Consider the following 64765-nt stretch of genomic DNA (forward strand, 5'->3'; position numbering starts at 1 on the left):
CTTCCAGGTCCCCCCACTCAGAGGTAAAGTGGAGGGGCGAGGAGGTCAAGTCAGCCCCTGGGTTACTTCTAGTTTAGGTTCCCACAGGCCTGCCTTCCATACATCAGCGGGAGCACAGCGCCATCTAGTGGACAAATGTCTACCAGACGTATTTCTCTTTTCTTCTCCCTCTCTATCCTCCCTATTCTTTTTCCAAACTCAGGATCAAGCCCAGAATGTTGCACATACCAGGCAAGGGAGATTGAGAAAGGCCATCGCCAGCTCCAGGCCAGCCTGGACTACATAGATTCTGTTTCAAAACTAAATACGTGGCATTAAAATCAGTGCAGCTAATGGTTACAATCTCTGTATCTAAGTGAACCTTACACAGAAAACTCACTGGCCTAATGATTAAATCTAGGAAGGGGGTTGGAAAACTACATTGAGCCTGACAAATATACTCAAGCTTCCATTTGTTACATTAGTCTTGTTATGTCAAAATTTCCTGGGTGTGTCAGCTAGAGAAAACTGCAAATTAGGTCCTGCAGGTAAATGACGCAAGTCAGACGGGGAGATGAAGTGGGTTATGAGAGTCCTAGAATAGGAGAGAAAACCATGACAAACGGGTGGTTTGTGGTGTAATCAATCATGCATAAGTAATGGACACAAGCACACATGCACCCTCAACATCCCATACAAAGACCTTCCAAAGGTCTGAGGACTTCTAGATGGTTGAACAAGTGAGCCTTCCTGAAAGTGCTGTGCCCAGAAGTCACAGTCGTGCCACCCCCTCTGCCATCCTTTCCCAGTGCGGCCCTTCCGTGTAGCTGTGTTTTAGCACCAGACTTGATGTTTCTTGCCTATAATACAGTGTCACAAAATAACCCAGTGTTAGATCTTCACACTTCACAAATGGGGATAAATTATTCATTGAACAATTATAAAATAAAATGGAGCAGTTTGATCCCAATTGGGCACAGTGGTGTTCCTCTACTCCCAGTGATTTCCAGAATGATTAAGAGACCTGAGTTCAGAGACAGCTAAGTTTCATAAAAGCCAAAACTAAGACCAACAACCAACAATAGTACTGATTTAAAAAAAAAAACAGATATCAGTGGTTTAGTAAAGCCCGCTCAAATAAGACTGTCCCACCCGGGGATCCAGACCATACACAGTCACCAAAGGCAGACACTATTGTGAATGCCAAGAAGTGTATGCTGACAGGAGCCTGATATAGCTGTCTCCTGAGAGGCCCTGCCAGAGCCTCACATATGCAGAGGCAGATTCTCGCAGCCAAACATTGGGCTGAGCACAGGGTCCCCAATGGAGGAGTTAGGGAAAGGACTGAAGGAGCTGAAGGGGTTTGCAACCCCATAGGAAGAACAACAATATCAACCAACCACAGCTCCCAAGGTCTGAACCAGCCAAGGAGTACACACAGAGGGACCCATGGCTCCAGCAGAGGATGGCCTTTGGTGGCATCAAAGGCAGAAGAGGCCCTTGGCCCCGTGAAGGCTCTATGCCCTAAACTTTGGGATACGAGGGGCAGGGAGGTAGGAATGGGTGGGTGTATAGGGGCACACTCTCATAGAAGGTTTAATGTTTGAGAATTTAATACACAAATAAAAGGTGGTTTGATCAAGTCCACCCACCACTGTTCACCCCCTAATCTCGCATGCACTTTTTAAAACCCAGGGTCAATATTGCATAAATATAGGGCCATTCAATGGCCTATCAGAAGCAAGAAGAACAGGAGGAGGAGGAGTGAGAAGAGGAAGAGGAAGAGGAAGAGGATAAGGAGGAAGAAGAGGAGGAGGAAGAGGAAAAGGAAGAAGAACTCTAGTGTCCCTTCCAGCAGTCATCAACAGCTGCCTATAGTAGCACCTGAGCTAGGGGTGTGACGCTGTGATCCCGCCAGATCACAGCTGGAATTTCACCTGGCTGATGGTGTGCATGCGACCACAGCTGCTGTGAGTTTTTCTGTGCAATAGCCCAGTCATGTCCAGAAAACCCTACTATGAAACAGTTCTCTGTGAGCTGGGGTTGGGGGGCAGGCAGTGGGTGTGATACAGATGTCCCATTTGGGGTTGAGCAGTCCACACTGTCCTATTCACTTTTACCAGTTGTGGGTCTCTGGATTAATTGACATCTACAGCAAACAGATGAGGGTTGTAGGATATACTTATAGATGACTATAAAGATGAGCATTTTAGAAGACAGTTTAATAGTGTGCAGATTCAGCAATCAGGGAGTGATGCTCTATCAACCATCTTGGTTTTGGCAAATGTCACCTGTAGGGTTGGTAGACCCGACAACTCACTTCACACAACTTTTGCAGAGCATCTGTTGTTTAGGAAATATTTTAATCTTGTTGGCTTTTCTCTTCCTACAAATAACAACATCTGGATCCTTCTCTGGAGGGAAAACCACCTCTAGCCTCTTCCATTCTTGGCCTGGGGTAGATATTTTGTTAGAGGGAAAGGGAGGGTGGTACTTGTGAAAGTTCTTTGTTAACTTCTGCTTGTGAACCCAGAGACAGAGACAATATGAAGACTCACCACTGGGTGGCGCAATGCCTTCAGGTCATCATCAACACCCAAACTATGTCTGATCATGAGCATGTGTAAAATGGACCTGCATTAAATAGGACCTCAAGTAAGACCAGACCTTATCTTTCACATCCCTTCATCCCCAGAAAACTTCCCATCCCTCCATAGCGATGCTTCCATGCTAATGCTTGTTAGTAAATAAAATAATTTCATGAAAAAGAGGCCAAATACTGTTGTGACTGGGGTAGAACCAAGGTGGTGAGCACTAGGGTAATTAGAGGTTTTGTTTTGTATTCTTATATCCTATTTCTTATTACAGAAGACAGGATAAAATTTAAAAAATCATATCAGGAGTATTTGAAATATTGAGTATTTTAGGCCATGAGAGGCCAGTCAGTGCTTGCAAGGGTGGTCAAGGGTGTATTTGCCCTCCTGATTAGAATAACTGGTACCATCTCCAGCAACTGTGGCCCAGAATCCCAGGTTCCTTCTTAAAATACAAGTTAGATCTCAGCATCTAGGTCTCATAATGTTTTTGTATTCTGCTTCCTCTGGACTTTAGAATTTCTGTGTGATGTGGTTCAATGTGTAAATTCTACACTCAGTGGTCCTTGATAACATTACTCCACATACATCTAAAAATATGTCCTGACAATTTTGCAGACAAGGCTTGAAAAGGGAATTTCTATTGAAAGGGCCAGGATCTGTTCAGGGAGCATGAGTATAAGACTGTCACTCTGATAACAGTGTCCTCAGAGGAGGCAGCATTTAGCTCTGTGACGGGGTCCACTGAGTGAGCAAGGAGGGCGTTTACTTATCCTCCTCTTTAAGATGGTACCAGACACGGATGAAAATGGTGATACCATTCACAATAAAAGCATAGTTGTTCTAGTGAGTTAAAATTTCATTACCTCACATTATAATAAAATCTATGGCATGATTGAATTAGTAACACTTTACCTCTGAAAAACACAACTTTATAAAGATATAGTGCTTCTGTTTTGCATATTATTTGCCATTGGTTGTCTTGACTGAAAGAGCATCTAACACGGAGAAAATGTTAAACTTCCCTCAGAATGATTTCCTTCCATCTTTCCCTGTTAATCATTATGCAGTCACTCTAGACAAGGGCAGACATTGATCCTATCAGCAAATTTACTGTTCCCAGGGCACTGATCAGATGTGAGTGGCACTGACCTTTAGCATGATGCCTTAGAAAAGAGGACCCACTGCTCTCCATGGAACTAAGAAAGAGTCTCAGAGCCAAGACGGCAGAAAGGCTTGAGAAGGGTTCATTTTAGACCTCGTGTTTATACTGGATTTCCCAGAAATTTCCTAACACCTCTCATTACCCTCCATCTGGCATGACTGGAGTCCTTAGAATAGAAGAGAAGGGAAGAGAAGATGGCTCAGTGGATAACCATTTGCTGTACAAGTATGAGACCTGTGTCAGAATCCTTGGGACCCCCAGGAAGCTTAGTGTGATAGATTGCTCTGTAATGTACTCCGACTATGAGATAGGAGACTGAGAGAAGAGTCTGCCAAACCTGGAGGGCCTGCTAGACTGCCGTGTCCAGTGGCAAACACCAAAAAAGAAAGACCTTATTTCAAAGAAGGAGAAAGGTGGGCGTCAATAGTTATCTTCTGGCCTTCATCCATGTGTTGGGATGAGAGGCTTCATCCAACAATGGATGATAACAGAGGCAGAGACCCACAGCTGAACATTAGGAGGAGTTTGAGGAATCCTGCTGAGGAATCCAAGGAAGGATTGCAGGAATCGGAAGGGTCAAGAACACCACAAGAAAACCCACAGAATCAGCAAACTTGGGCTCATAGGGCCTCACAGAGACTGAACTGACAATCAGGGAGCATGCGTGGGTCTAACCTAGGCTCTCTGAATATATGTTCTGGTTACGTAGTTTGGTATTTTTGGAGGGTGACTTCTAACAGGTAGAGTAGGGCCCGCTTGGGGACCCTTGTCCTCCTACTGGGTTGCCTTGCCCAGCCTTAATATGAGGGAGGGGTCTAATCCTATTGCAGCTCAATATGCCATGTTTGGTTGATATCCCTGGGAGGCCGCCCTTTTCTGAAGGGAAGTTCAGGAGGAGTGGATAGGGAGGGAAGTGTGTGTGTGCTGAGGGAGGGAGGGAAAACTGTGGTGACGATATAAGATATGAGAAAATAAATTAATAAAAAAGCATTATTCTTATATGTTAAATTCCCATATGTATGCATACATTTATATTTATATATATTTACATATATATAATGTCATTGAGTCTATATTTACATTATGTCTCATTCCAGTCGCAGCCTGGTGTTAGGTAAGATCACAATCCTTTTCTCACTCCTTGGCTATCTCATGCATATCTTATCCCCTGGTGGTGTCTTTCTTCCTCATAATTTCCTGAGAGTCTCTACACACTGACTCTTCCTTGCTAAGAACAACTCATGGAAAATAAAATAAGAGTAGCAACAATTTGGATATTGCCCTGTGTTTCATTAAATGCATACTTGTTTAAAAGAAACTGACAAAAAGCTTATATTCATATTAAAAACATGACTTTAAATTTTTTTCAAATAATCTAGTAGCTACATTTGCATGTCTCTGCACATAAAATATTTCTATTTCATAATGTTGGTAGATGACTCATACTTTCTACCGAGCATCATGCCCTCTATTGTCCAATCCCTCAGAAGCAGCACTGTGTCCAAATGACATGTTCAGTCCACATTGGTCCTGGCCCTCCATGACCTTCCTTCATCTGGATCAAGGCAGCTGGCCTGCATCCGAAGTCTCTGTTGTGTAGAACGGCACTCTGTACTTATTTTCTTACTGTTGCTGTTTTGGCTAATCTTTGTACTTCTTAGATTAATCTAATATTTGGTTTATGATATACACTTGCTGTTCTGATTCACATGTACGTTAAGTAGTGATCAACACGGGGTAGCCAGCACACCCCCTGCCTTAAATTTACCTTTCTGTTTGCTGACTTTGCTCATGTTCACTTCTTCTGTTTCTGAAATACATACTTTAATATTGAGTATATTCACTCATAGAAAAGCAAATGTATTCTTCCTGGAAAACAATAACCTTTGGGCCTTCCACTATTCAGTGACTCTCCCCTGACCTTATTTCCCTAGTAAGAGCAGTGGCCAGTGGAAATAGGCAGGAACTTGGGAGAGACAGAAAGGAGAATGTTGTGGAAGCATCAGACCCTCACTCCTGGTGTTTTCCCTTTAGGAGCTCTTTTGTTCTGTGAACTCTGCAAGCTTAAGCTTTTGCTTATCAAACCTACTTGAACTGAGTTTCCATCCATCATAGGCAAGAAGGAGACTCACTGATGGACCTGGCACTCTGTATTTTACTCAAAGATTTGTGTCTCAGCATAAGCTACAGGAAGCAGATTTACTTTCTATTATGTCTTAGTTGCAATTTCTGTTGCTGTGATGAAACCATGAAGCAACTTACACATCCCCATCACAATCCACTGAGAGAGGTCAGGGCAGAAACTCGAGGCTGCAACCTGGAGGCGAGAGCTGAAGTTAAGGCCATGGAGGAACACTGCTCACACCTCAGTGCTCCTCACTGATATCTCACACACACCACCTGTATAGGGAAAGCATCGCCCACAGTGGGCAAGGGTCTTCCTCATCAGCCAATCACTAACCAAGGAAATGATCCACAGACCTATTACATGTGACATTTTCTCAGCTGAGGCTCCTTACTCTCAGATGGCCCTTAGCTTGTATCAAAAAAGCTGACCCTTAGCATGGAAAAATAAAGTAGACAGCACATATTATGTTCTCAAAACGCAAGCAACTTTTAACATAAATGCTGCTTATAATGCAAAAGAAGTCGCATGTTAACTCCTTCAAGAGATCATAGAAAGTGGTCATTCTGACTTTTTAAGGCATGTGAAAACCATCGCGTATTCCCATGTTTTTCCCTTGAATTCAAGGGAATACTGCAGATTCCCTTGAATCCCCAGTGTTCAAGAAGAGCTGTTCTGACCAAATAATTGATAATTGTATAACTTCCTGGTACAGGCCTAAATAACCCAAATACCTAACTCAAGTGTCTAAACCCCCAAGATTGTAGATTGTATGGAGTACTAACTGAAATCTGGCACCCCATTTCATGAATATGGTCTTAATCAAAGAACATGAAAGAACACACATTGAATTAGTGGAATAATTTTCTCCCAGCCATTTTGGTGATGTCCAAGAGAAGAAAAGATACATTTTTCTAGTTTCCTATGCACAGCTGGAATATCACAAAGCATAAATATTTTGTAGCTAAAAATAAGTGATGTTTTAAAAACATTATAATGTGAGGAAATATCTGTGTAACTGAAACCCTCTACAGACATCAGTGAAGTTCATCTCACAGAATCATGTGACCTTGGCTAATAGAATGGTTGATTGAGATTTAGAAAGTTAAATCTCAATCACACTTTGACTATGTCTGTCCTTCTTGCTTCCTGGTTTTGAGAGTGGGGATGTTGATGACATGAAATTCGGTGTGGCCACACCACCTTGAAATCATGAGTGCCAGGACTGAGGACATGGGAGGCTAAAGTGGACCAAAGTGTCCCTACCCTGAAAAGACAGAATTGGAACCACCATGTGATCTGACAGTGCCACTCCTGCATATATCTTAGAAGAGACCAATGCCAGCATATGATAGAAATACACATATATAGTCATCAATTTTTACAACATCATTTATGACAGCCATGCATGATACAAAGTCAGTCATGTGCCTGATAAATAGGTAGAAAAGTGTGGTATATATGCAGTGGACATTTGTTTATCCATAAAGAAGAATTAAATCATGTCATTTTTCAGGGGCATAGGTGGAATTGGAGAACATCACATCAAGCAAAATAAGCAAGGCTTGGAAAAAAAAAGCGTGGAATGTGTTGTCTTGTGTGTAAAATCCAGGCGGGGAAAAGATATGAAAGCAGAAGGGGACGATTCAGGAAATGAAAGGGGATCTGAGAAGTGGGTGGGTGCACACGACCAACGTGGATTCAGTGTGTGTAGGAAAGACTCACTGTCATCTGCATTGTTATGCACAATTAGTATAAGTTAATACAAAGGAAATGCTGAATGGATATCACTGTTTCTGCTCTTATAAGCAAAGAACGAGTGAACGTGGCTACCATACTATCACTAGAAAAGAAATTTAAAACTTAGAAAGTGATCTTAACAGGAAAAATAATGAATTCACACCAAAACATTTATTTTAGAAACCAAAACTGCGATGAAATGGGAAAACAACCAAACACATAAAATAGATCAGAGTTCCCACATTTTCAGTAATCTTATTTTTCACTGTGAATGATACAAAAGCTACTTTTGAACCCTTGCCCTGGAAACTTGGCTTTGTCCTATTTTAACATTTGACCAGATTTCTATTTTCGACAGTGTGCCGGGTGTGTCTAGAACAGGCCTGGAAGGCTATTAATGGTGGCTAACATTCACTCCCCTCGTTGTCTCTCTCAGATCGTTTCATGACGACAGCCATGACTGTGCCAAGTAAGCACTGCATCTCCTGAGGCACAAGCTTCCAGAAGAAATCTCTTTTGCTTGGAGCATCTGCGTTTACTTGTGTCTCAGGAAGTCCACTAAGGATTTATAGTGATCTCCGGGTATACCTTTAACACAGCTTCTGCAAGGCGGGGATGATGTGGGAGACTAACAATGTCAGGCGAGGCCAACTCGGTTCTGTCTCGCACTGAGAGACACACAGGGGAAGAGGAAGAGGTGTGCAGGCTCCCGTGGTAAGCGAGCGTGTTGCAATGCTTCTACATGGGTCTTGGGGAGGAAAATATCAGACATAGTACATGCAGATATCATAAAAGAATGAGATCATGACTTACTTGAGAGACGCTGGGAGCAGTATAGAAGATGAGTATCACAAGAGAAACACAGAGGATGTGTGAGAAAGGAAAAAAATCCTAAAGAAAAGACAGTTATAAATCCCTACTGCACTGTTGTACATGTTTTCTATGTACCTCCCTTCCTCCCACCCCTCTCTCTGTCATACATGCTCACATACACACACTCATACTCATAAACATTCAAACACACACTCACATACTCACATACAAACTCACACATACACACAGTCACACACATTCATATACAGACTCACACACACTCACATAGTCACATTCTCACACATACACACACACATACACACACACACACACATGTACATACGAATGCACGTACTCATGCAGATGGAGATACTAAAACTAGAAAAGACCCCAGGAACTACGCCAAAGGCCTGCTGTACAGGAAGAACTACAACTATGGCGTGCAGACACAGCCGGGGGTAAATGTCTCATGTTTTAAATAAAAACAAATGCTAAAGAATTAACTGTTTAGAAATAATATGGAGTGGTTTATGACTTCCACACATACATTTGTAGGCTTAACACATATTTTCATATTTTGTACTGGAAAGTTTGTAGCATTGAAGGGTTGCATCTGACCCTGTGTCCCGCATTCATGTAAAAACCAGCAACAACAGGTAAGGTCAAATGTATTTCATTCCACAGAATATGAGAATATGAGCCTCCAATCCCAGAATCAGAGCTATTGGGTCATATAAACCTTCCCCAAATCCTGGAATCCTCCATTGCCTAAATCACACTTCCATATTCATTTCCCGGCCCTGTTTAGGAAGAGTTCTCAACCCTCATTTCCCCATTCCTTCCAAGCATACTTCCTCTTCATGACTACTTTCTCCTTGCCTCGCTAAGAGAGCGGCAGTGGCCAGGGTTCTCAGCCTGGGGAAGGAAGAGGAGTGTGCAAGAGTCAACCACAGATTCTCCTAAACAGTGTCTCAGCACTCTTGTCAGGCTGCGTACTGCTGACTCCAACAGGACGTGCCTGCGTCTTGCTGACCCACGCTCCCCTTCTCTGACCTCCCAGGGCTGTCTTCCCTGTTCCCCGACTTCGCTAGGAAGCAGTTCTGAGAATCATATGGGTGTTTGCTCCTTGAAAGTCAGAAGCATCCCCACTGAGGAGCAGCCCGTGACCCTATAACCATGTGTTGCCTAGTGTACGGAGTAAGTCTGAGGCCAGCTTGGTTTTGGTGTATTAGATGGTAGGTTGTCTATCCTTTAGATAAACAAGTGTTTTTCTTCCAGAATTGTCCCCTTATACTCAAAAGATATCCAAGTTTTATGTGCATGTATTTATTTCCCAAAAGTAAAGTTTCTTTTCAATTCATATAATGTATTTTTCCACACTGAGTAAAGTTCTACTAGTTTAGTTCATATTCAAATTCTTTTTCAACCCCATTCATTGTAGCCTATACTTGCGGAGGGGCTTATTCTTAGGCTATGTGCCCCATAGTCCTTTCTGTCCTCATCAGTAGTATGACTGAAGGTCTCAGGTTTGCCCCTCTTTACAAACTGTTTTTTCTGTGCTGCCAATTGACTGTTGTGTCTCTGTAATAGTTTGGCTTTACTATAACAGTTCTAACATTCAGAGTCTTCTAACTTCACAGAGCCTGTGTCTCAGCTCTAGCCACTATGTCACTGAACTTTCCATATTTGTTTCTATCTCGTCAAAGGTGACATCATCTGGAAGCCTATTTAAGATGACAAAACCTCTAAATGAAGTGCTCTACCCATCCCCGGTCTCTGGAGTTGCTTTGTACCAAGATTCCTTCTCTTCCACATCAATGGCTCACACATATAATGCTGATTCTTATTGATCACTGAGCCAGTGTGTGTGAGTGTGCATGTGTATGCATACATATGTGCATGTACATTCCTGTGCATGTGTGTGCATACATGTGTATGTATATTCCTATGAATATATGTTCATGCATGTATGTATGCACATTCCTGTGCATCTGTGTACATACATGCATGTATGTACATTCCTGTGTATCTGTGTGTGCATATGTGTGTATGTACATTCCTGTGCATGTGTGTGCATACATGTGTGTATGTATATTCCTATGAATGTATGTTCATGCATGTATGTACATTTCTGTGCATGTGTATGCATGCATGTGTGTATGTATATTCCTATGAATGTATGTTCATGCATGTATGTACATTTCTGTGCATGTGTGTGCATACATGTGTGTATGTATATTCCTATGAATGTATGTCCATGTATGTATGTACATTCCTGTGCATGTGTGTGCATACATGTGTGCATGTATATTCCTATGAATGTATGTTCATGCATGTATATATGCACATTCCTGTGCATCTGTGTACATACATGCATGTATGTACATTCCAGTGCATGTGTGTGTGCATATGTGTGTATGTACATTCCTGTGCATCTGTGTGTATATATGTGTGTATGTACATTCCTGTGCATATGTGTGCATACATGTATGCATGTACATTCTTATGCATGTGTGTCCATACATATGAGAGTGTACATTCCTGTGTGTCTGTGTGTACAGGCTTCCTGAACCATATTTACAAATGAAGGACACTCTAAAGAACACTGACTCTGAAACTCTAGTTTCCAGAAGAACTCCCTTTGCTGTGGCACTGTAACAGTTAAGTAGAGTTCCAGCCACGGTTCTTTACAACTTATGAGATAGTTGGATATTTACAACTCATTTATACTCTACACAGAAGATGTGCTCACATTCAGCTCAGTCCATACCCCCGATCAGTTTTTGATATCAGCCTCAGGGAGATTTTACAGTGATTGCTTTTTGTTGTTGTTGTTGTTATTGTTGTTTCTCAGACATCTTTATTGGCATCTCACAAATTCAAAAGGACAAACCAAAACACTGAGACAAACTCTGCCTGTTTAAAAGAACCAATCAATCTCCATGCTCAGGGTTGTAAACCATGAACTGCTAAGCTACCAAACAATGATTGCTTTCAAGGAAGAGAAAACCATTTTTCCAAGCTTATTAGGTTTTTAAGTGTAGTGCAGACACTATTTCTGGATTAGAGAGTGCTCTAAAATACCATAATTACCCTTAGGGATGCCTAAAAGATATGGCATTCTGAAACAACTACAGCAATATAGACATGAGTCTACACTTGACACTCAGCCAGATAAGTGTTTAGAGATAATCCATAATACTTGAAGTGGTTTTCTTATCCTCAAAATGGTATCCAGGATTATTTGAGTCAGATACCTGAGCAGTGAGTGTAGACAAAAGTTCGTGTAAATGAATGTTTTGTTCAGTATCTGGATTCTGCTTTCTCTCCCAATCCCCAGGTCATTTCACGTCCCATCACGAGAGTGAAGAGCAGATACAGTACTCGGTGCAAAGGGAGAGGCGGGTTGAGCAACTCTCCTACAGCACCTGCTTCTGTGTACGTTACCTCCTTCTGGGGTGGGGGTGTCATAGTGACTTGAGGAGCAATGGGTGTCCTTTAAAAGACTGAGATAATCTGGAAATTCCATGTTTTTTAAATTGTATATATTTAAGGTATAGAACATATTATCTTGCTAACCATACACACAGTGAAATGTTGACTATAGTCAAGTAAATTGGCCACCATCTCTCATCTCATTTCTCACTTGTAGTTAAAAGAATCTCAAATTTCATAGAACAACAGAAACTTTGTTTCTTTCGACTAGCACCTCTCTCTTTCCTCACCTCTATCCCATTTCTAGCAACTATATTTATAGTATCTATATTTAAGCATTTATTGAGGTTCTACATATAAGCAACCTACAGTATTCTTTCTGATCTGAGTATCTTCACTTGGAATTCCTTCCAGGTATCAAGAAAACGTTACTCAGTGTCCTAAATGGAATAGTCGCCTTTGTAAAAGCAAGTATAGGGAAAGGCAACCCTTGTTCACTGTTGATGGGAGCAAAACTTGTACAGCCACTTGTAGATATCAGTGTGGAGATTTCTCAAAAAGTTAAACTTAGACCAACCACATGATTCAGCTGTGCAACTATGTCTGTAGTCCATTTGGACAAGTATGAAAACCTGAGTTGAAATCCCTAGAACCCATGTAAAACCTAGTGGAGTAGCAGAGTCTGTATTTCTAGTGTTCCTGTAACATGACTGGAAGTAGAGAATAATTCCCCCACAGAAGCTCTCATTCTCACTATCCTGGCACACTCAAAAGCAAGCAAAGAAGAGAAGCTGTTCAGGTAGAAGGCAAGGGCCAACTCTGAGGCTGTCCTCTGATTTCCAAATGCACACACACACACACACACACGTACACACACACACACACACACGTACACATACAAATATGTACACATACACATGAACATACATCATGCATATGGCTACATGTGTCCTATACATACACATACACTAGTTTATTAGATGCACTTGCATTTGCAAGGTTCTGTTCATTTTGTTTCATTGATCATCATCTTTCTATCATGTTTATGTGTGTGAGTATTATGTGCTTCATGACAACAATATATAAGGTTTGACTACCATGGTAAAGAAGTTAGAGATTGCAAAACCTCACTTCTTGTAGCTTCAATACAAAATGCTTCTCCATGGCCTTGTGTTGTGTACAGACTTTGTTCCTAGAACTTTAGGAAATGTGTGTTATAATTGGAGGGAGTATATATATATATATATATATATATATATATATATATATATATTTACACATTTTATACTAATCCTCATTCTGTCTCACTGCAAACTAACCATGAAGCGATTTGCCTTGTCATGTGATCTTCACCCTGAAGTTCTGCTTCATAGTGGTTCAGGCCAGCTCCACTCCATCAGTGCCGCTGTCCTTGGTGATCATCCCACAGAACTGACTTCTCCAAACTGCCTGCATTTTTACTGCAAGGGGGATGCACCTTCACCCTGGGCTCTTTTCCAGGATTCTAACTCTATCACATCTATGACTGTCTTAGCTTGCTTTCTATTGCTGTAATAAACACCATTACCAAAACCATCTTGGGGAGGAAAAGGTTTATTTGAGATTATAGTGTTTAGTTCATCTCAAAGGGAAGTCAGGACAGGAGCTCATGGCAGGAACCCAGAGACAGGAACTGAAGCCAGAGCCACGGAGGAATGTTGCCTACTGACTTGCTCTCTTCAACTTGCTCAGCCTGCTTTCTTATGCTTGCCCAGGAATGGTACAAGTTGCAGTGAAGTAGGCCTTTCTATATCAATAATTAATCAAGAAAATGCCCCCCACACATATATCTACAAGCCAATCTGATGAAGGCAATTCCTCAGTTGAAATTTCTTCCCCAATAGGTCTAGTTGTTTGTGTCAAGTTAATAAAAATCAAACTAATACAATAACTGAAATATTTCCTCCCTGTTCTAAATAACCATCATTTACCTGATTTTAGATTTAGCTCAATGTATGTATATGTGTGTGTATATATATATATACACATACATATATATATGTATACACACACACACACACACACTGCCATCAAAAACTAAACTCATGCCACAGGAGAATCACTCTGACTAGAGCTGTACTAACCATTATATGCTATTGCTATCACCCTTGGTTGCCCTCATTCCCAGAAGTGGAAGTCATGTCCCTATTGCTGAGGACACTGTGCACTTCAGATACAGGGCCCGCTAAGCTGAATCTAACCTGAAAGCCTCTTCCCTGAAGACTCACTCATGGTACCTGAAAAGCCAGGCAACCTTCCAAAGGAAGGAAGCAGCCAACTGTCTTCTCAGTCATGACACCTGTGAACCACAACAATGACCAGCATGGTAGAGTAACCCTAAGGATGCAGGAGTGGCACAAATACCTTGGTTGTAATCAACAGCTCTCCAGTTGGATTGAGAATTCACTCAACAAAAAGGAAATCATGCATGGTACTGGAAATCTGGCCAGTTACCCAGGGCTAGTGAAGTTAGGGGTCTGCAAGACAACCGACAACTGCCACTGTACTAAAACAGCATACTCCCTAATTACATCCTAGATATTTGTCCTTGTAGCTACAGATAGATACATGTAGTCCTCACACCTTATCAAGAAAAAATCATTCTCTCTGAGTTAAATAGAGACCATTACAGAAAACCAATCAAACTGCAGAGTTGTAGAGCCCATTCCCAAGGGATACATACAACACAATACCTGCATCTGAACTTCAGGGATCAGGGCAGAAAATTTGCTGGGAGATTATGTCTACTAGGTATGTCAAAAGATACATCTATGGAGACTCACCTGGATGCCTAAACATGACTGAAACAAGAATGACACCAATAGATGTGATAACATGGGTAGCTAAAAAACGCATACAGCCCCAACCTTAAGCAAAGAAGTACAAGCAACTAAGGAAGCCTAGGAGTGGGAAAAATAGTCTTCACCAGGGAAGAGCACAAGCAATTCATTATCCAATACCAAATGCTCAGCCCTAGAAACATATGTACAAACACACAGAGGCAGGTGGAACTCTGTGAGTTCAAGACCAGACTGATCTACAGACTGATTTTCAGCATAGCCAGGGATAGATAGATAGATAGATAGATAGATAGATAGATAGATAGATAGATAGATAGAGATAGAGATAGAAATATAGATATATATATGATATATATGTATATACATATATATCATAGTAAATGTCATTTGTAAAATGAAATTCAGTTCCTATTTTATCACTTTCTTCATTTGTACTTTATATGCATATATATTATAGTTTACTAGTATCTGCAATATTGTAGCTATTAATAAGATACATTTATATTATTTGTAACCTTCTCTACTTCTAAAATACCATGGATTTTATATCTCCATTTGGAATGTAATAAAGGGCAATGCCAAACCCTGGTGTTAAATATCTACACTGAGGACCCTCGTTCTAACAAAGGCAGTCATTCCAGGAGTGTGGTTCTCCTATCGACCCTGTGCTAATCAGGTCCAAGCAATGGACTATGAGGGAAAGAGCCCATGCCTTACATGCCTTACTCAGTTTTGTCCTTTAATAATTTTTGTATTTTAATTATAATGTAATGACATCATTTCCCCCTTTCCCTTCCCCCTCCAACCCCTCCTGTGTCCTCTTCCTTCAAGCCCTCCCTTGACTTCCTCTCATAGCCTCTTTCTCTTTTTTCATGCATACACACACACACACACACACACACACACACCTGAGCTTTAGTGTTGCTTGCATGTACATGATTTCAGGGCTAACCACTTGGTTTTGGAAACCCAAGTAACAGACTCTCTCCCGCTCTCTGGAGTCAGCACTTTTTCTGTGCTTCTTTGTCTGGAGGTGGAGCCCAGAGTGCTTCCTCCCCCCCACCCCCCACTCCCGGTCCACATTGGCCCCTCTATTGATTCAGTCATGGTTTTGTCTTTTTTTTCGGGTCTTGTTTAAGCGGCTCATTCCAGTAGAGTGTCATTTCTAAAGGACACGCTCTCACTTCCTGGTCGCCTGGATGTTACTATCTTTCTGCCTCCTTTTTCTCAATCTTCCTTGAGCCGAACCTTAGGAGCGGGAGTTGAGAATGGGGCACCCCATGATTGGTTGGCCTCTGTGTCTTAACCAGGTGTGGTTTTCCATGACGGTCTATGTCTGCTGCAGTAAGAAGCTTCTCAGTGAGAGATGAGAGCTACACTTGCCAAGCAGATGGCTCACGAACCTGCTCCACTTTTGTCTAAGTGTTCTGTCTTCTCTCCTCTCTATGCCGATGATGATCATCTAATACCCTGAACCTCTAGGTGGTCATCGTCTGTACAGTGAACTGAACACTGTGGATCTCAGTTTTACTGAAGACTTTTCTGAGAGTCTCTGAACATAAATGTTAGCCAATTTTCAGATCAGCAAGTCCACAGTATTCTTGAGATTTCTTTTTTAAATACCTACATTTAAAAGTATGTTCTTTATTTTTTATTAAAATTTGAATACACCTTTCTCCCTCTTCCTTTAACCCCTTCCATACACTTTTAATAGCATTCCATTGAAGGACCATCCTAAATTTTATGAGGAAAAAATCTTTCCTTTAATACACAGCTGCTTCAAATTTTTCACTGCTGTAAAAAAAAATTGTACATATTTATATTTTAGCATATAACCACATGTTTCTGTACTGTGAACATTTTGTACTCATTTTTATTATAAGTAAAGAAAAAAAGCTGAGCTTTTCAGCAAGTAACTGGATGTGTGAGTCCTGGGTTTTGCAAACCTCTGCAGATTTTTAAAAGGGGAAGAACATTATCCTTAAAAATATCCTTTTTTTAATCTCTTTGTGAAAACACTCATCTCTATGCTGACAAAATATAAGGAAAAAAATTAAGGATGCGGCTAAAATGCCTCTTTGGGAATTCAGTATAAGATTAAACATGCTTGTAACCTAACGAGTTGTCCTTGCTATAGAAATGTTGTTTCCACATCCAGGGCTTCTTCCTCCCAGGCAAATTGCTGAAGCCTGGAGTCCAGGAAGCTAAGGAAGCTTTTGCCCATGCACTTCGGAAGCAACGTCCTTACTCCTATAACACTGGTAGCAATGAAAGACATGGTGACCTCTGAACCCTACCAAGTTGTATTTGCCTGTTTGTAATGATGCTTCAAAGATCTCAATATTGCTCAGAGTGTGGCCTTTCCATTCTTCCCGACTTCTGCAGTCTAATCAAGACTTTCTAGCCTTTTTGTTGGGGCTTGCATTCTTCATGCCAGGAATTCATTGTGCAATTAGCCCCATTGTGGGTGAAGTTCCAAGTATCTTTATACACAGTTTTTCTGATGCTGGCGTGGCACATTTAAATGGAAATGAAAATGATGGTGGCATCAAAATGGCATGCTTTTGATGCCCCTTCGTCTACATAGCAAAGGCCCCAGAATACGTTTAACCTACTTTAGACTCAATGTTCCGTTCTACAGAAAGCACATTATAAGCAATCTAACAGAGCCGTCTGCAAGATTCAAAGAGGGTTCAAAATCATTCTGCTCATGCCTAAGTGAAAGACAGTCGACAGGTTAACCTGGGTCCCACAGAAGCCACCTCTTTCCCTCCACTCTGGTTTTTTGCATGTGAGATGTAAACTTTATTCCTGGGGCTGTTTTCTTTACACATTCAAACTCTGCTGTTTTGTTGCTGCTGATCCGTTGTTGCTTTGTGGTGGGTGAGGGGCAGTGAGGTATCCTGAAACCTTTACTTCACAGACAGTGCCACAGACTGGTGGGTGACCCACCCACTCACCCTACTCCCTCCCACACACCCTACTCCCTCCCACACACACAGCGCCATCTTAGGGCCCACCTTCCTGTCTCCTTGGTCTTCCTCTCTTCCCTTGGCTTCTTCCTGCCTTCTCCCTGCAAGCTGCTGAAGTCTTCAGACAAGGAAGCTCAGAAAGCTGTCACTTGCACTTCAGCAGCTGCAGAAGGTGATGGGCACAGTAGTACAGCTCCAGGGTCAGTCAGGAGTCTCCTCTCCTGCTCTGTGACCTCCACTAGCCAGCGGCCGGGCATCTACAGGGAGCCAGGCTCCCCTAGTCTGTAGCCGCTTTCCAAAAGCCTCCTCAGGCAACTAGGACCCTAACAGAAAGTGCCGCCCCTTGCAGAAGTTGACTTTTTCTTAGTTTTTAAAGAAAAGAATAAGATGGTCTCTGAAAAGTCTCTTCTGCATTCTCTGTTCGCTGTGGTGATCTACCTTCTTGCACAATCACTGCGCCATCTTGCTTTATAAACCAAGGTGTATGCCATCTACTCTTAACACTGCGGTATTCCTGCAGCTATCCACATTTCATTTCTGATTGTAAAACTCAAAGCTACCCTTTATTGTAGGCTCTGAATGAGGTCCCTTATCTGGTCAGCTCACTCTGTCCATCTGCGTTTGCCAATCTTGTGATTCTTTCCCTATTTACTAGTTCAACGGCCATTTTGATATCCAGCTCTTTTCTTCTTTCATCTTAAATCTTCAGTTCCTAAATTAAAAACAGAGTGAATAGAAATGGCCCTTTGGCATATATTACAATCCCAGCACCCAGAGAGCTGGGGTAAGAGGGTGGAGAGTTTGAGACCAGCCTGGATTGCCACAAATAAACAGATTGAAAATTGAATGTTTCCAGTGTGCAGGTTAGACCATGGGATAACCTCATGATAAAGCCAACATGTAGAAAACTCTTTAGGAAAGTATTGAAAGTTCACCACTTCAGAGGACTATCAGAGCAGTTCATAATGTCTTTAGTTTAAATATTTCTAAGATTTTAAAAGTTATATAATTTGTTTCTGGAATTGTTTAAAATGAGATTCTATAGCATCATTGATCTAGAATTTGTTTTGAATTCTGTGGAGAATACCAATATCCTATATTTTATATTATCACCCAAGTTCCAAATCAGACATTCAACCCTTTGGAGGTTGGGGTCCTACATTTTATGTTTCTCATAGTTGTTAACATGAATTAACTAACCCATATGAACTAATCTGAAGGATGAATAGATGAATATGTCCATAAAGGAATGTGTTCCTTTTGCACACATTTGGACATTATCTTAGAGCAAGATTCAAATGAGGGAATAGATATAAAATACCTTTAAAATAAAGATTTGGAAATTAACATATACTCTTTGGTTAATTAAAAATTTATTCATTTTAATTTATTTATTTTTAATATTAATTATCAGCCTTAAAACTGATTAGTACATTGAATGAGTATTAGTTTTGTGTAAATTTTGTTTTCATTATTTTATAAAACTTCTGGGTTTTTTGTTAACTACATGCTTATTTATATTGACAGCTATTGTGGTTCTCCTTAGGACTTTTCATGGCAGAGTCTTAACTATATAATTTATACCTGTATTGTTCTTTAAAATATTATGTGCCTTTTTGACTAACCTCTGAAAGTTTCATGGACTTTAACTACTTATTTAATAAATATTTGTCAAATTATTAATATATTAATGACCTTACATGTTAATATCTGTGATATACTTATATCTTGACTTCAGAATTGGAATATTAATTTTTTTCTATAATATTTCATGATTCAAATAGTTTTATATTTATAGTAAATTGTCATCTCAACATACATATTTTATTCTTATACATAAAGGGTAATATTTGGAAAATATTTAAAATATCAAATACATTGTAAGTATATTTAAATGTTAATGTAACTTAATATTTTAAATAAACTCAGGCTTTCAATACTTGAAAGTGATTCTACTCAAAATTATTAAAATTGTATTTCTTTATTATTAAAGAAATAAAGTAAGGTTCATGCCTATAACCCCAGCATTTTGGATCTGGAGGCAAGAGGTTCTCAGAAATTCAAGGTCATCCTTGGCTCTACAAATAGTTCAAGACCACTCTGGACTATATGCCTCACCTCAAAGGAAACATAAAAGCAAGGTTTTGCTGATGACTCAGGAGATAAGAGTGTGCAAGCATGGGGATCAGAATTCGAGGCCCCAGCACCCATAATGTGACCCTTGTACCCATGAACTCACTGCTGCTGTGATAACCTGTACAAGATCAGGGCAGCATGATAGATCAAGATTTTAATAGGCAGCACTAATTGGACTCAGTGGGTGAGAGAGAAGGAGAGAGAGAGAGGAGGAGGAGGAGAAAGTGAAGAAGGAGGGGCTATGTCGGGAGAGGGGTCTTGGCAGCATTGGGAGGGGCTTAGAAGGGGGTGTGATTACATTCGATGTTTACACTGGTCAAAAAATGGTGAAAAAATAAGAGGTGATGAAGTTGAGTCAAAGGAGCTCTGATCTTCCTCAGGGTATGATAACCAGGTCTACTGGCGATTCTCCATGGACTGCAACTGAACAGAGAGCTTGAGAGCTACCAGGACAATTTATTTGGTAGTTGATAGAGATTATAAAAGAACGAAAGAAAAGAAAAAGGAAAGCACAGATCTGGGAACAAAACAATCCCATCACTGAAGAAACTGAGGTATAGACACCATGAGTTAACATCTGTTTGACTATTTAAAATTTTATCAGCCTCTAGCAAATGTCTCTGAAAATTTCCTGAACCATCTGTGATTTCTTTAAGCTCACCAAGCTTTGCATAAGCAGTCATTTTTTAATTGTCAGGCTGATCATTTATCCTCAAAGCCTTTGTGTTGGTCACTGTCACCTTGTTCTGTTCTCTTGGGAACATCATGGCTATTCCTGTATACATATGTATACACAGTATCCTAGATAGCACAAAGCCATCTTTCCTTGGCTTGTAAATAAGTGAGAATCAATCTGTTACCCCTTACCATTTGGACTAGTTGTATGATTGTTGCATTAAAAGTAACACATTATTCAGCCTTTGAACACGACCTGAAGGAACTACCAGGTACTACATGGGTAACTGTGCTTTCAGTGGACAAAGGCTCCTCTGTGTAGGACAATGCTGCTAACTTCTATGTCTTTAGAAAGCCCTATTAATACAATAAAATGCTAAATACTATTCATTTTTCCAAGTTCTTAGAAATAATTTACTAGTTGCCAGTGGATTGCCAATATGAGAAAATCTAATGTGAACAGTGTGAACTGGAATATGGTTTAATAAACAGACAGAGGAGGCAATAAGGAAAACTGTATAGGTTTCTTGTGGCCATTATTTGGAGGAGAATGTACCCATTATATTGAGGTGGTATATTTGACCAACGTGAAAGAATGGTTGTAGAGGTCATGGTGGAAAGCTGAAGGGAAGCTAGGTCAGCATGAGACACTTCTCTAAGGAGTCACAATTCTGGTTGATGGCAAGACAGGACTCCAGAGGAAATCCATATTCTACATTAATTTTAATAAACTCTAGCAGATTCCCCTTGAGCATGGCAGCATAGGGCATATGTTTTATTATAGAATAAGAATTATTCCCAGGAAATTAAATAAGCAGGATTACAAAATGTAATAGAATTCTAAAATCAGAGGAAGGGAGAAAAGGATGTATTATACCCAACATGTATGGTAGGAGAGATTATCTATGGGTGACAGCTTAGTGTCTGAGAAAAGTCAACTCTGACATAGGGGAAGCATTTACAAGCACAAGGTCTTTGACTGGAGTAGTGTTGCCTAAGGAACTGACATAACCCAGTAGTGGCATTTGGTACCAGTACGATATCACCTACAATGCAGGGCTAGGATATTATTTTCAATCAGGGAACCAACTTCATATTATGTGGGCCCCTAAATCATAAGCCAATCAAAGCCACAAATCAACTGTAATTGTCAATAGAATGTGGCACAGATGTACCTGACAATTTGGAGTATTCTATTTTCAAATTGGATGCATATCAAAACAAAAGTTGAGGTGTTTGGAGAGCAATATGTAGTCAATTGGTCTCATAGGAGTGTGTCCTCAATGTGGTCACCAGCTCTTAAGGGATACAGTATGAGATTGAAAATGTGGCAAGAGTAGGTTAGGGCATAGGATGAGATATAGAGTTCTAGGGAGCTATTTGTTACCAGAATTTGAAAAGGAGTAGAAAGAGATGTCACCCAATTCAACCAGTTATATAGACACTATCATAAGATATGAACATTCTACTAAATTCATCTTCTAAAGATCCACCCTGAGCTATTCTTCATAAAATGTGTGGCTTTGGGTTATTTCCAATGTCTTAGTTCAGAAGGGACTAAGATGTCCTGGCAAGGCCTTTGCTTCAGTTTTGCTATGTGTGGAGATTGTATGACTGCCATCCGTGGTTTTAACATCTTTAACATAAGAGATTTCTAGAAGCTTTTACAGTGAAGTGGAACTTTAAGGCAATGGCTCAGTGGTTTACAGTAATGGAGAAGTTAGGATAAACACCTTACTGGCCAAGGTCTCGAGTGCCAAGATAGTGATCTCAAGAGTTGCAAAGTGCACAACTCCTTTGGTCTTGTCCTTTATTTAGGACATTTTGAGAAAGGGGTGGAAGTCAACAGCTTCTACTAATTTAAATGTGTAAGCAGAATTTGTCAATGGAAAGCTGAGCATAGTGACTCTGGGCTGCAGTCTCAGCACTGGAGAAGTTGAGGCAGGAAGATCGCCTTGGTTCAAATTCAGCCTAGAATACATTGTGAGTTCCAGGCCAATCTGAGTGCCTGTAAGTCTTTGGCTCTTCCTGTGTGGAGTCATTACTACTCCTGACCAAACTATTCATGTGCTCTGTTCATTAGATAGGAAGTACAAAGGCTGCCTATGTGCTACATTGACACAATCAACCAATAGATATGTTCAGCTCTGAAGGTTATGTTAAATAATGGAAAAAAAACTTTTGTGTATTTTAGTGTTTTCACATAATTTAACTATATCAGTATTACTATTTTTTCATGTGTTAGTATTTAATGTATTAGTCAAACCAAAACTCAGGACAGGAGGAATTGTTTAATAGTAAACACTTGCCTGGTATCTACTTGCAGATACTCCATGTTAGATCCCCAGAATTGAACAAAAGAAATAAACTTCAAATGTTAAAAACAGGGTCTAGACCCAAAAAAGCTAAACAAGAAGGAAGACCCAAACAAGAAAGCTTGAATCTCACTTAGAAGGAGGAATAAAATAGTCATAGGAGGCAGAGAAGGAAAGAACCTGGATGGCAGAGTGGATGGGGAGGTAAATGGGGCGATCAGGATCAGATATGGGGAGGGACAGGAGATATGGTCAGATGAGAATGAATGGAAATCTGCCACTAGTGGGGATGAGGAGTTGGGGGGAGGGCATCTCCAGGAAGAGAGAGAGAGACCTGAGATAGGGGAGGCACCCAAGAATCAGTGAAGGTGACCTTAGCTGTGACCCACAGCACTGGGAATATGGAACCTGAAGAGGCCACCTCCTGTAGCCAGGCAGGAATCCCAATGGAGCGTTGGGGACACCAACCCACAAATAAAATTTTTGACCCAAAATTTATGCTGTCACCAAGGAATGCAGAGATGGGGGATGGAGCAGAGACTGAGGGAATGGCCAAACAATAATTGGCCCAACTTGAGACCCATCCCATGGGTAAGCACCAATCCCTGACACCATCAATGATACTGTTAGTCTTATAGACAAGAGTCTAGCATGGCTGTTTTCTGAGTGACTCCATCCAGAAGTTGACTCAGATAAGTGCAGAAACCAACCGCCAGTGAGTGGAACTTGGGAATTCTTATGGAAGAGTTGGAGGTAGGATTGCAGGTTCTGAAGGAGATAAGAACTCCAGAAGAAAACCAACACAATCAGATATCCTGGACCCCTGGGGCTCTCAGAGACTAAACCACCAACCAAAGAGTATACACAAGCTGAACCTAGCCCCCCAACATGCATTTATATAGCAGATGTGCAGCTTGGTCTTCTTGTGGGTCACAAACAACTGAAGTCCAGGAGATGGGAGCTATTCCAAAAGCTGTCGCCTGTCTGTGGGATATGTTCTTGTAGCTATACTGCCTTATCTGGCCTCCATGAGAAAGGATAGGCCTATCCCTATGGAGACTTGATGTACCCAGGTAGGAGGATACCTGGGGGGAGCGGGGCTCCACCCTCTCTGAGAAGAAGGGGAGTAATGGAGAAAAAGATTGTGAGAGGGGGTGATCAAGAGGAGGTACAGTGAGCAGGATGTAAATGAATAAATAAAATATAATAAAATAGGATCTGGAGAGATGTCCTAGTCATTAAGATCACTTGCCGTTTTTGGAGAGGACCAAGTTCTGTTCACAGCACCCACATGGCAGTAAACAACCTGCTGTAACTCCAGATCCAAGGGCTCCAATGTCCTTCCCCGGACTCTGTTGGTACCCACACACATGTTGTATATATACATACAAGCAGGCAAGCACATATAACATAAATAATACATAATCAATTAATTTTTAAACTTTTTATTGGTTCTTTGTGAATTTCCCATCAGCACCTCAATCCCACTCTTCTCTACCCTTCCCCCCTTCCCCCCCCCACCCCTACCATACCTGCCCTACACCCTGGCAACCTCCCCTACAACAGAGAAAAAAATTCATTATGGATGCTATAGTATGCTAGTGTGCCCCCATGGAATACCCCTTAATCCACATGTCTTTCCTTGAAAATGTTCATTGCAATGACTCGGTGTGCTTTGAGGCCTCTGGCTTCTGCTACACTGTCAATACTGGAACCTCACTGGAACTCCATCCTGTTGTTGTCCTGTGTCATGGAAACCCTGTAGTTTTGGATCTGTAGGACTGCCCCTTTACACAACTCATCAGTGCATCGTGGGGTAGATATTGGGGTAGGCAAACTCAAAGCCCTGGATCTGGGCCTGAAAGGTATCTGAGTTGGTCAGCCTGCCAGCTCTCCTGTACCCACACCATCAGGGCGAGCCTTTCTACCAGCCCAGGCTAGCCCATCCAATGCTGCAGACAGCAAAGGACAGAGCGGGCTCTTCCATTCCCATGCCATCAATGTCAGCTCTACTGTGCTGCCCAGGCAAGAGGGCCCACTCTCCTGAGTGCTGTAGTAGGCAAGGGGCTAGGCTAGCTATCCTATGCTCATGTCCTTGGGACTGGCTTTCCCACAGCCTCCACAACCAAAGCAAGCTCTACCTTACTTCCCAGCTGGACAGTGAGGGACAGAGTCAATTCTTTCACTTTCATGACCCCAGGGCCAGATCTCCTGCCTGCCATAGTTGGTGAGGAATGAGAGAATGGGGAGGAGGGCCTCTCTCCTTCATCTGTGCCACAAAGCAGACAAGACCCAGAGCCAGCTCTCCCATACTCACACCCTCAGGACTAGCTCACTCACAATCCCCCATGACCAGGGGCAGATCTACTGTGCTGTGAAGACAAGGTGCAGGACCTGCTCACCCAATGGCTGCAAAAGGTAAAGGTCAGAGACAGCTCCCCAGCTCTCATGACAAGCTCTCCCACCTGCCGTGGATGATGAGAGTCTTTTCCCTCGTTGCTATAACCACACAGCAGACAAGAGATAGGCTTGGATCTCCCATGCTTTTTGCCATCTAGGCTGACTTACCTACAATCCCCAAATCCAAGGCCAACACTACTATGCAGGCCAGGCAAGATGCAGGTCCTGCTTTCCCTAGTACTGCATCTGACTAAGGGTAGGGTCTACTCTTCTGCTCTTATAGCCCCAGAATCAGCTCTCCCTCAATGCCCAGGTGAAGGGGGGGCCAGTTCTGCACCACCCTCAGACATCAGCATGGCCCCAGGCAACAGCCCTGTACTGGCTAGTTTCGTGTGTCAACTTGACACAGGCTGGAGTTATCACAGAGAAAGGAGTTTCAGTTGGGGAAGTGCCTCCATGAGATCCAGTTGTGGGGCATTTTCTCAATTAGTGATCAAGTGGGGAGGGCCCCTTGTGGGTGGTACCACCTTTGGGCTGGTGCTCTTGGGTTCTATAAGAGAGCAGGCTGAGCAAGCCAGGGGAAGCAAGCCAGTAAGAAACATCCCTCCATGGCCTCTGCATCAGCTCCTACTTCCTGACCAGTCCTGACTTCCTTTAGTGATGAACTGCAACATGGAAGTGTAAGCTCAATAAACCCTTTCCTCCCCAACTTGCTTCTTGGTCATGATGTTTGTGCAGAAATAGAAACCCTGACTAAGACAAGCCCAGAGCAGGGTTCTCTGTCCACCTAGCCTTTGATAGTAACAGAACCTTGCTGTTTCAGAGCCATGGGTCCAGACATGGCTCCTGGTAGTAGCACAGATCAGTACCCCAGTATGTTCTCAGGCTACTCACAGCCTTCTGTTTCTCTTTCTCTGCCATTTCTCCAGCACCTTCTTGCTCCTCTTAGTGGTGCTCAGGGTCACTGCGTGTGTGGTTTCATTTCAGGAATAGTCTCAGGAGTGCTATGTTCCACACATACATTATGACAGCGGTCAGGGGTCATCTCGGGCATGGTCTTCCCCTAGGCCTGAGCTGCAATGGACAAGTGGTCATCTCAGGCTAGATCCACGTTCAGGCCCCATGGAGCTAGACTGGTGGTCATAATGCCCAGGCCCACCTGAGTGGCCCCATGTAAGGGGTCAGCTGTCTTAGGCTCACTCCATCCCCACCCCACCACTGATCCCAAGGTCCCAGGTAGGGTTCTTATGGTCTCTGGTTCACTCCCTACTCTGAGACTTCATCCAGGCCTCCAAGGTACCAGACTGGTGGTCATCTCAGGCTTTCTTTTATAAAAGGCATGGTAGGCTACTGATCATTCAAATGTTCACAGATCAGAACACTGAGCATGGCCATAGCATGTCTCCACTCTGCCACCAACTAATATAGGTGTGACACAGCAGCCACACCTGCCACATCTCTAGGGGCAGAGTAATCAACTAATTAATTAAAATATTCAATCAAGAGCAACATGTGAGTGAATACACTCCCTAGTTTTTGTAAACCTATGCAAACTGTTAAACTTTCCTCTGGTTGTTCTATGTTCCAAAGTGGGAGGAGAAGGAGGATAAAGGAAATGAGGACTCTCCCTTTAAGGTTGGCTCCTCCCTCCTTCTGGAGCCTTTCTAGTCTTAAGAGTGAGATGATTGTCTCCCTCCGTGATTGTCAACTTTCTACAGAGGACACATCTCCGAAATAGTACCAGGAGACACACGAGCCATCAAAATCATCAAACTTTGAAATTGGCAGCCACAGAATGGTTCTTCTTGGAGGGGCTGGATCTCCTGGTAAATGTGTCTTATTTATATTTATCCTTTATTTGAGGTAAGAGACGTCCTGACAGTGAATGGATGTGATTGGCACAGGAGAGCAAGGAAGAGCAAGAGGCATCTGGGTCCTATGGAAGTGCTTTTCATCGGCCATAGATCCCAAACTGAAATCGGAAAGAAAGGAAGCAGTGCTTTCATTAATTTTATAAAATTGCTGAGGTGAAATCAAGTCAGGCTCTGAAGTAAGGAGAACTGTCCTGGGTATGAAAGAGGGTTGTTAGGACAGATAAAGTATAGGGATTGATAGTGATTAAAAGTTGATTTCCAATAGGAAATTTGGAAAACTAACTCAGTGCAAAATTCTACTTCATGACGTTCGTGGACTGGCTAAAATCATTCTTCAATTTCACATGAGTGCTGAATTGTGGTCACTGTAGAGCTCAGAGCTGTGTGGCACTGTATGTGAGGATGCTAAGATTAACATTTGGGTATTTTTGGATGTAGAGGAGACTATTTGTCACACAATTGAAAGTGCTATTTAGCAGGTCCTGTTGGTAGAACAGTCACGACATAAGAAATACCAGCCATTCTTCCATGAAGTTGTTAGGAAACTGTGTGGACCAGATAGACATGCAGGTGGGGGTATGTGTAATTGATGCCAAGAAGGTAGAGGGACAGAGAGCTCAGAAACCTGTCCTATAGTGTACAGAGAACATGTTCGATGACTACTTTTGTTGCTGTCTCTTTCAAGAGTACAGGCTTAAGACCTGCCTTTAAAATTTGCCTTGAAACACCTTGCCCAGTGTTTTCACAAAGCCTCACTCCTGGGCTGCACATAAGCAGCTGTATTTCTGAAGCCCTTCCATCAGCCCTGTCATTCTTGATCTGGACTATTCCCATTTGCCTTCCATTTTGAAGGAAGGGTCTTTCCTTGTACTGGTTTAGTTTTTGTCAGACCCCAGACTCAGGGCCTTCTCTTCTCCAAAATCTCTTGTTAGTAAACTTCACTCCTGCCCCTTGTTTCACAGGTTGTAAAAGGTTTGTCCATCTAGGTCTCTTTGTTGTGGCCGTGAGCTCACTTCTCAGTGCCTCTGCTGTCACCAGTGCTCCGGGTAAGTATTTTGTCCAACTTACTTATTTCCTTAGCCTGCCCGGATATGAAATGTCAAACAAAATCACAGTTCCACTCTATGGTAAATAGCATCTAAAAACCCATCTTCTGCAAAGCTGAAGAACCAAATATCAAAACTACACAATTAATTGTATTCTAACCAGACCCAAAATGATTAGCCTGGGTCTTCCCTCATATAAAACAACCCCATGTTACATAAAGACTAAAGGTGGTGTATAGCAGACGAAAAGATAGGAGAAGAAAGTTCAGTGTTATTTGAACAAAAGGAAGTTCCAGGAACACTTCAATAGATGCAAAACCTAAATGTGACATTTAAAAAAAAATGTATTGCAGGAAGCCTGGCTGGTAGGCCCACAAGGTTCCTCAGTTAAGCCAAAATAATAGCAAAAAAAAAAAGCTGAAGCAGTCTGAGAATGGGAGGGAGAGAAATGTTGTTTTTTATAATTATAGATAATAGGAAAACAACTCTCTAGACTTCGATTTTAAAAGACTAGTTTTAGATTTCAAACTATGTGTAAATGTATAAAACTCCATGCAATTTTACATAAATATATGAAATGGTTATTTAATCCCCTTCAACTAGTTTCTCAATCCCCAAACAATTACTACCAACCTGATTTCTGATAGAAAGGACCATACGTTGTTCATCCTTTAGGAATCTGTGCACCTTATTTTGCATGCTATAAATTGCCACTGATTAGGATACCCACACATACAGCTAAAATCCTAGGTAATACTGTGCCATTGGCTCTCCCAGGTTTGCTCCTCTTGAATCCTGGGGTACTAATAGTTCCATGTGAATGCCCTAAAATACCATTCTCATATCATACATAAGTAATCTAAAAACTGATCATGCTTGCTGGATGTTTTCTGACCATTTGCTGTGTTAACTTGTTCCTTGTTACCTGTTCCTTGTTACCTGTTACTTGGTCCTTGTTGCTTGTTGTTTGCTGCTTGTTGCATGTTACTTATTGCTTATTGCAATTGTTACTTGTTACTGTGTTGACTTGTTACTTGTCCCTTGTTGCTTATTACTTGTTGCTTATTGCTTATTGCTTATTACTTGTTACTTGTTGCTTGTTGCTTGTTGCTTGTTACTTGTTACTTGTTGCTTGTTGCTTGTTGCTTGTTACTTGTTGCTTGTTGCTTGTTGCTTGTTGCTTGTTACTTGTTACTTGTTACTTGCTACTTGCTACTGTGTTGACTTGTTACTGTAGGAGGAATGAAGAAGGAACTGAGACTGACTGGTGGTGAAAACAACTGCAGTGGGAGAGTGGAACTTAAGATCCATGACAAGTGGGGCACAGTGTGCAGTAATGGCTGGAGCATGAACGAGGTGTCTGTGGTTTGCCGGCAACTGGGATGCCCAACTTCTATTAAAGCCCTGGGATGGGCTAACTCCAGCGCAGGCTCTGGTGACATCTGGATGGACAAGGTTTCTTGTACAGGGAATGAGTCAGCTCTTTGGGACTGCAAACATGAGGGGTGGGGAAAGCATAACTGTACCCATGAACAAGATGCTGGAGTGACCTGCTCAGGTAAGGCTTACCTACATCAAAGCAAAATTCATGCACCTATTTCTACTTCAGCTCACAGTGTCTCTTGGATTCAATGTTCCATTGAATTCTGGCGCAGTAATTCACTGATGCTAAAACTTCACGTAAATCATTTCATCTTTCTAAGCTTCTGGTAACTCAATAATAAGACACATGCCAAGCTCTCTACACACTGTCTGGTGTGTAATAATGCTGAAAATACGAATTTCTTCATAGAACCCATCTTTTATTATCATGTGGACTAAACCATCTTTGTCTCTTTCTCCTTGTTTATTTTATCATTAATCTTTATGATGAGGGGTCAAATGAAGCATTTATAACAAATTTCAAAACTATAAGAAATCTTTCCAGTCCTTTCCTGTAAATATGGCTGATATTCAATTACAGCTGAAGTGTGGTACCCTGTGCTCTTATTTTCTTACATAATGAAGAATGAAGTTAAATGTACTTTTTGAAGCTTATAAACTTGAAGGTCCAACTAGAACCTGATAAGAGAAAAAGAGCCGATAGCTACTCGAGGAATTGCTAGTTTTATAGGGATCTGCTGTCTGTATTTGTGAGATCCTTCACCCTAACTTCTTCTTAGTCTTCAGAATCCACCTCTTGGCACACAAATCAACAGAAAACTGATGCTGGGCCACATCCCACACCGCTCCACCACTCATGTCTTGGCTTGGCCATCTTTCTAGGTTCTCAATGCTATGTCCAGTGATTGAGCTTTGGGCTGTTGATCTGTGAAGTGGACAACAAAGCTAGCATATACTGTTGAAACTTGTAAGGATTGAATAATACAGCATGTGATGCACTTCTATGTACATTGACTGTGACCTTTTATAATTATCAAGTATTATGACTAATTGCCTATAATGAAAACAAGCCTTGCTAAGGTGTGGTCTTTGGTTGGAGTTTCTTGTTCAAGAAAGTGCTTCTAAAATTTTGTTCATCTTCTCCAGTGTCGCCATATATCAACCAAAGTCTCCTTTCTTCATGTATTTTACTCCTGACAGCATGAGGAATACATTTCACTGTAAAAAAAAATAAATAAGAAAATAAAAAACTCCCCTTTTGCTGAAAATGATAGTGAATTCATAGGGAAGAAAACCACAATTTTTAAGAACTTGATAGCACATAATGTTTTGAAGACTGTTGTGCTTATTTAGGTATTTTAATATTGTCTTATTTTCTAATTTCAAATTCAACATCAATTACTGATTCTTAGAACTCTTTTAATATGAAGAGGTTAAAATAAGGAATCAGGTAAATGACTATTTTCTTATTTTTGACAACTTGATTAAAAGGCCAATTTACTTTTCTCTGCTTTTTTTAGTGAATAATGTGTCATATTGGTCTTTTCTATAATAAAGAGTACTCTGATCCATAATACAATTTGCTTAGAAAGCAGATGTAGAGGGAAATCCTTATTGCTCATTGGGTGTCAACATGTTAAAATTCTCTGGTATGTGGAGATGGGCCATAGCTAAAAGCCAAACACTAATTTTTAAATTCCAAGCATCAAATTCCATGTATTCAGGAAACTCTAAATGATTAGCTGCTTATGGATGAATTTCCGTTCCTAACCTTGGTCTCCTCTCTAGATGGATCTGATTTGGAGATGAGACTGGTGAACAATGGGCACGGCCGGTGCTTAGGAAGAGTAGAAGTCAAGTTCCAGGGAAAGTGGGGGACAGTGTGTGACGACAACTTCAGCAAGGATCATGTTTCTGTGATTTGTAAACAACTCGGATGTGGAAGTGCCATTAGTTTCTCCGGCTCAGCTAAATTGGGAGCTGGTTCTGGACCAATCTGGCTTGACGATCTGGCATGCAATGGAAATGAGTCAGCTCTCTGGGAATGCAAACACCGGGGATGGGGGAAGCATAACTGCGACCATGCTGAGGACGTTGGTGTGATTTGCTTAGGTAAGGACAGCTCCAGGCTTTCTGCTCTCTGTGACAAACAAAATGAAAAGGTACCAGAAGTGTAAGCCCAAGTCCTTGAGAACATAATAAATTCAGCCTCTGTCACTTCACTGTTGTCTTATCTGGAGGTCCCAGCTCTAATATCTGTGGGTTTGCTAACTGAAATCAGAAGATTGAAACAGTCATAGGGGGCCAGAGAGGTGCTGGCATGGTGGCTCATTAATTGATAGTCCTTAAAGCTCTTGCAGAAGACTGGTATTTGTTTCTCAGCAGTCGCCTGTGATCCACAACTACCTGTAACTCCATTTCCACAAAATCTGATCCCTTCCCTGATCACCAAGGGCATGTGCGCGTGCGCACGCGCACGCGCGCACACACACACACACACACACACACACTGCATATATATTTGCTCAGGCACACACATATACATGTAAAACTTTTAAAATAAAAAAACTAAAGTAACTATAGGAAAAATTAAAAGTAATGACATTTACTTCCACATTAAGGAGAATCTTTAGGAAAAGCTTGATGGGGGTTGAAGATGGGGCTAAGGGGGGGCAGGAGAGGACTGAGTGGAGGGATGAGAAGAGGAGGGACAGGGGGTAAAGGAGTCAGTAGCAAGTAGTTTAAAGCTTTTGTACATGTGAATATTATATGTTGAGCACATTTCCACCTTGTAATCTCTTATCCTTTCCTTGTCTTTCTCTCTCCTGTTAGTAGTCTCTGTTTCTTTTAGACTGTTTTATTTCTACTTTCAAGTCACTTCTAAATAATCAGAAAGATGATATAGATGATAGATAGGTAGATAGATAGATAGATAGATAGATAGATAGATAGATAGATAGATAACAGGTAGACAGGCAGATAGATGATAGGATGGATAGATACATACATACATACATACATACATACATACATACATGATAGGTAAGTAGATTATAGATACAAACATACATACATACATACAAACACAAATAGATATATAGATAGATACATAGATTATAGGTAAGTAGATAGATGATACATACATACATACATACATGCATACATACATACATACATACATGATAGATAAGTAGGTAGATAGATAGATAGATAGATAGATAGATAGATAGATAATGTATGATGGGTAGACAGAGATGCAAATATAGAAATATCACAAACATATAATTTATATGTCTAGTAAAAGTCTCTGAACCTCCACTGAAATGACATTTGCTATTTGCCTTTCTGAGGTTGTTTAAAAATAACCCACTGTCTTCATCATCCTCTATCACCCTCCATTTTAGCCACATTGACCTACTCCTTCCCAAACCATCAGCTCAAATCCATAGAACTAAATAATAGAAGCAAAAGTGCCAATATGTCAGCACTCTACAGGGGCTCAGGCTATCCATGAGCAAGTACTGCTTCAGTGAGTTTAGCATTGTCCCACAGTGTCCCAGGATGTAGACTTGTGTTTATCATAGGATACTCTTCAGAACCAAGGAAGGTTTTTGTAGAGTGTGTTGATTGTAGCTGGTGAGAGGAGTGGATTAGGCAGCTCCTTCTCCTTCTGCTCTTCCTTTAAATTAAGAGAGTATTCTGTTGATACACCATGATCATGACAACTTATACAAGTAATCATGTATTGAGGCTTAAGGGTCTAGAGGAATAGCTAGGTGTCTGTCACCATCACAGTGGGGAAGCATGATGGGGAACAGGCAGACCTGGTGAGTGGAGTAACAAGCTGGGCACCCACACCTTACAATGCAAGAGTGAATCAGAGTAATGACCAGGAATGGTCCAATGCTATTAAAACCTTCCCCCAGGGGCACACATCCTCCAGAAAGGCCACACCTCCTAAACCTCTCCAAACAGTGCCACCAACCAGGGACCAAGTGTTCCAACACCTGAGCCCATGAGGGAACATTCTCACTCAAAACAACAACAGGTACCCACAGAAGATCCAGGTACACCACACAAGCTGCATGATGTAGAAAGATCATGTTATTAACAATGAAAACAAATGGTGGACATTTACCAAACTGGAGTAAGAAATGAAAAACCTAAACACGGGCATATGTGCTTTAAGAACAGAGTAAGCAGTTCTAGCACCAGTTGTGGCAACCAAACAGGTGCAAAACTGACTCTGGACAAATCCCTGAGACACTTCCCAAATTAAGAACTGCATGCTAAAAAGTCCTTGCACACCTACTGTCTTTAATAACTCACAATAGAACTAAAGAATGGCTGCCTCTAACAATCCCTCCTCCTCTTCTTTAACTCCACTAGGTCTCGTTTTCAAACACCCCATTCTTATTTCCCTTTTGCCAACTTGTTATTTGTTGCTGTTACAGAGGGAGCAGAACTGAGCCTAAGACTGGTGGATGGAGTGTCCAGATGTTCAGGAAGATTGGAAGTGAGATTCCAAGAAGAGTGGGGGACCGTGTGTGATGATAACTGGGACCGCCGAGATGCTTCTGTGGTGTGTAAGCAGCTGGGATGCCCAACGGCCATCACTGCCATTGGTCGAGTTAATGCCAGTGAGGGATCTGGACCGATTTGGCTTGACAACATTAACTGTGAAGGACATGAGAAAGCTCTTTGGGACTGTAAACACCAAGAGTGGGGAAAGCATTATTGTAATCACAAAGAAGATGCTGGCGTGACATGTTCTGGTAAGTAAGTTAGAACAAAAAGCAAGTCAAAGAGGTAGGACTAGTGTGAGTTGTGGAAATAATTCGCTCATTGGTGGGAATTCCTTCCCAGCTGGGAATGATCAGACACACTTCATAGGTGGGTTATCTCACTCCTTTTTCTGTATTATTAGGTGTACAACTTGGAATCACACCTTAAATTCTAAATCTATATGTAGCTCGAAGAGTTAGTATCTGAGGACTAAAGTGTTGGTTGGGGGAAGGGGCTGAGTAATTAGTATCTGAGGACTAAAGTGTTGGTTGGGGGAAGGGGCTGAGTAATTAATATTTTTAGTCCTTAAGAACTATGTACCATTTCTATCTGGAACTCACAGTCATCATTTGTTTACTAAGGCCTCTGTAAATAGGCAAGCCAAAATGAAATATGGTGGCATAGGTCTATAATCCAAGCTCCTAAGGAGAGAGCTAGGGCGGAGGGTAGCTAATTCAAATACATTCTGGGCAACTTACCGAGGCCCATATCAGTAAGATTTTAAACAAAATTACAAAGTGGTATTTGGCATATAAAAGGGACTGGGTTCAAGCCACAGTATTATCAAGAAACAAGTGAAAAATAGGCACTGGGTAGATCATAGGATCCAGTGTCTCCATGTCTGCAAAGAAGAAGAGTAGAAAGTCTTTCGGGAGCTACCCTGCCCAGGTTCCCTCTGTTTATGTTTCCTCTGCAGATGGAGCAGATCTGGAGCTTAGACTTGTAGGTGGAGGCAGCCGCTGTGCTGGGATTGTGGAGGTGGAGATTCAGAAGCTGACTGGGAAGATGTGTAGCCGAGGCTGGACACTGCCAGACGCGGATGTGGTTTGCAGACAGCTTGGATGTGGATCTGCACTTCAAACACAGGCTACGATCTACTCTAAAACCAAAACCGAGGCAACAAATATGTGGCTCTTTCCTGGATCTTGTGTTGGAAATGAAACTTCTCTTTGGCAATGCAAAAACTGGCAGTGGGGCGGCCTCTCCTGTGATCATTTCGAAGAAGCCCAAGTTACCTGCTCAGGTGATACTTTCAATCCATTTGTTATGAAGCAACTTAATTCCAAGGGTACTATAGATACTGTGTTCAGGGTTTACTTTTTTTAATATTAGATATTTTCTTTATTTACATTTCAAATGTCATCCCCTTTCCATGTTTCCCCTCTGAAAACTCTATCCTGTCCCCCTTCCCCGTGCTCACAAACCCACCTACTCCTGCTTCCCTGCCCTGGCATTCCCCTACACTGGTGCATCGAGCCTTCACAAGACCAAGAGCCTCTCCTCTCATTGATGTCCAACCAGGCCATCCTCTGGGGTCCCACCATGTGTACTCTTTGGCTGTTGCTTAAGTCCCTGGGAGTCTGAGGGTACTGGTTGGTTCATATTGCTGTTCCTCCTATTGTTGTCCCTGGAAACCCCTTCAGTTCCTTACTTTTCATGCTCTTGTTCCAACCTTATGAATCAGTATATACAGGCACCTTGATAGAATTCAGATTTGTTTTAAACCTCTTCCTTTGAACTTTTAAAAGATTTATGTATTTAGTATATTTACAGTATTCTGCCTATATGTATTCCTGCACACGATAAGAAGACATTAGATCTCATTATAAATGGTTGTGAGCCACCATGCAGTAGCTGGGAACTGAACTCAGGACCTCTGGAAGTGCAGCCGGTGTTCTTAACCATGGAGTCATCTCTTCATCCCCTGGGGTTTATTTTTAAAAATAAATCTGATTGCACTATTTCTCTGAAAACTGTAATTAATGTACTTGACACATATCTTTATGTGTCTGCATTATGTGTGTATGTAACATATTGACAGACCATGAATAACTATTCTTCAACTAACAATGTATCAGGGGTCTGGAGAGATGGCTCAGTAGGTAAAGCACTTGTCACACACTCATAAAAACCTGACTTCAGACTGACAGAACACATAATGGTCTGGGTGCCACAGTGCACACTTGTAAGCTCAGCAGTAGCATCTGATCACAGCTATTCTCAAAGTTGGCAAGAGAATGCTATCCAATGATGAGGTCAAAGGGCCCACTGACAAACACCAATGGGTACTGCCTGCCATCATTCAACTCAGATGAAACCTATGGCTAAATGAAAGCAAAGACTAAAAGGTTACTTTGCTGGCATGCTTGCTACTTCTTTTGTGCAGTACCAATTTTATCTTCTGCTTTGACTGCATTTTATGATCAACCCAGCTGAGAAACAGGACACCCTGGATGTTTCAAATGATGACGTATCATATATACTTTGTTACTGAACAAAAGGAGGAAGTCCTAACTAATTGTTCTTACACTTGCTCTCCATTCAGGTTCTTTAGGAAAAGAAGAAATCTTGATTTAGTTACTTTGGCAGATTAAAACTTAACTTGTTAATCAAAAGAATCAAATCTGTGCACAAAATTCTATTTATAGGCTCTTATACAAAAATTAAACCATATATTTGTTGGGAATAAAGTCCCTTAAAAAAAGCTCAGACTCCAGCATTCTGACCATACATATAGTGATCTAAAGGTGTAGGTGAATGCATGCTAACAGATTCACAAAATCAAAGCTGGAAAAATGGAGTCCAAAAGTAACCTGTTTGGATGAAATATTTTGGTCTTAGATTCAAATGTTTTAGGATTGGAGAACAGAAAGAATGTATACATAAAGAATTTGCTTTTAAGCACATTACACATTTTCACCGAAAAAAAGAAAGCACATTTGATTTGGTTTTGCTTTTCTCTGATTCTATTTTATTTCATTTGAAATGGCTACATGTGAATACTTGAAAAACCTAGAAACCAAGTTTGCCCTGATCTCAGAAATCACCTTGACTTAAAGATTAAGTCCAATGCCAACCCACTCACAAAACTTTCGACCCAAAAATGTGTCCTGCCTATAAGGAGTGCAGGAACAAAGATGGAACAGAGACTGAGGGAATGGCCAACCAATGACTGTCCCAAACTGAGACCCATCCCATTGCCAAGAACCAATCCCTGACACTATTGATGACACTTGCAGACAGGAGCCTAGCATAACTGTCCTCTGAGAGGCTCCATCCAGGAGCTGATTGAAACAGATGCAAAGACCCACAGCTAAACTTTAGACAGAGATCGGGAAGTCTTGTAGAAGAGTTGGGGGAATGATTGAGGGACCCAGAGGGAATAAGGACTCCACAGGAAGAGCAACAGAGTCAACTAACCTGGTCCCTTGGGGGCTCCCAAAGGTTAAACCACTAACCAAAGAGCATACATGGGTTGGTCCTAGAGCCCCACACACACATATGTAGCATATATACAGTTTGGTCTTCATGTGGATCCCCAAACAACATGCGGGGGCTGTCCCTTTCTCTGTTGCCTGTCTGTGGATCCTGTTCTCCTAACTGAGTTGCCTTGACTGGCCTCAGTGGGAGAGAATGTGCCTTGTCTTGCAGTGACTTGGAGTAAGTTGGTACCCAGGGGCTACTCCCCCTTCTCAGAGAGGAGGTAGGGGAGGGGCTATGGGGGGACTAGGAGGAGAGGAGGACTGTAAGTGAAATATAAAGTGAATTAATTAGTTAGTTAGTTAATTAATTAATTAATTAATGTGGGGAAGGGTTGTCCAAGAGAACTGTATTCATACTAGCCAGTGACATCTTAAGGGGATTTTATGCTCACCCAATTCAAACTAAAGACTTTCCAGTTAAACACTCATTATTTGTGTATATCATTGTTTGCTTTCAACTTGGTCCACATTTAGAAATCATGGGTTCTTCATCTCATATTTAGATAGGAATTCACTTTTTGTCTCATGATGGTAAAATTCCATCATGCAGAGACATTCTATTTATACTCCTAATGCAGAAAGTAGTCATATCTGGAACATTTTCAGAGATATTTAAGTGTAAAGTAAAAGGTGCATGATCTGAAGGTACATAGAGTATGAACACTGCAAGGGCTGAAGGGCTGTCTGTCTGTCCATCTGCACCACAGTGACGGTGGCATCAAAGGCTTGCGCAGGCATCTGTGAAGGATGTTTCCTTTCTAGAAGGTCCAACCACTTCTGATGAACTTCTGTTTCTTTAAAGAAGTGAATTTGAAGTAGTTTGTGTTTTCAAGATTCTCAGTAGTTTCTGGTATTAAAGGAAGCCCTGCTTGTCTTGATGGTCAAGCCTCTTGGCCTGACAAGGAGCACATCCCAGCCTGACAAGGAGCACGTCCCAATCTGAGTTTCCATTCCTATTATCTGGCATCTCTTTTGTTTACATTTCAAAGCCCACCTACACTAAGTGGCATACAGGTTTGTTTTCTCTCTCAGTCCTGGAGGTGCAAGATCTAGGAGTCCGATGTAGCTCTGCCCTTCCTGCTAACAGAGCAGATGGGGCACAGAATATGGTGTGGGGCTGGCAAAGTGGAGCGTGCACAGGCCTGTTTGTCTATGAACCATTGTGATAAAGCCATGTCAGAAAGGAATGGGAAGAGGACAGGAAAGTCATAGATATCAAGGGTTCCACTTTTTAAAGTCTGGTATTTATTCAATGCTCCAAACAAAGATATGCTGAAAACCTATATGCAGATGTTGATAATGCCACTGTAGACTTCAGGCTGCAGCAAGTACTGGGCTGGCTGAAAGAACCCAGACTGTGAACAAACTATGTTTTATGAATAAATGCAAGTGAAATACTAGAAGAAACAAGAAGTTCTGTTCTTGCTTTTCTTCAAAATACAAAGCTCTAGAATTTTCTTGGAAGGGCAGGTCAATGAAAAATTCTACAGCGACAAATTGCTATGCTCAGTCTAGACAGAAAATCCAGAAGGTACAGAGTGAAACTGCAGAGAACCCTGGCTCCTATCCCACCATGAGTGAAAATGTGGAAATTGTCCTTCTCACAGAAATTATTAATTTTTTCAGGCCACAGGCAACCCAGACTGGTTGGAGGAGAAATCCCATGCTCCGGTCGTGTGGAAGTGAAAAACGGAGATGTGTGGGGCTCCGTCTGTGATTTTGACTTGTCTCTGGAAGCTGCCAGTGTGGTGTGCAGGGAATTACAATGTGGAACAGTCGTCTCTGTCCTAGGGGGAGCACATTTTGGAGAAGGAAGTGGACATATCTGGGGTGAAGAATACCAGTGTAATGGGGATGAGTCCCATCTTTCACTGTGCTCAGTGGCGCCCCCGCTAGACCAAACTTGCAGCCACAGCAGAGATGTCAGCATAGTCTGCTCACGTAAGACAAAGAAAATATCTTCAAATTGCTCCTAGGCTATGAAAGAGAGAGGGGTGAGGGAGTCACGGATGTCTTTTCTAAATCCCGGTCTCCTTTCAGGATACCTAGATATCCGTCTGGCAGATGGCAAGTCCTCCTGTGAGGGAAGAGTGGAGCTCAAGACCCTCGGCGCCTGGGGTCCCCTCTGCAGCTCCCACTGGGACATAGAAGATGCTCATGTCTTATGTCAGCAGCTGAAGTGTGGAGTTGCCCTCTCTACTCCAGGAGGAGCACATTCTGGGAAAGGAGCTGGTCAGATCCAGAGGCACATGTTTCACTGCACTGGAAGTGAGGAGCATATAGGGGACTGCCTCATGACTGCTCTGGGAGCGCCGATGTGTGCCGAAGGGCAGGTGGCCTCTGTCATATGCTCAGGTGAGAGGATGCAGGGCGGGGTCAGGGATGAGCCTCTCCACCGGTATGCTATAGAATCAGGTGGAAACAGTCTGTCCGGGAGGTTCATGAGACCTGTGCTAGAACAGTACCTTCATTTGTCTTTATTAGAGAGTACGTAAACTTAATTTTCATCAGCCTTAGTGCTGTCTAGTGCTTACTGCAGTGCTTCTCAATCTTCCTAATGCTGTGACCCTTCAGTATAGTTTCTCGTGTTGTGGTGACCCCCTCCAACCGTTAAATTATTCTTATTACTACTTCATAACTGTAATTTGGCCACAGTTATGAATCGTAATGTAAATACATGATATGCAGGATATCTGATACTCCACCTCCTGTGGAAGTGTTGTTCTCCTCCCTGGAGGTCGCAACCCACAGGTTGAGAATGGCTGGCTTACTGGATTCCATGTTTTCTCGAAGCACCTGCTCACTTGCAGGTGGCCCACCTACCCCACCCCCGTTCCTCACCCCTCCATCCTCCTTCTTCTTTCTCAAGTTATGATTGTCCTCGACTCACCGACAGAACTCTCCGTCCAGTCCTTATTCTTCACCCTTTGTATCTAATATTCCTGTAACTTTGGGTGTTTTCAGGAAACCAGTCCCAGACACTCTTGCCGTGTAGTTCGCTATCTCCAGTCCAAACAACAAGCTCTACCGTTCCAAAGGAGAGCGACACTCCCTGCATAGGTGAGAATCTGTGGTCGACCTCTGAAAACGACCTCAGACCTTTCTGGAATGTGCTTTATCTATCTTCATTTCTCTTTCCAGCAAGTGGCCAACTTCGCTTGGTAGGTGGAGGTAGTCGCTGTGCTGGGAGAGTAGAGGTCTACCACGAGGGCTCCTGGGGCACCGTCTGTGATGACGGCTGGGATATGACTGATGCCAATGTGGTGTGCAAGCAGCTGGACTGTGGCGTGGCCATTAATGCCACCGGTTCTGCTTACTTCGGGGAAGGAGCAGGCACTATCTGGCTAGACGAAATCAACTGCCTTGGGAAAGAGTCTCATATTTGGCAGTGCCATTCACATGGCTGGGGACGCCATAACTGCAGGCACAAGGAAGATGCGGGCGTTATCTGCTCAGGTAAGTTCTGCACATCAGTCCTGCTCACAACTGCATGTAAAATGACTAAGGAGAAAAGGGGGTGAATATCAGCCTGAAATATTCCTGATACTCTGCTCAAGCATTTCCAGAGTCAGCGAGTCCCAAAGCATTTGTTCAGCGAGTTGGTACAATCTCATGTATTGGCTAGTACACTTGCTGTAAAGAGAAAAATACAGAAACAAGCCTAGATATCAAAACATGGTTAACACTCAAGCGCCTCTATAGATGTATGTACAGCCGGATATTGGATTCAATGGTACACTTGATAATTATAGTAGATTAAGAAGACATTGGATTCTGGAAGCCCTACTTCTTCCAAGGAATTGCTCTTGCAGTGTTGTCAAAGACCAATTGACCATTCCTTTGTAGGTCTGTAGCTGGACACTCTATTCTGAATAATTGATTTATATTCATTTTTCCCTTGTATAACACTCTCTTAATTAATATGGACTTATAATAATGCTTGAAAATGGACAATGGGAGTCTCAAAATTTGTTCTTCTCTTTCAAAATTGTTCTATATCAGACAATTTGGAGTCAGCTTCTCTGTATCTACAAAGCTCTTGCTAAATTCTTAGTCAATGTTGTTTTCATTACAGAGGATGTTGTTGGACACAATATATTCACTACAAAGAATCTTTAAATCCATGAACATATAGACTCCCTGATTTAGACCTTTAATATTTTTCATCAGCTTTGAATGTTTTCAACATATGGTTTCTACTTTTAGATAGAGTTACACAAGGTATTGTGGTTTGGCTACTGCTTTTGTTGGAATTTCTAGTTTTAATTGTTTCATTTTAGCGCATAGTAAAAGGTTTACTTTTCTATAACAAATATTTTGCAATGTTGCTAAACATTTTATTATTTTTAGAAGTTTCTAATAACATTTTTTTTCTTTTCCTTGGGAATTTCCATATTATAACAATGATGGTACCTATCAATGGGACAGCTTGGTGATGAAAAACAATATGAAGTTTTCCCCCTATTGCAGGGAATAAAGTCTTTTCCTACCATGTTGCAAAAAAAAGAAAAGAAAAGAAAAGAAGACATTGGACTCAATGGCACAATATAGATACGGTAGATTAAGAAGAATAAAAGTAAATAAATTCTATATAACATTTATAAAGGAGATAATTACCATATTAAAATAAATTTTAAAAGCCGATGAATGAGTTCTATTTGCCAAAAGAGCTTTACCCCTGCTTTGTGCACACAGCAAGTTTCAGAGACATTCATAAACCAGTAAAATCCCCCCCCCAGTTGCAGTGTGTTAGGAAAAACTAGTATGACTCACTAGAGTAGTGAAATGGAGCAATCCTATACCAGAAGCAACTGATCCCTATTTAATGATCTAAATCTGCTAAAGACATCTGTGGCAAAGTGGTGTGTCAAAAAAGGAAATATTTCCTTTTAAATGTACCCAAAACATTGGTTTTAGCACCTGTGTCTCATTAAGTGTTAAGTATCGAAGGTATTTCTCCAAAACCCAAATCAACACTGAAAGGATACATCCACCTAAGACCTGACTTCATCATAGAATGGAGACTTCACTGCCATATTCCTGAAATACATAGTTTACATGTTAATTAAAACCAAACAAGAATGGAATAAGACTCCTTGAGTTAAAATTAATTTAGGGAGAATTACATCACTGAAAGGAGTTCAGAGGTTTTGATTGAATCACATAAACATCTTCAAGTAGTGATAGTCATTAGAAAGCCAGGTATGTAAAAAACTAATACTACATTTTACCAAGACCTATTGGTCTGTTCAAAGGTTACTAACAAGTTTCTAGAAGTTGACACATTGAATCTGTTATAACCATTTCTAAGTTAGAGAAAAAGGAATGTTTTCTTCAGAGAAGTTGTTCTTCTTTTCCCCCAGAATTCATGTCTCTGAGGCTGACCAGTGAAGCCCACGGAGAGTCATGTACAGGCCACCTGGAAGTGTTTTACAATGGTACATGGGGCAGTATTGGCATCAGCAATATGTCGCCTACCACTGTGGGAGTGGTGTGCCGTCAGCTGGGCTGTGCAGACAACGGGACTGTACAACCTATGTCTTCAGACAAGACACCATCCAGGCCCATGTGGGTAGATAGTGTGCAGTGTCCAAAAGGAGTCGACACTTTGTGGCAGTGCCCCTCATCACCTTGGAAACAGAGACAGGCCAGCCCCTCTCAGGAGTCCTGGATCACCTGTGACAGTGAGTAGCCATTTTCAATAGGAAATTTCCATGTTATCCCCCACCCCCAACACTGACTGGTTTTCAGTCTCTGGTGTTTAGCTGTGGCCCTAATTTTTAGTCTTTTATTTATCTACTCATCAAGATCATAGTTTAATAGTGACATTACAATAAAATACCTTATAAACTTTAAAATTTTCCATAGCTTTATAAATGAAAACATTTTAAAAACTGGTTTAAAATGTCAGGGTTTTTTTTAATTCTCTGTAAAGCTTTCTTTAAAGAAAGCTTAAAATCTCTCAATTGTCTGTTTTTGCAATATCAAAATAAATCACCTTTAGTAAAGAGTGAAGACAGAGAGAACCATAATTTTATAAGGCAAAGCCAAGTTTTCACAGTATGAACTATTTATTGTTTCCAAAAATCAATACAAAAAATCAAAAAGTGGCTTCCTTTTATGTTAACAAGTTTAGCTGTGCTCTTGTATATGAACACATGGAGGTGCTATTTTTAATACTTATTTATTTTTTAAAAAAAAAGCTAGTTTTAAAACAGGGTAGAAATTATAAAAAAAAAATCTTATCAATTTAAAAGCATCGTTGGATACCGATCCCCTTGGTTGCTTCTTGCCCAGAACGGCTCCCACCCTTAGTTAAGAGTTTTCAATTAACTTATTGTTACAAATGTTACGGATTTTTAACCATACCCAATAAGTATAGCCAATATACAAAACACAGTAATCTCATACCTTTAAGAGCAAGCAGATAGTGGCCACATGCATTATACATTTAAAACAGACAACGCTTTTCTTACTTCCTCCAGCTGTAATTTCAAGAAAGGAGCACCTTGCTACCTGCTGACTCCAGTTCTCATGGGCACAGTGGTTCTGTAGCGGGAGGAGGCACCGGCTTCCTGACCGGAGAAAGCTGAGGAGCTGCTGGTACTGCTTTAAGAGCAATCTGTACCGATGCCAACCACCCCCACACAGCCACCCTCAGCTTCGCTGTCAGCTTGATCCAGGGGAAGGAGGAGGGACTGTGCCTGCAGCGCTCAGCTCCTAGCTGCCGTGCGGGGCACCAAGAGCAGTATCAGTTTAATCAGTTTTTGTTGTCCCAATTCAGCCTCTTTTTCTGCAAATCCTTGAGACGGGTTAAGTCTAAGTTAAGGGGTGAATAGTCAGCAGATGAAGCATGGCCCATTTTTTCCGAATACGAAACAGAGCAACAATCAAGTTAAATGAAACGGCAGACACAAACTGACAGACATGGACAATCCAGCATGCCCAGAACCAAGTGTTAGCCAACGGTAACCAGTGTGGGGCAGGATGTCTTAGGTCCATTTCTGACTCTATGTCCACTTTTGCCTTTCTTGGGTCCCAGACAGGTTCACACCGGAAACTAGAATACATATATAAGCTTACTTCTGGTTGGTGTTTGGCCAAAATGTTACAACGTTTTTAAGCTCCTAAACCACAAAGATCTGTGCCAAGTTATCTCACCAACAAGAATTTAGGGATAGGGGACTTCCTTAGGAATGTCTTTGTGGTACACTTATATGGTTCCCATTGTTTGGACAATTTAACCGTGGCATTCAGGTCTCAACCTGTCAATCATGATGTCAGTTACCCACGTACATGTCTCTTCTGCCAAGCAGGGTGTCAGTTATACAGGAAGGCTTTGGGAACTTAAACTTTATTTGACCCTTACTCAATATGGAAGTTTTATTCAAAAAAAGGCTTCAGTTTCGTTCCTTCTTACACCACTTTCTGAGAAAACATGTGATTTTATTTCCCTGTTCAAACCCTGGCTTGGTTTGTTAGGTCTAATTAGACAGAGAAGGATAATTTCCAGATAATACTTAGAATTGGAATAGTTGGTTTTATGTAATTGTTATATGCATATATGCACATATCAAATCAGTAATCATTATTCCATATCTTTGCATTCATGTACCTGAAAGTTCTGTTTGATTGATTCCTCTAAGAAAACTAATGGATCATTAAAAGGCCTACTTTCCTTTTACATTTCTTCCAAGTATTTAACCTTGCTACACTGATATAAGGCAAAACTCAGAATGGTCAATCCTGAACTATCTTTTCATCATTATGCATCTCATTAAGCTAGGAGGCTGATATGTCTGTCACGTTACTTTTGTCCATGTGAGGAAATTTAACTTTCCACATGATCCTGTCAACTTCATTCACTGGCAGCTTCCTGAGTCATGCTATCATTCTTTTAAAATGTCTTTAATAAGTTCCTGGAAAACCTCATGCTGTGTGTTTTGATCATATCCTTCCCCCCTCTCTCTCAGCTCCTACCAGATCCACCCCTACCCCTCTATGTACCCAACTTTGTTTCCTCTTCTATTTTTATAGCTCGTCAAGTCCAGTTTGTGCTGCCCAAATAGTCAAGGGTGTGTGTTCAACCTTGCAGCTTGGCCTTCCAGGGTTTCATCCCTCTCCCAGAAACTATGGATTGCCGATAGGTCCTCAGTTGGGGTGAGAATTCTCACCCACCTCTCTTCTCCATGTTGGGATTGTTGTCTGGCTAGAGCTTACACACAGGTCTGGTGCATGCTGTCACAAATAGTGAGTTCACACGTGCAAGTATCCTGTTGTGTCCAAAATATCCTGTCTCCTTGTAATCACCCACCATGTCTGGATCTTATGATCTTTCCAACCCAGCTTTGGCAGAAATCCCTGAGCCTTGAGGGAGGGGTATAAAATAGACACCCTATTTAAATCTTAGAAGTGTGGCATCCCTTATTCTCTGCATACAAGTTGCAGTTACCCTCCTCATACTCTTCCCCCTACCTTTCCTTCCCATTTGCCACCCCCCTTAACCCTTCCCTTTCCACTCTTCTATATCCCTGCATTCTATCTCCCCTCCCATGAAATAGCCCCCCTCCTCATGGCCCCATTCTAGTTTCCTGACCTTGATGGGTTTCCCAAATGAAATGTGCATGCCCACAGACTCAGGCTAGCACCCATGGGCGAGACAAAGCATGTGGCATTTGTCTGCATGGGTTGTTAGCTCACAATGGATGTTGTTTCCAGATATTTTTATTCAGGTGAAACGGTCATAATTTTATTTTTCTTAACAGGTGAGGAATGTTCCATTGTGTAAATGTACCACTTTTTCGTTTTCTGTTCAAGTGGTGGACATATAGGTTGGTTCTATTTCCTGGTTACTGGGACTAGAGTAGCTACGACCATGGATGACCAATTATCTTTATAAGACATAGGAGGCCTTTGGGCATATGCCCAAAAGTGGTATGGCTATATCATCTGGTAGATTGATTTCTAGCCTGTTGAGGAATGTCCACATTGATTTTCATAGTGTCTGTACCAGTTCGCTCTGCTACCAGCAGTGAAAAAATGCTCCCCTTTCCCTAAGCCCACACCAGCATCTGATGTCATGGGCTTTATTTATTTTTTTATTTTAGCTGTTCTGACTGGAGTAAGATGAAATCTTTTTTTTTTATTTGATATATTTTTTATTTACATTTCAAATGATTTCCCCTTTTCTAGCCCCCCACTCCCCGAAAGTCCCATAAGCCCCCTTCTCTCCCCCTGTCCTCCCACCCACCCCTTCACACTTCCCCGTTCTGGTTTTGCCCTATACTTCTTCACTGAGTCTTTCCAGAACAAGGGGCCACTCCTCCTTTCTTCTTGTACCTCATTTGATGTATGGATTATGTTTGGGGTATTCCAGTTTTCTAGGTTAATATCCACTTATTAGTGAGTGCATACCATGATTCACCTTTTGAGTCTGGGTTACCTCACTTAGTATGATGTTTTCTAGCTCCATCCATTTGCCTAAGAATTTCATGAATTCATTGTTTCTAATGGCTGAATAGTACTCCATTGTGTAGATATACCACATTTTTTGCATCCACTCTTCTGTTGAGGGATACCTGGGTTCTTTCCAGCATCTGGCAATTATAAATAGGGCTGCTATGAACATAGTAGAGCATGTATCCTTATTACATGGTGGGGAATCCTCTGGGTATATGCCCAGGAGTGGTATAGCAGGATCTTCTGGAAGTGAGGTGCCCAGTTTTCGGAGGAACCACCAGACTGATTTCCAGAGTGGTTGAACCAATTTGCAACCCCACCAGCAGTGGAGGAGTGTTCCTCTTTGTAGTTTTTATTTGCTTTTCCCTAATGACTTGGGATATTAAGTCTTTTCAAAATATTTCTCAGCTATTTGAGTTCCGTCTTTTGAGCGTTCTTTGTTTCACCCCTTGCCCTGTTTTCTAATTGGGTCATCTGTTTTGTTGACATTAATTTTCTGAGTTCTTTGTGTATCCTAGATACTAGCCCATTGTCGGGTTTATAGCAGGTAAAGATTGTTTCCTATGCTGTAGGCTCCATTTTCACCATCATAATGGTGTACTTTATTGTACAGAAGTTTCTGTTTCATGAGGTCCCATTTGTCAAGTGTTTGATGAAATTTATCCTGTCTGATGAAAAGCCATATACATTTATAAAAGAGGGGTTTTATGAGCAGTGTGATTTTTAAACCCTGCATTAGTTTTCATATATTTTATTAATTCTTGGAGAGTTTCGTACATGCATGCAGTATATTTGGATTATATTCATCGCTTCCACTCCTCCAACTCCTCTCCGATCCAGCTCTGTAAGTCCCCTTCTATCTTCATGTCTTCTTTATTCTTTTTCTTTACAACCCAATGAGTCCAGTCTGCTGCCCATACACTCAACGGCATGGGTCCATCTACTGAAACAATGTCAACAGGGATCAACCCCCCCAAAGAAAGCTGACTCGCCAGCCTCCAAGAGCTGTCAGCTGCCAATACTTCCTCAGTCAGAGTGGGCACATCACCGCTCCCTGCTCCATGCTGCAATGTTGACTGCCTTGATTTTCTCCAGGTAGCCACAGCTGCTATGGATGCAGTGGTCCTGCCCTGTCCAGAAAAGACTGCTTTGCCTCCATCCCTCTCAACCTCTAGGTTTTGCAATCTTTCCATCTCTCCTCCCAAGATGGTCCCCAAGCCTTGGAAGAGAGGAGTGTAATATAGATGTCTCATTTACAGCTGTTACTCTCTGCATTTTGACCAGTGCACATTAAATAGTTTTTAAAGCATTCAAATATCCCTGTTTTATAGCCTTTCAGAAGCTTTCAGCTCCTCAAGCATAAGTCATGTGTCTCTGTTTGTTTGTTTGTTTGTTTGTTTGTGTATGTGTGTGTGTGCGTTTGTTTCAGACAAAATAAGACTACAGGAAGGACACACCGACTGTTCTGGACGTGTGGAGATCTGGCACAGAGGTTCCTGGGGAACAGTGTGCGATGACTCCTGGGACCTTAAGGATGCTCAGGTTGCCTGTAAGGAGCTGGGCTGTGGCCCAGCTGTGAAGGCGCTAAAAGAAGCAGCCTTTGGTCCAGGAACTGGGCCCATATGGCTCAATGAAATGAAGTGTATAGGAAACGAGTCTTCCCTGTGGGATTGTCCTGCCAGACCATGGAGTCACAGCGACTGTGGGCACAAAGAAGACGCCTCCGTGCAGTGCCTCCCAAGTGAGTGTCAACAAACTGGATTGAGCGTTGGTGGCAAAGACGAGCCAGGCTTGAAAGTGTGACATATGAATGGTTGATCTGGCATCAAGGGGGGTCTGGTGAGAGGACGGTTGTGATGTTTCTATCTAAAGCAGTGGTTCCCAACCTTCCTAATGCGGCAACCCTTCAATGCAGTTCCTTGTGTTGTGGCAACTGCCCTCCCCCCAACCATAGAATGGCTTTGTTGCTGCTTCATAGCTGTGGTTTGCTACTGTATATGCAGGATATCTGATATGTGTGTGACCCCCCAGATTGAAAACCACTGATCTAAAGGAATGGTGAAAAAACAGTTACTGTTACACAGTGGCTATCATGGGAAACAGGCATATGTGTGCAGAAGAGATACTTGGAGATGCAAGCCTTAGGAGGGAAAGTGAGGTTGGTTGCTTAAGCAGCAGTGAAGGTATTGACATTTGCTTCATGCATGGCCCCCAGAATTGAATATCTTTCTCTTTTTCCCTGCAGAAATGACTTTAGAACCACATCATAGCACAGGTATGTCATAAAATCTATAAATGTGGGATTAATTTATATGCACAGGACTGTGCTATTTAGAATCCCTCTTGTGTGGGGCTGGGGAGATACCCAGGAGGACCCCTACCTGCTCAGAGAAGAAGGGAAGGTGTAGGGGGAAGGGTTGTGAGTGGGTACGACTGGGGGGGCACTGAACAGGAGGTGAGGCGAATATAATAATAATAATAATATAAAATAGTAATGATAATAATAATATAATAGTAATAATAATAATAATTGACAAATAAATAAAATAGAATTCCTCTTGTTTAGAAGACTTTGGAACAGAAGGATCCCTGAGGATTAGAGCTTTACTTCAGGGCCAGGGAAAGATAAGCTGAGACTTTATCATCTTTCTAAATATTTCCCCTTGCTTAGGTCACACCATCCTCACTGCACTCTTGGTCTGTGGAGCCATTCTATCAGTCCTTCTCATTGCCTTCCTCCTGTGGACTCTGAAGCGACGACAGCGTCAACAGCTTACAGGTCTGAGCCAATGATGATCTCTCTAATATATCCATGGGATAAAGGCGTTCTTGGAACAATTATAACATAAATAAGCAAATTACCCAAGTTTGAAGTGATTAGAAAGCAAGGGCCTATACGAGGTTTGAAGAGTTTCTTGGAATATAAGGAGCAAAATTTCCTTCAGGGGGAGCAGGGAGACAAGCTCTGGCTACAATAATGTATCTGCATTTTATACATTTAATTGGCATAGTTAATTAACAGAAGTGGTAGTTTAGAATGAATATAAAAATTTATGTTTTAAGATAAAGGTTTCCCCGTATTTAATTTTCTCCAACCATAATAACCTTAATGTAAAACTGAATTGTTTTCTCAAGCAATGTGCTAGGATCTGAAGGTGAAAAGGGGGATAATAAAATAATAAAATATTGTTGCTTCATGGAACTTTGGGTTTAGGAGAATATAAGGCAGTGCAGTGCTCTGTTGATATGAATGAGAAATAAAGTAACAAGAAGAAAGATTATCTGCAGTAAAAATGAGGATGGAGGGCTTCTGAGATACCTCTTGAGACAGATTTTATTTAAAGAGTTCAGATAACTGAACAAGAGACATTCCAGAGAAAAAGACCACGAGCAAGTATGGGAAGCTATAAAGGATGACACAGTTGTCCTCGTGGAGCGAAGTGAGGATCAAACACAAAAGCTGCCTGCCAAGCTAGAGTAGAAGGAAGGACCAAGTTATGAGACCCTTGTATCTGAGGGTCCAAGCCTGCCTGCTCCTTACGAGAGCGAGAGAGTGTGAGAGAAGAGAAGGGATCAAGCTGTGCTTTCGGAAGCACTTCGAACAAGCGCGTGCGTGAAAGGTTGGAGTAGGACCATAGGGTTGATGGGAGCAGCCCCGTGGAACAGGAAAAGGCTTTAGAATGGCAGTGTATGGAAGAGGATGCGCTTTCAGTCAGTCACAGAGCAGCGTTGGTTTCCTTGGGGGGAGAACGAGTCACTACACCGTGACAGAGATTTCCTATCTCATACAAGTAGGCTGGTTGGAAACAATGGCGTATATAACGACTGGTTATGTTTAGATTGCTAGTGAGAGGTTTAGGTAAAGGGGAGAGGGTTTTATGGGTGCCCGCTGATCACTAATTCTGTTATCAGTTACCTCAAGAGGAGAGGTCTTGATACATCAAGTTCAGTACCAAGAGATGGATTCGAAAGCCGATGATCTGGACTTCCTGAAATCCTCGGGTCAGTGAACTGTATTAAAGTTTAAAGCTTGGAATTTAAGCAAGTGCCCACAGTCGAGGCTGAGCATCCTACTTTGATTGATAGTTGAAAAAGTTCTAAAAGACCTGTAATGGGAAGTTTGTGGTGCATAGGAAATCAAAAAGGAGGGGCAGGATAAATGTCTCACAACCAAAATGTCAAGAAAGGCAACCATGAGCTGAAAATTATTTTTAGAGAACATAAATTGCAACCACAAGGAAGTCTATTTAGCCTAAGAGGCCGATCACAGAGAGGGGCACACCAGCCCAGCAGCATACTGTGACGTGAACCTCATTTTGCTGAAACAAAAATCCATTTTCTAAAAGACTGTTACGATGACTGTTTAAATTTTCTTTTCTTTCTCTTTTTAAAAATAATTTGGTCTGCAACATGATGTTATGGAGAACGCAGAGGCGCTGTAAAAGTTACTAAACTAAAGCAAGTGAGCATTTCCACAGTCTCAGGAATGCTGCGCACAGCAGTGTTATCGCTACTGCGCATGTGCAGTATCTTTGCGTCCTCCCACCTGCGTTTTTTCCTTCCAGAATCCACTCCCACTCCCTGTTACATCTGTCCTTGAATTTGGTTTTAAAGTTTAAAAGTTCAAGGTCTCCATATTCCATCTAATGAGATACCGTAGCTGTCCCCAGAACCAGCCTTAACTTCTGTTCCAGTAGAAACGCCCTAGTATGCATTGTCCTCGCTCCTCGGGAACCTTCTGAGAGGGATTTGCCTTGGTTCTTCAGTCTGTGGCTGCTGCTATGTCAGATGTGTATTTAAGGAACAGGAATGGTGCCGGCCCTCTTAGCTCACAACTTTTGGCTACCTGATTATGGGCAGTTTTTATATGCTTACAGAGCTTCCCAGACACTTGAGGCCAGGGCTGGCATATATTCCCAGTAATGACCTTCTTCCTTCCAGAAAATTCCAATGATTCACATGATTTTAATGCTGATGGACTAACATCTTTGTCTAAATATCTTCCTATTTCTGGAATAAAAATGGGACCATTCAGAGACACACTGAAAAGGAAAATGATCATTTATAATCCACTGAGGTGAGTGAGAATTTATTTATCATTATTCAAAACAGTCATGCTCCTCTTGAGACAGATAACTCCTCTTGTATTGGAAAGAAAAGAATGCATATACATGCATGTTTCCAGATGAATATACATATATGTATATGTTTATAAATATGTATCTGTGTTCAGGAATAAATCGACTTTTTGTAAATATGACCCAACAACTGCTAAGACGTGTGTGTGTGTGTGTGTGTGTGTGTGTGTGTGTGTGTGTCTGCTTATCAAGAACATCCATAAGGCTAAGGATAAGCAGGTTAAGTAAATAGTTTGAAATGTGACAGGGATCCTGTCACGCAGTTATAATATTTGTATAATTTATGCTATGATAAAGATTCTACAAGACGTTACAAATGGCAAAAAATCCATCTAGAAGGTTTAGGGAGATTGTAAGACAATGTGTTATTCTTCTATGTAAAGACAGAAATGACCTTTTTCTACGTATGGGTTAGGTTGGCGTTTGAAAAACCTTGACACGAAAGCCAACTAAATGGAACAAGAGCCCAGTTCATGCTCAGATGACCACAGCTGCATCTTCATGCTGTTCTTTGTTTCCTGGGACTCTGCTGAACCTGCAGAAACCATATTTGTGAAAATGACAACCTAATAGAGATGGGAGACTTCTGAGGGAATTAAATAAACAAGATTGCTATCACATGGTTTCTTTGTTTTGTTTGCTTGTTTGAGATCAGGTCTCAGGTGGATCCCTGACTACCCTGGAGATGGCTATAGATGGCAGGCAAGCTTAGAATTCACAGAGATCTGCTTGTCTCTGCTTCCCAAGCACTGGGATTAAATATGTGTACCACCACATGTGGTAAAAACCATTTGTCTTGATTTTATAAATTTCGGGTTGGGTTGTTCTGACTTTTTTAGGGTTTCATGAATATAAAAATATGTCTTTTTCTTTGGCATGTTAATTTTCAAATATTACACACTTCCTTGTAGTTGAGTTTAGGAATAATTTTCTTATAACAAAGTCAGGTAAGTTCTTTTTTACTTTGAATTTTTTTAATAAAGGGATATGGTCATTGTGACCACACATACAGCAATTGTGACTACCTGTATGAGGCCTTCAAAAAAATGTTTTAAAAAGAAAATAAAGGATGGGTAAGGGCATGAGAGTAGGAGTGGGGACTGATTGAGAAGAGGTTTGGAGGAAGTGGAGGGAGATGAAAGACTGGTGGGGAACTTATGTGCTCATAGTGCATTGTGTCCAAATATGACCTGTCCAAAAATGGTATTAATAAAGGAGTGAAAAACAAGCTGTACTGTGCCCAAACCTTTTGTTGCTATGATTCTGCTCACTGACATGAAATGCATAAACTACTTGATAAGGAAAAAGACCCAGTGGTTTAGTTATTCAGTCCTCAGGAACGTATCATGGAAACTAAATCCACACATAAACTATGAGGATTCTATACAAATATAACTAATATAAAGTAAGCTCAAATATTATGAAAAATCATGATGTTAATATAAATATAGTGATAAATATCAACATAAGGACAGTAATACTTAACTCAATTCAATACTAAGCATAGCATCTTCAAACTTGTTGAATATTCCAGCCTTACAAGTAATTTATTTTTAATTAATTAAATTAAAAATTACAAACCCATACTTATGAAAATTTACATTTTCAAATTCATATGTTGTGAGATGGCTAGATCAAGCTAATTAGTACACATTCCTTTGTGTATATTTTTCTGTACTGAGTACATTAAAACCTACTTCTCAGCTATTTTCTTTGTTATTGTTGGTTATTTGTTTACATTTCAAACGGTGTCCCCCTTCCAGGTATCCTCTCAGCAACCCCCTCATCCCATCCCCCTTCCCTTTGCCTCTATGAGGGTGCTCCTCCACCCACCCATCCATTCCTGCCTCACCTCTATAGCATCACCCTATGCTGGGGCATCAAGCCTCCACAGGATCAAGGGCCTCACCTCCTACTACTGTCAGATAAGGCCATCCTCTGCTACATGTGAATCTGGAGCCATAGATCCCTCCATGTACACTCTTTGGATGGTGGTTTAGTCCCTGGGAGCTCTGAGTGGTTCAGTTAGTTGATATTGTTCTTCCTATGTGGTTGCAATCAACTTCAGCTCCTTCAGTCTAACTCTTCCATTGGGGTCCCCAGGCTCAGCCCAATGGTTGGCTCTGAGTATCTGCATCTGAATTAGCCAGGTGCTGGCAGATTGTCTCAGGGGACAGCCATACCAAGTTCCTGTCAGCAAGCACTTCTTGGCATCAGCAGTACTAACCAGATTTGATGTCTGCAGATAGGATGGATCTCAAGGTGGGGTGATCTCTAGATGGCCTTTCCTTCATTCTCTGCTCCATTTTTTGTCCCTGAATTTCCTTTCAACAGGAACAATTCTGGGTTAAAATTTTTTGAGATAGGTGGCCCCCTCAACTGGGGGCCGTGCCTACCTATTGGAGGTGGACTCTATAAGTTCTATCTCACCTTTATTGAGTATTTCAGCTAATGTCATCCCCATTGAGTCCTGGGAGCCTTTCCCTTCAGTGGTATCTGGGACTTTCTAGTGGCTATCCCCAGCTCTCCATCCCCTACTGCTACATATTTCTATTCAACTTCCTGACCCTCTGTGCTTCTCTCCTGTACCTTTCCATACCTGATCCTCCCCACACCCCTATTTCTCTTCCCCTCCTCTATCCTTCTCAGATCCCTCCCTCCCTCTATCTCCTTTTGTTCTCCCCTTCTAAGTAGGATTGAAACTTCCACACTTTGGTCATCCTTCTTAAGCTTATGGTCTGTGGATTATATCTTGGACTTTTGGGATAATATCTACTTATCAGTGAGTACATACAATGTGTGTTCTTTTGTGACTGGGTTACCTCCCTCAGGATGATATTTTGCAGTTCCATCCATTTGCCTGTGAACTTCGTGAAGTCGTTGTTTTAAAATAGCTGTGTAGTATTCCATTGTGTAAATGTACCACATTTTTTGTATCCGTTCTTCCATTGAGGGACATCTGGGTTGTTTCCAGCTTCTGGCTATTATAAATAAGGCTGCTATAAACATAGAAGAGCATGTGTCCTTGTTATATGTTAAGCATCTTTTGAGTATATGTCCAGGAGTGGTATAGTTGGGTCATCAGGTAGAATTATTTTCAGATTTCTGAGGAACCACCAAATTGTTTTCCAAAATGGTTTTATCAGCTTGCAATCCTGCCGGCAAGGGAGGAGTGTTCCTCTTTCTCCATATCCTCAACAGCATTTGCTGTCACCTGAGTTTTTTAATCTTACCCATTCTGACTGGTGTGAAGTGGAATCTCGGGGTCATTTTGGTTTGCATTCCCTGTTCACTAAGGATGTTGAGTATTTCTCTAGGTGCTATGTGGCCATTCAAGCTTCCCCAGGTGAGAATTCTTTGTTTAGATCTGTACCCCACCTTTAATAAGGTTATTTGGTTCTCTTGAGCCTAACTTCTTGAGTTCTTTGTATATTTTGGTTGTTAGCCCTCTATTGGATGTAGGGGTGGTAAAGATCTTTTCCCAATCTGTGGGTTGCTGTTTTGTCCTATTGACAGCACCCTTTGCCTTATAGAAGCTTTTCAATTTTATGAGGTCTCATTTGTCAATTGTTGATCTTCCCCTGTGCCACTGGTGTACCTTTAAGGAAATTTTCCCCCTGGGCTGATATGTTTGAGGCCCTTTCACACTTTCTTTTCTATTAGATTCAGCATATTCTGGTTTTATGTGGAGGTCCTTGATCAACTTGGACTTGAGCTTTGTACAAGGAGATAAGAATGAATCAATTTGCATTCTTCTGCTTGTCAACCACCAGTTAAACCAGCACCATTTGTTGAAAATGCTGTCTTTTATTCAGTGGATGGTTTTGGCTTCTTTGTGAAAGATTAAGTAACCATAGGTGTGTGGGTTTATTTCAGAATCTTCTATCCTATTCCAAAGATCAGCCCATCTGTCCCTGTACCAATACCAAGCCATTTGCATCATTGTTGCTCTATGGTACCGTTTGAGGTCAGGTATGGTGATTCTCCGAGATGTTCTTTTTTCACTATCCTGGGTTTTTTGTTATTATAGATGAATTTAAGAATTGCTCTTTCAGCTGGGCGGTGGTGGTGCACGCCTGTAATCCCAGCACTTGGGAGGCAGAGGCAGGAGGATTTCTGAGTTCGCAGGCCAGCCTGGTCTACAGAGTGAGTTCCAGGACAGCCAGGGTTACACAGAGAAACCCTGTCTCAAATTAAAAAAAAAATAATTGCTCTTTCTATATCTGTGAAGAACTGAGTTGGAATTTTGATGGGAATTACATTGAATCTGTACATTGCTTTTGGTAAAATGGCCATTTTTACTATATTAATTCTGCCCATCCACGAGCATGGAATATCTTTCCATTTTCTGGGGTCTTCTTCAATTTCTTTCTTCAGAAACTTGAAGTTCTTCTCATACATATCTCTCACTTGCTTGGTTAGAGTCACCGAAGTATGTAATATTATTTGTGACTATTGTGAAGGATGGCATTTCCCTAATTTCTCTCTCAGCTTGTTTATCCTTTGAGTAGAGAAAGGCTACTGATTTGTTTGAGTTAATTTTATATCCAGCCACTTTGCTGAAATTATCACCTGTAGGAGTTCTCTGGTAGAATTTTTTGGGTTAGTTATATATACTATCATATCATCTGCAAATAGTGATATCTTGACATCCTCCTTTCCTATTTGTATTCCTTTGACCTCCTTTTGTTGACTAATTTCTCTGGCTAGAAGTTCCAGTACTATATTGAATGAATAGGAAGAGACTGGGGACCCTTGTCTTGTTCCTGATTTTAGTGAGATTGCTTCAAGTTTCTCTCCATTTAGTTTGATGTTAGATATTGGTTTGTTGCATATTGCTTTTATTGTATTTTGGTATGAGCCTTGAATTCCTGATCTTTCCAAGACTTTTAACATGAAGGGGTGCTGTATTTTGTTAAAGGCATTTTCATCATCTAATTAGATGTTCATGTGGTTTTCTACTTTGAGTAGGTTTATATAGTGGATTACTTTGATGGATTTCCATATATTCAACCATTCCTGTATTCCTGGGATGAAGCCAACTTGGTCATGATGAATGATCACTTTGATGTGTTCTTGGATGTAGTCTGTGATAATTTTATTGAGTATTTTTGAATTGATATTCATAAGCAAAATTGATCTGAAGTTCTCTTTCTTTTTTTGTGTTGAATTTGTTTTAGGGTCTTTTAATCAGAAATCATTTTATTACAGACAGCAGTATTTAACACTGAAAAATAATCATGTGTGACTAACAATCTCATTCTCATACATTTCAAATGCAGAGTTGAAATCAAGAATAACTTTAGCCCGTTTTGTTCTATTTTTTTTTATAAACAAGATATGTCCTGTTTACATGCACCACCACCAGGTAGTTTCATTCAAGTGGTCTACTCTGTGCTTGCTACCCTGGCTCTGTACCCTAGACTCTCAGTTTGAAGTAAGAACTTCATTCTGACTGGTGTGAGGTGATCACAGATCATTTGATTTGTCATTTGACACTGAACAACAAATTGATAAATCCAGGACTTGCAGGAGAGATATAGTGAGACTGTTGAATGTACCTGGTACATTTTGAAGGCAAAGGACACTGTCAAAAGGACAAAATGTCAACCAACAAATTAGGAAAAGATCTTCACAAACCCTACATCCGACAGAGGGCTAATATCCAATATATACAAAGAACTCAAGAAGGTAGACATACCTACATAAGTAGCAGAGAATGACTTTGTTGGGTATCAAGGGGAGGAGAGGCCATTTGTCCTGTGAAGGTTCGATGTCCCAGTGTAAGGGAATGTGAGGATAGGGAGGAGGGAGTAGGTAGGTGGGTGGCAGAATACCCTCACAGAAGAGAGCCAAATAATCCTATTAAAAAGTAGTGTACAGAGCTAAACAAAGAATTTTCACCTGATGAATTTCGAATGGCTGAGAAGCACCGTAAGAAATGTTCAATATCATTAATCATTAGAGAAATGCAAATCAAAACAACCCTGAGATTTCACCTCACACCAGTCAGAATGAAGACCTAATACCGATACTTCTCAAATTATTCCACAAAATAGAAACAAAAGGAACTACCTAAATTCATTTAATGAAGCCACACTTATGGTGATATCTAAACCACACAAAGACCAAACAAAGGTCTTCTTTGAAGGTCTGACAGAATTCTGTGCTGAAACCATCTGCTCCTGGGATTTTTTTGGTTGGGAGATTTTTAATGACTGCCTCAATTTTCTTAGGGATTATGGGACTGTTTAGATCATTTATCTGATCCGGATTTAACTTTGGTACCTGATATCTGTCAAGGAAATCATTCATATCATCTAGACTTTCCAGTTTTGTTGAGTATAGGCTTTTGTAGTAGTATCTGATGATTTTTTGATTTCCTCAGTTTCTATTATGTCTCACTTTTCATTTCTTGTTTTGTTAATTTGCATACTGTCTCTGCATCCTTTAGTTAGTTTGGCTAAGGGTTTATTTATCTTGCTAATTTCCTCAAACAACCAACTCCTAGTTTTGTTGATTCTTTGTATGGTTCTCATTGTTTCTACTTGGTTGGTTTCAGTCCTGAGGTTTATTAATTCCTGTCCTCTACTCCTCTTGGATATATTTGTTTCTTTTTGTTCTAAAGCTTTCAGGTGTTCTGTTAACTTGCTAGTGTATGCTCTCTCCAGTTTCTTTCTGAAGGAACTCAGAGCTATGAGTTTTCCTCTGAGCAGTGCTTTTTTGATGTTCCATAAGTTTGGATATGCTGTGTCTTCATTTTCATTAAATTCTAAAGAGTCTTTAATTTCTTTATTTCTTCCATGAACAAGTTATCACAGAAGTTCAGCTTCCATGTATATGTGGACTTTCTGTTGTTTTTGTTGTTATTGCACACACCAGGAGATCTACTGCAGCAAGGCAACAGATCAGTACCCTCTTTGCCACTGTGAAAAGCCCCACATCAGAAGGCTCCAAAGGTGGTTCGATATAGCCAGGGCTGCAGGATTACCAGGAGGCCTGAAGCAACCCCGGGTCAAAAGAGGCAGACTCCAGACAATCACCCAGACCAACAAACACCAGGGACATCCAGATGGCAAAAGGCAAGCACAAGACCATAAGCAACAGAAGCCAATACAATCATCAGAACCCAGTTCTCCCACCACAGCAAGCCCTGAATACAACAACAAATCTGAAAATCAGGAAGCTGAGCTAAAATCCTGTCTCGTGAAAGTAATAGAGTCCTTTAAGGAGGATATCAATAACTCACTGAAAGAAAAACAGGAAAACACAGGTAAACAGGTGAAGGAATTGAATAAAGTGATCCAAGACATAAAAGTGAAAGTAGAAATAATGAAGAAATAACAAAGGGAGGCAAACTTGGAAATGGAAAACCTAGGAAAAAGGTCAGGAATTGCAGATGTAAGTATTGCCAACAGAATACAAGAGATAGAAGAGAGAATCTCAGGTGTAGATACCATAGAAGAGATAGACACAACAGTCAAAGAATATACAAAATGCAAAAAGCTTCTGACCTGAAACATACAGGAAATCCAGGACAAAATGAGACCAAACCTAAATATTAGATATAAAAGACAGTGAAAATTCCCAACTTAAAGGACCAGTAGATATCTTCAACAAAATTATAGAAGAAAACTCACCTAACCTAAAGAAAGAGCTACCCATGAACATACAAGAGACCTACAGAACTCCAAATAGATTGGACCAGAACAGAAATTCCTCCCATAACATAATACTCAAAACACCAAATACACTAAACAAAGAAAGAATATTAAAAGCAGTAAGGGAAAAAGGTCAAGTAACATATAAAGGCAGACCTATCAGAATTACATCAGACTTTTCACCTGAAACTATGAAAGCTAGAAGATCTTGGGCAGATCCTAAGAGAACATAAATGCCAGACCAGGATATTATACCCAGCAAAACTTTCACTTACCATGAATGGAGAAAACAAGATATTCCATGACAAAAGCAAATTTACACAATATCTTTTCACAAACCCAGATCTACAAAGGATAATAGCTGGAAAATAGCAACACAAGGAAGGAAACTACACCCTAGAAAAAAGCAAGAAGATAATGTTTCAACAAACCCAAAAGAAGATAGCCACACAAATTGAATTCTACCTTTTACAAAGAAAATAACGAGAAGAAACAATCACTTTTCCTTAATATCTCTTAACATTAATGAACTCAATTACCCAATAAAAAGACATAGGCTAACAGACTGGATATGTAAACATGACCCAACATTTATCTGCATACAGGAAATTCACCTCAGTGACAAGGACAGTCGCTACCTCAGAGTAAAAGGTAGTAAACAATTTTCCAAGCAAATAGTCCCAAGAAACAAGCTGGAGTAGCCATTCTTATATCAGATAAAATTGACTTTCAGCCAAAAGTTATCAAAAAAGGTAAGTAAGGACACTTCATACTGGTAAAAGGAAAAATCTACTAAGATGAACTCTCAATTCTGAACATCTATGTTCCAAATGCAAGGGCAACCATATTCATAAAAGAAACTTTACTAAAGCTCAAAGCATTCATTGCACCACACACAATAATAGTGGGAGACTTCAATACCTCACACTTAGCAATGAACAAATCATGGAAACAGAAACTAAACAGAGACATAGTGAAACTAACAGAAGTTATGAACCAAATGAATCTAACATATATTTATAGACTATTTTACCCTAAAGAAAAAGAATATACCTTCTTCTCAGGATTTCATGGTATCTTCTCCAAAACTGACCATATAATTGGTCACAAAACAGGCCTCAACAGATGCAAAAAGATTGAAATAATCCCATTCACACTATCAGATCACGATGGTCTAAGGCTAATCTTAAATTCCAATAAAAACAATGGAAAGCCCACATACTCATGTAAGCTGAACAACACTCTGCTCAATAACTTGGTCAAGGAAGAAATAAAGAAATTAAAGACATTTTAGAACGTAATAAAAATGAAGGCACATCTTACCAAAACTTATGGGATACAATGAAAGCAGTGATAAGAGGAAAACTAATAGCTCTAAGTGCCTCCAAAATAAACTGGAAATAACTTATACTAGCAGCTTGACAGCACACCTGAAAGTTCTAGAAGCAAATACACCCAAGAGGAGTAGATGGCAGGAAATCATCAAGCTCAGGTTTGAAATCAATCAAATAGAAACAAAAAGGACTATACAATGAATCAACAAAACCAGAAACTGGTTCTTTGAGAAAATCAACAATATAGATAAACCTTTAGCCAGACTAACCAGAGGACACTGAGACAGTACCCAAATTAATAGAATCAGAAATGAAAACAGAGACATAACAACAGAAACTGTGGAAATTCAAAAAATCACCAGATCCTACTACAAAAGCTTACACTCAATAAAATTGGAAAATCTGGATGAAATGGACAATTTTCTAGGCACATACCGGTGCCAAAGAAAAACAGGATCAGATAATCCATCTAAATAGTCCCGTAACTCCTGAGGAAATTGAAGCAATCATTAACAGTCTCCCAACCCCCAAAAAACCCAAGGACAGATGCGTTTAGTGGAGAATTCTATCAGATCTTCAAAGAAGACCTAATACCAATATTCTTCAAACTATTCCACAAAATAGAAACACAAGGAACACTACCCAATTCATTCTATGAAGCCACAATTAAACACTTATACCTAAACCAAAGACCAAGAAAAGAAAGAGTACTTCAGAACCATTTCCCTTATGAACATTAATGCAAAAATACTCAATAAAATTCTTGCCAACTGAATCCAAGAATACATCAAAACGATCATTCACCATTATCAAGTAGGCTTCATCCCAGGGATGCAGGAATGTCTAAATATATGGAAATACATCAATGTAATACATTACAAACAATGTTTCAATGTAAACAAACTCAGAGAAAAAACACATGATCATTTCATTAGATACTGAAAAAGCATTTGACAATATTCAGCATCCCTTCATGTTAAAAGTCTTGGAAAGCTCAGGAACATAGTAAAAGCAATACACATCAGATCAGTAGCCAACATCAAACTAAATGGAGAAAAACTTGAAGCAATCCCACTAAAATCAGGGACCTGACAAGGCTGCCCACTCTCTCACTATCTATTTGATATAGTACTTGAAGTTCTAGCTAGGGCAATTAGACAACAAAAGGAGGTCAAAGGGATACAAATTGGGAAGGAAGAAGTCAAAATATCACTATTTGCAGATGATATGATCGTATACTTAAGTGACCCCAAAAATTCCACCAGGGAACTTCTAAACCTGATAAACAACTTCAGCACAGTGTCTGGAGATAAAAATTACGCAAACAAATCAGTACCCTTCCTCTACTCAAATAATAAAAGAAATTAGAAAAATGACACCCTTCACAATAGTCACAAATAATATTGCATACTTTGGTGTGACTCTAACCAAGTAAATGAAAGATATGTAGGACAAGAACTTCAAGCCTCTGAAGAAAGAAATCAAAGAAGACCTCAGAAGATGGAAAGATCTCCCATGCTAATGGATTGGCAGGAATAATATAGCAAAACTGGCCATTTTGCTGAAAGCAATGTACAGATTCAATGCAACCCCATCAAAATTCCAAATCAATTCTTCATAGAGCTAGAAAGAGCAATTCTCAAATTCATCTGGAATAACAAAAAACCCAGGATAGCAAAAACTATTCTCCACAACAAAAGATATTCTGGGGGAATCACCATCCCTGACCTCAAGCCCCAGAGCGATAGTGATAATAACTGTTTGGTATTGGTATGCAGACAGGCAGGAAAATCAATGGAATAGAATTGAAGAGTCAGAAATGAACCCACACACCTATGGTCATTTAATATTTGACAAAGGAGCTAAAAAAAAAAACACCCAATGGAAAAAAGACAGCATTTTAAGACTTCTGGATCAACCAGCAGTCAGCATGTAGAAAAAACGCAAATTGACCCATTCTTATCTCCTTGTACAAAGCTCAAGTCCAAGTGGATCAAGGACCTGCACAAAAAACCAGATACACTGCAGTTCATAGAGGAGAAATTGGGGAAGAGCCTTGAACACATGGGCACAGGAGAAAATTTAATGAACAGAACACCAGTGGCTTATGCTCTAAGAACAAGCATTGACAAATGGGGCATCATAAAATTGTAAAGCTTCTGTAAGGCAAAGGACACTATCAATCAGACAAAATGGTAACCAACATATTTGGAAAAGATCTTTGCCAATCCTATATCCGATAGAGGGCTAATATCCAATGTATACAAAGAACTCAAGAAGTTAGACTCCAGAAAATCAAATAACCCTATTAAAAATGGGGTACAGAGCTAAACAAAGAATTCTCATCTGAGGAATATCAAATGGCTGAGAAGCACCTAAAGAAATGTTTGGCATCCTTAGTGATCAGGGAATGCAAATCAAAACAACCCTGAGATTCTACCTCACATCAATCAGAATGGCTAAGATCAAAAACCCAGGTGACACCAGATGCTGGAGAGGATTTAGAGAAAGAGGAACACTCCTCCACTGCTGGTGGGATTACAAGCTGGTACAACCACTCTGGAAATCTAATTTTCCTCAGAAAATTAGACATAGTACTACCTGAGGACCCAGCTATACCACTCCTGGGCATATACCCAGAAGATGCTCCAACATGTAATAAGGACACATGCTCCACTATGTTCATAGCAGCCTTATTTATAATAGCCAAAAGCTGAAAAGAACCCAGATGTCCTTCAACAGAGAAATGGACAGAAAATGTGGTATATTTACACACTGGAGTAATTACTCAGCTATTAAAAACAATGAATTCATGAAATTCTTAGGCAAATGGATGGAACTAGAAAATATCATCCTGAGTGAGGTAACCCAATGACAAAAGAACATACATGGTATGCACTCACTGGTAAGTGGATATTGGCCCAAAAGCTCAGAATAAACAAGATACAATTCATAGACCACATGAAGCTCGAATAGAAGAAAAACCAAAATGCGGGTGCTTCAGTTTTTCTGAGAAAGGGAAGAAAATATTCACATGAGCAATTATGGAGATAAAGTGTAGTGCAGAGGCTGAAGAAAAGGCCATTTAGAGACTGTCCTACCTGGGGATTCATCCTATAAACTGTCACCAAACCCCAGCACTATTGTGCATGACAAGAAATGCTTGCTGAATGGAGCCTGATGTGGCTGTCTCCTGAGAGGCCCTGCCAGAACCTGACAAATAGAAAAGGATGCTAGCAGCCAACCATTGGACTGAGCATAGGGTCCCCAATAGAGGAATTAGAGAAAGGACTAAAGGAGCTGAAGGAGTTTACAACCCCATATAAAGAACAACAATATCAACCAACCAGACCCCTAGAGCTCCCAGGGACTAAGCCATCAACCAAGGGGTACACATGGCTCCAGCTGCACTTGCAGCAGAGGAATGCCTTGTCAGGCATCAATGGGAGAAGAGATCCTTGGTCCTCTGAAGTCTCTATAGACGGCCCCAGCATAGGGACATTGAAGGAGGGTAAGATGGGAGTGGGTTCTGTGAAAGAACACTCTCATAGAAGTGGTGGGGAGGGGAAGGGATAGGGGTTTTCTGGCGGGAGGGAAACAGGGAAAGGGAATAACATTTGAAATGTAAATAAA

At 41.0% G+C, this 64765-nt stretch overlaps 1 protein-coding gene, 2 long non-coding RNA genes and 1 other non-coding gene across 6 annotated transcripts; 1 reads left to right on the top strand and 3 right to left on the bottom strand.

The window, feature by feature from the left end:
- Positions 1-7755: 7755 nt before the first annotated feature.
- Positions 7756-8497, bottom strand: LOC127677659 (uncharacterized). The gene is made up of 2 exons (XR_007976523.1): positions 8417-8497; positions 7756-8205 (listed from the first exon to the last, which is right to left on the bottom strand). It is a non-coding gene; the product is annotated as an uncharacterized LOC127677659 (long non-coding RNA).
- An 18030-nt stretch (positions 8498-26527) lies between these two features.
- On the bottom strand, positions 26528-26659 carry LOC127679542 (small nucleolar RNA SNORA17). Its single transcript, XR_007976841.1, has one exon. It is a non-coding gene; the product is annotated as a small nucleolar RNA SNORA17 (small nucleolar RNA).
- Positions 26660-26845: 186 nt separating this feature from the next.
- Positions 26846-52755, top strand: Cd163 (CD163 molecule). Of its 3 annotated transcripts, none has more exons than XM_052174803.1 (17): positions 26848-27015; positions 28026-28109; positions 29347-29667; positions 31281-31604; positions 33947-34267; positions 34975-35301; positions 39167-39481; positions 39581-39895; positions 40505-40600; positions 40682-40996; positions 42904-43224; positions 48429-48740; positions 49245-49274; positions 49671-49778; positions 50912-51001; positions 51941-52076; positions 52553-52755. In XM_052174803.1, the coding sequence occupies exons 1-17, from the start codon at positions 26985-26987 to the stop codon at positions 52572-52574; spliced, it is 3468 nt and encodes a 1155-aa protein (XP_052030763.1). In that variant the 5' UTR covers positions 26848-26984; the 3' UTR covers positions 52575-52755. The 3 variants fall into 3 exon arrangements, with proteins under 3 accessions (XP_052030766.1, XP_052030763.1, XP_052030765.1); XM_052174805.1 differs by having other exon boundaries at positions 52035-52076; XM_052174806.1 differs by lacking the exons at positions 48429-48740; positions 49245-49274; positions 49671-49778; ... (1 more) ...; positions 51941-52076; positions 52553-52755 and adding an exon at positions 44026-44143 and having other exon boundaries at positions 26846-27015.
- On the bottom strand, positions 29586-31356 carry LOC127679173 (uncharacterized). Its single transcript, XR_007976695.1, has 2 exons — positions 31264-31356; positions 29586-30710 (listed from the first exon to the last, which is right to left on the bottom strand). It is a non-coding gene; the product is annotated as an uncharacterized LOC127679173 (long non-coding RNA).
- Positions 52756-64765: the final 12010 nt, after the last annotated feature.

Source organism: Apodemus sylvaticus, chromosome 2 (genome assembly GCF_947179515.1).
Source record: "Apodemus sylvaticus chromosome 2, mApoSyl1.1, whole genome shotgun sequence".
In the NCBI taxonomy this organism is placed as follows: domain Eukaryota; kingdom Metazoa; phylum Chordata; class Mammalia; order Rodentia; family Muridae; genus Apodemus; species Apodemus sylvaticus.

What these genes read in the sequence shown, in the direction of transcription:
- Cd163 (XM_052174803.1), top strand. Translation starts at nt 26,985, where the DNA reads ATGGTTCTTCTTGGAGGGGCTGGATCTCCTG. An exon ending in TGCTGGCGTGACATGTTCTG is followed by an intron (nt 34,268 to 34,974) that starts GTAAGTAAGTTA and finishes TTTCCTCTGCAG; the next exon opens with ATGGAGCAGATCTGGAGCTT. An exon ending in AGAACCACATCATAGCACAG is followed by an intron (nt 49,275 to 49,670) that starts GTATGTCATAAA and finishes CCCCTTGCTTAG; the next exon opens with GTCACACCATCCTCACTGCA.